We start from the raw sequence: 59242 nt of genomic DNA, 5'->3' as shown, positions 1-59242 counted from the left end.
ATCCGGATACAGAGATCTCATTTTAATACCAGGTGTGAATGAGGCCTGAGTGGTTTGTGTGCAGCAGTAACTTTGTGAGACCTGAACCTGTGGTTTGTCAGTGGAACAACTATTACTTTCTCTTCATGTTCATTTTGGTCTTGTTGCTTAATCTCTACGTTTTTGTTTTTGTACCCGTTAGTTATGCAAGTTTGTACAAACCGTTTCTATTTATATACTGCCGTGAGCATAATCTTCCTACCAATGATACAGAATGAATGGTATGTAAATAAAATGAGCTATGTAAAATTATAGAATTAAAAAAAATAAAAGTATAGAATTCCAAACTTTTTGCTTAAGTCTTGCGTTTGTCTACCATTCCAGCTATGTCACCTTTTATACAACATGGTAAACGCTTTAGTTGGCTCAAAATGCTTTTCTTGGGGTTCAGTATGGTTCCTGTATGTTTAGAGACATAAACGGATGCAGGACGTTCTCATTCATGAGCACAGAGCAACACGTGGTGTCTTGTACAAAATGGTGGCCGACCCAAATAATCTGCTTACTGCCTCCTTTGTGAAGGCAGAGATGGGTGCTCCCTGCTGGGACGCTGTTAGACACGGAGCTGTCCATCCGATTGTAAGCTGCTCTGAGGAAGGATGCCAGTTCAGTGCCTAAAAGGTAATTAAAAAACAATGAAAATGAGAAATACTTAAGCTACTTGTATTACTGCATTATGCATCTGCCAGCAAGCGTTTGCCCTCATTTCTTGATAACATTGACTTCACTGAACCTTTTTTTCTTAATGTGCAGCCTCACCTTACACAACACCTGTGCATGAGTTTGAATAAAGCCCTCTGAAGTGTGAATTTTGTAGGGTCAGTTTGGCCCAAAGATCAACATTACCCTTTTTATTTTTTCCTTTTTTTTTTGTTGTAAAAACTAGAAAGAAAATGTACACTGATGGCACTAAAAGCAGGATCATTTAAGGTTTTAATGTCCAGACCATTAAATTTTACAACTTTTCTACAGCATTCAACAATATGCTGTAGAAAAGGACATCTGTGGAAATAAGGATGTTTTTCTCCAGGGACCCATCTCACCCTGCTCTGCTCTATCCAGGAGGACACCTGACTGAGGCCGAGAAGTTTGAGTCAAACCTTCGTTGTTTTTTTTTGTTTTATTCACCGTAAAGTAAATGTACTTAGTTACTTTCCATCGCTGCATATGTTGCGGTAATTATGGAAAAACATTTTTGGGGAGGCCTGTTTAATCACTGGCAGTGTACTAAATACCACCGGGTGGCATAAGAGACACACACCACTGTCTATAACACAAAAACACAAAGATGCATGTAAATATCACACTTATACTGTATAGGTATTCATGGTCTAACAGTATCAAACACTTGAAGAGAAAAAAAATGAAGTTTAAAGCCATAAACATCTTTGAAACGTGACATTAACTTCCCAGATAGCTTAAAGTCTGAACTGTCAGCACTGTGTGGACATTGCATTTAATTAAAATCTAATAGACAGGCATAATAAGTGAAGTAAGTAAAAGTAAGTACGGTCTCCTTTCTTTTTTTCTACTACAAAATTGGCTCATTTGCTTGAAGCTTAGTGGTTTTGGGACCATAAGGTGAAACTGTGTGTGAGGTAGGGGGGTTATGTGTGTGTTCCTGTTTTCTAGCTTTGGGAGAGAGTTATTTGTGCTCAAAAAATATTGGCAAAGCTGTCACGGACAATAGAACGAACATACATTTTTAAAGTGCCACTGTCTAACACAGAAGTCCCGGTTTTCTCCATTCCAGCTTGGTACATGCATTTCTCTTGTCTCATCACACATAAAGTAATATGACAGTGTTGTCTGGATCAGATGCATTAACCTTTAATCATTCATGCATATTTCATGGCGATCATGCATGAAATATTGATTCAGAAACAGTTTAGAAACATGTCGTGTGACGAAGGTGTTTAGAAATGGGTATGAGGACGCAAGATATGTTCAGATTTGAAGGGAAATACAGCCTGAAAGAGAACAAGGGCATCCGGCCTAAGTTCAAACCAAGTCTCCAGGTGTTCAATGGGAAAAGACGTGCAGGGAATATAACAAATCAGAACCACAAACGTCATCAGGAGCGACTGTTTTTTGTGTTTTTCAAAGGTCACATGTAATGCCTCGCTTAAATTTCATTTGCACAATCCAGTTAGGCCCACAGGGGCTACATTATCCACTTTGTTCACTCTCTGCTGGCCTCACACTTACTGCCCTGTTATGGCTTTTTAGGGCAGAACTGTTAAAGTAGCATTTAATTAATAACCTGATGTCTTAATGGACTCTCTATCCACCATTTATGTAAGCTCAAAAACAGCCAGTTCCAGCTCTTCCACTTTGGGTCCTAGTTTGACTAATTTGAATAAAATCTAATATTATAATGCAATGTAAAAACATGAATGCCATAAAATGAAGTGAATGTTGTGCGTAATGCTCCATGTAAAACGCTGTCTGAATCCAAAACATTGTCGCAAAAGCCATTATTGCTGATGCATGGCAGATAATTTGTTTGTGTCTCTCCAGGTAAGCATGACAACAACAAATGTGTCACCTCCGCCAGAGTCGTGCCAGCAGAAGTCTGAAGGGAGCAGATGACTGTGTAATGCTGAAAAACGAGCTCCTCTCTATTATTTAATATGACTCTGGCCCGCTCACCTCTTCACCTTCCTCTGCAAAGTGTCTAGCAGTGACACGGGAAACTGTTTCGCTCTTTGCATCTGGTAACGGCTGTGTTGTATTCACACCGAGGGCTTCAAAATATCGCACCAGTGCCATCTGTATTGTGCATTAGTTGTTGGCCTAATGGGTCTCGCACAAAGAAACCTAAACCATCATTAAATCTTCAGGGCGTCCCGTCTTGTGCTGTGTGTGGCTGTGGTTTCCAATAACCAGACCAGTGAGAGTGTCTCTGACTGTTTAATTGACACAATCTTTCGGCTGTATGGACAAAAAAAAAAAAAAAAAACAAGCAAAAAATTCCAGCTGAGCACTCCCATATTGTAAAGCGATTGTCTTCTGGTCATTTCTATAGATTTGTTTGTCCATAATGCCAGATTTTCTTTGAACCGCATCTGCAAATTGGGAGCTCGATGCACTTTATCTAAAACTGACACTTGCGTGCCGGCTTGATTAGAGGGATATTATCTGTTCCACTATTGAAGGGGATTACAATAATCCCCTTTATTCTTCACTTTATAACCTCTTGTTCTGTGACACCTCTGGGGAGCAGGTCACATCAAGTGGTCGTCATGGTGATGGAATCGTTAGATACCTGAGTTGGGTATTGGCTGCGAGCCGAGTGGACCTGAGCCAACCTGGGGAGGACTTGACTCGGGGTTTACCGACCACTGCAGTTGGACACAGCAAGGACAGCAGACACAGAGAAGAGGCTTTAAACTTTATTTTCCATCATGCCCCGAAAAAGTGACATGGCGAAAATGGAGGATGGTGAGTTCAACGGCACAGCTTCCAATTTATCATGATCCAAAATATCATTTGTTTCATCGTGCAAAAGAAAGATATTTTCACTGGACTTGTGATGTGTGAGGTTTGATATGCGATAGTAGAGAGTGGAGTTATAATTTGTGATTTTGAGACGCTTGGGAAGAGTTTATTGGCAGAAACAGATTGGTGATCACTCCCGGGAAAAAGGGAACAGACTGTTCTGTGTCATGCTTCACAGAACACACTGACTCAAAAATCCTAAATTCTTCTGCAACTGTCGCCTATACATTAATCTAATTGTATGATTTTCTTACTATTAGCTGAAAAAACATGGTTTATAGAAATGAATAAAGCTGTAGCTGCATGTTTTGGTAAACAAACTCTTCATGTGTTCATGTCTGTTGGCCTGGTTTGGCGTTTGATAAGTGTGATGCCTTGTTTTTGTGCTTTTCCTCAGTTGGGATAGAGATAGACGGGGACGTAAGTGACAGTGATGGTAAGTGAATATTCACACAGTCAGTCAAAAACAGCTTTTGATTTTGATTTTTGTTTATTTGTACGTTTAACCCAGTGGGTCTACTTACCCTCATTGCTCAGTGATACACTCCTTTTACAGCGTTTTTCCGGATGCCTTTTCTACATTATTGTGTTTGCCCATAGACATAAAGTATGTGCACCTTGAGTACTTACCCTATATTCTTGTTCATTCATCAAGTATTTAAGGCTGATCAATGTACGCAAACACTCCTGTTGCCCTGATGAGGACCCACGGACTGAAAGTGGCAGGTTTTTTTTTTTTATATTGGTTGTTTTTAATTTGTTAGGAGAGAGGGGGAATGCATAATGAATCATTCTTGCATCGTGGCTACGAGTGTGCAACTGCCTTCCTTCACACTTGGATTTCCTGCCAAATTAAAAACAACCACTATCAAATAAAACCAGCCAGTTAATTTGTTTATATATTATGTGAAATAAATGATTTTCACCCAAACCACATCCTGTCGCAAGAGTGCCTGGAGTTCTGTCTAGATTTGCATGAAGTGTTTGATGTGATTTCAATTTCATGTATTTTAACTAGCTCTAATGGATGGTGTCCATTTTAACTTTCAAAGAATCAAATGTGGGGTGTGTATTTAGTTATATGCATGAAAGAACATGTGTGTGTGTGTGTTTGTGTGTGCGTTTGCTCTGCATATAGATGGTGCCGCTAAGAAGAAAAAGAAACAGGCAGCTGGTAAAGGAGGTGCAAAGGGCCGAGGTAAAGGCAAAAAAGCAGCCAGCGATGAGGAGGAGGAGGAGGAAGATGAAGACGAAGATGAGGCCCCCAGGCCACGCAGGGGAGGAAACAGAAGGAGGCGGGCCAAGGCACGTAATGGCGATGAGGACGAGGATAGTGAAAACGATTCTCCGAAGAGGAAGCGGGGAGCAGCCGCGAGGAAGAAAGGAGGCAAGGATCAGGACAGCGGGGATGAGAAAGGAGGCAAGGGAAAGAAGCGTGGAGGGAAAGACGAGGAAGACAGCAAGGGCAAGAAAGGAGATGCCAAGGGGAAGGACGCTGGGAAGGACAAGGGGAAGGACAGTGACAAGAAGAAGAAGAAGGGTGGCAGGTATGCCAGACAAGGTTAAATCACCTGAAAAAAACTGATTGTGTGTCTGAATTTCTGGAGTTTATAATTACCTACTCCCCCAACTCATCCTTGATAACAATACTTTCAAATCAGAATTAAAATGAATTAATTTAGTGGGAAAATAGTGTTTTGGCCTTAAAGGAATACTCCAACATTTTGGGCAAAACACGATTTTTCCGTCTCACCCAGACTGAGACAAGACATTGGATACCATTTTCATCTCTGTGCATCCAGTGGTTTGTTTGTCCCTTTGTCTCAGTGAATCAATCAAAGGGTGTTATGCCCAAAACGTTGGAGCATTCCTTTAAGTAGAGGAAAGGTCATGAGGTTAACAAGTGGACAGGATTCACTCACTGAGGAGCAGGAACGTGCTCAACAAATGTCACAGCAATCCACCCAATACATTTTGCAATGTGTTGCCGTGGAATAAAGCTTTGAAAGCTTTGCAGGGTATCACTGACGACTTTCAAATGAACACTGTGCATACATACCTTACTGATACACATAACACTGAAGGACAATATGGACTTTGAATGCCATGCAAAGAGACAATGCATTCAGCGCAGATGTAGCTGTGTATCAAAGTGTAATGAGCGACCAGAAGCAAGTCAGTCCACTTCATCGTGAGAAGTTTGTAGCGCATCAAATGAAAAGGCTGAAATACTTCTGCTTACTTCAACAATTTCCGCTATTTCATCTTTTCCACCCTCTTTTTCCCCCTTCACCTCTGCTCTCGTCCTTTTCTCTCCAGTTCGTCTGACTCCGGCTCCAACGCCGAGGAAGAAGAGTCCATGTCAGAGGGAGAGATGGCCGCGCTGATGGAGGAGGTGGAGGAGAAGAAGAAACTGATTGCCAACATGAGGAACAAGCCATGGAGGATGAGACGGAAGCTCACACACCTGAAGTAATCTTTCACCCGTCCCATTTTCTGGCTTAGGACAAACAATGTTAGCCTTAGTCCAGGTCTTCATTTGAAGCCTTTAGATGAACCAAATATACATGACTGTAAAAGTCCAGACAAATCACTTGGAGAATGTATTTTCCACACTAAAAAAAATACAAATCTCCCTAAACTTTGTCATCTGAACACTTAGATTGGATTTCATTTGGTTCTTTATCAAAGGGTTTCATTGTCAACAGTTGGTGTTGACAGGATCCCTCAAATCTGCAAAGTAACAATCCCGTTCATTTTGACCTAAGAAGCACACATGATCTAAGATATAGTTTTGAGACCTATCATGATATACATATGGGTGTAGAATAAATCCATTGTCTCACTTGTTACCATCATCTCTTTTCAGGGAGGCTCAACAATTTGTGGATAAGTTTGAAGGAGCTTTGGGCAAAGGAAAAGGCAGGAAGTGGTACGCCTACAAAGTGATGATGACCAAGGTTCGAATCTAAGGACACAGAGTACCTTTCTCTGCTTTGTGCTTGCATTTGTGTTTGTGTGTGTGTGTGTGTGGTTGAGGTTGTTTTTTATTTTTTTTGGGAACTTCAATTTTGGACCTCTTTTTAATCTCAGAAATGGATCAAGTTCCAAAGGGATTTTGAGAATTTCAGAACGGCTTGCATCCCCTGGGAGCGGAAGATAAAAGAGGTGGAAAGTAAGTCGTGTTTACAAACAGCCCGGTTTGCATGCGTCTGAACAGCACCACCTAGTGGACACATGCTGTACCTGAAATCTTATTGAACATCCCCCAGGTCACTTCGGTTCATCTGTGGCATCTTACTTTATCTTTCTGCGCTGGATGTACGGCATGAACCTCGTCCTGTTTGGTTTCACCTTCGGCCTTGTGGTCATCCCAGAGGTGAAAATCACTCTTTTGACTTAAAAAGATATTCCTGTCAAACAGCGACACAACATGATGACATTATGATTCCCCTGAACTGAGAATTGAACTGAATTGATTTTCTTCAGGTTCTTATGGGCCTTCCTTACGGGTCCATTCCGAGAAAGACTGTTCCCAGAGATGAGCAGGACACCGCTCAGGACTACTCTGTCCTCATGGACTTCAACGTGAGTCAAATATGAATGGCATGCAGTTACTTGGCTGAATTATATATTATTTTAAAAATGTGTCATAAGCCTGACTGTCTCTGTCACCCAGTACCAGACATCAGGGAAACTGCCACATGGGAATTATATTACACATTATACATTATGATTAGACATCTATTGTACATACACTTCTATTTTATGAATATTTTGCAGATATATTTAGTCTATGCAAAGATTTATAGCTATTCTATAGATATATTTTAATGTTTTTGATTACCCTTATAGGGTATGCAAAGGTTATTTATCTATCTAGATGAAATAGCATTGAATTTATTTATTTATTTATTTTTGTACTTTTCTTCTGTTTCCCTGTTGTTGCATTGTCTGTTGTCCTTTATACAACATGTTCAAAATAAATAAATAAATAATAAATTAAAAAATAATAATAAAATAATCTATCAATTCCTATTCAGATATACCAGATTTACATAACAATGACTATTTTTATTTCAGGGATACTGCAAATATTCGGTCCTTTTCTATGGATATTACAACGACGAGAGGACTATTGGCTTGCTGAAGTTCAGGCTGCCCTTGTCTTACCTCATGGTGGGGATCGGCACCTTCGGCTACAGCCTGATGGTTGTGATCCGCACGTGAGTCTGCAGCAACATCACGCTGCCCTTAGACCACTCAGGGATCGAGCTTTGTAACGGTGCCTTTCATGGATATTAACCGTCACACAAGTTCAAGAGCAAAACTAATCACCCAAGGAACGTCTGCCCTAAGGACGCTGATATGACAAGTTGTTTTATTAAATGTTTTAGGTCAGTTAGGTTTTTGTATTGTAACAACTTCTAGTGTGAAGTAAATTACAGTGAAATTAAATTATTCCTCATTTTGCTGAGGATGTCCTGGTCCTCAAACCCCACTTCAACAAGCACTGGTACAGATATCAAGACTTGGTTTCTGTGTCTGGCGTTCTGTATGTGTTCATTTAATCTGCTTTGGTGGTTAGAATGGCTAAGAACGCAGATGTTGGCGGTGGCGACGGAGAGGACGGGGAGTTCACCTTTTCCTGGAAAATGTTCACGAGCTGGGATTACCTCATCGGCAACGCAGAGACCGCCGATAACAAGTACGCCTCCATCACCACCAGCTTCAAGGTAACCATGGAAATGATAAGTTAATTCTCTTCTCAGAAAAAAAATGGGTGTAAGCCGGTCACTATGTTTCTCATTTTCATTTCATTCATTTTCATTGATTTTGCACATTTCAGAGCAAGTTTACAAAGTGGCCTTCACAATAAAAAAGAGATAATAATGCCAATAGCAAAACCAATATAATAAAATAAACAAATAAAAGAGAACAGTATCACTAGTGACCACAAAAACTTTCAATTTATTAACCCTCTTGGTACTTTCTACCCTTGGGGTCAGTTTGACATCAGCAATTTAAATCTCCAGAAAAAGATTACAATAATAATTTATGTGTCATGTACTTTATGTTTCTTGTTAACCACCTAAATAGCTCTTTAAATAAAACATAATTTCAGGTGTACCCAGAAAAAAAATCATTAAATATGAAGCAAAAAATGATGTTAATGATGTATTTAGAGACACTGAACGGGGTCAAACTGACCACCAAGGTAATAGGACGGTTAATTCTGTAACTTTTTTTTTGTCAAGAACAGGAGTCCATCGTGGATGAGCAGGAGAACCAGAAGGATGAGAACATCCACCTGAGGAGGTTTCTGAGGGTCCTGGCCAACGTCATGATCACCTGCAGCCTGGGTGGGAGCGGCTACCTCATCTACTTTGTGGTGAAGAGGTCGCAGGAGTTCGCCACCAGGGACGACCTCAGCTGGTACGAGAAGAACGAGGTAACAGTCCACTCAGAGAACGGAAGCTGTTAACACCGCCTCTGACTACTATTAGTATTTCTAACACTCATTCTAATGCTGCTACTACAAATACTATTGAATCACTGCTACTAATCGACTTTTTCTGCTCTCCTGCCAAGAAAAAAAACCCCAAAACAACCTCTAATCATCTTATCATCAGTGACTCTCAACTTTTTTCAACAATGTACCCTTTTGAAATATATTTTCAGCCAAATACCGCCTGACCACTGCCAAAAAAAAAAAAAAAAAAAAAAAAGTCTACTAAGAAGTCCAATCCAGCTCCATCAGTGTTTGAAATAACAACCTAATACTGAAGAGATTTTGTTGGCTCTGTTTTTGCTTCTTTTTGGCTTTTTTCTCCTTGCTTTCAGCTGTATTGGTGTTAGGTTTTAATCACAAGCCCATTGTTTGGATTTTTGTCTTGGCTTAATGAACAAACATCCTCGCTCGACAACCACGAGAGCAGATTCAAACCACAAACACACACATTTGAAACGTAAAGGAAACCCGGAACGACTGAATATCAAATGTGTTTCATCAAATTTACATTTACTTTTTAAAAAAAATTGAACTTATTATTGCATCACCTGATTGTTTTAGGAATTGCGCATGACTGTTATTTTTAAATCAACATTTGAAAAAAAACTCATATACTCCCTTGCAGTACTACCACGTTCCCCTTCTGAGAATTGAAATCTTCTAAAAAATATTGTTCTTCTTAAAGGCAGTCAACTGAACGACTACTTTTTCTAAAACCCTATTTTAACTTTATTGTTTCACCCACCACTTTGTGAAACCTGAAAGCTAAAAGCAGGAGTAGTGAAAATGGCCTGAAGTTATTATGAGCCAACGGGTTCCAAATTAGGCCTCTGGAGGAAAAGGCTGACTTGTTGCAGGATTATTAAAATAACAGCCTGAAGTGAAGCTGCCAACAGAGATTAGAGACCTTTAAAAATGCAATCTTATGGACTACTGCTGCTCCACTTCCTCTGGCTTCATGAAAATGTGTGAAACTGTCTGAGATGATTTCAGTTACATGGGAAACATCATCCTTGCCATTATTCTATCATCATAAATTATCATAAATAATTTTGAAGTATTAGAATTGTTTAAAATTAAGTTAGTTAGAGACAGATCTAGCAGTTAAAGGGCTCTCTTTAACTTTAAATCAAGTGGATTGAGGACATAATTATTAAGTTGCTGGAACTGGCAGTGACCTAGATGAGTGTAACCCAGATTTAGTGTCACGGTTGGTTATTATTTATTCAAACAAAAGGCCAGTGGAGGGAGCTAGAGGGCCACAGCGTATGGTTAGTGCATTTGTTACAGTTTTTTCTGAATGTTTAAACACTAAAAGTGATTCTTGAAGGACAGTTTCTGAAAGTATGAACACTTGCATTTGTAATTTTATAACACACACACTGTAAACACAACTCACTGCTTTACACCCAGTTTGCAAATTAATAACCCCCCCTTTGGCAAATCTGCAATCACTGGTATCTAAATCGCCACACTACTTTGCCAGCTGCCTTTCCACATTTACACATGTGAAAACACTTTTACATAAATAATACGTTTGCTTGAAAAAAGGGCCTGAGTCTCAGGTAAACATCTGGTTTGGACAACAATGGAGGCCAGTGTTGGACAGAGAGGAGGAGGGGTGAAGATGAGGAGGAGGAAGCGGAGGATGAGCAGGTGAAGAAGTAAAAAAAGTAAAGAAGCAAAAAAGAAAAAAGGTTGTTTTTCATTTCTACTATCAGTGCGTAGTTTGTGCAGTTTTTAAAAGAGTTTGAAGAGTTTTGCAAGACGTGTTCGCTTTTGCAAGAGATGTATAATGTTTTATAGGTTGGCTGTGAGGTTTTGTGGTGGATGTGCAGAGTATTGCAAAAATAGCCGATAGTTTCAAAGATAGTGCCTAAGCAATCAGAAAAAACTGTAAAACAGAAGGTGAGGGGTGGAGGTAGAGTTGGGGACAGTTACTGAGCTGGAAACTGCGTCTTGCGGTGGCAGAGAAGAAGAAAAGTTGGTGACCGGTGTAGTGGAGTGTGCAAATAGTCATGCACATGGGCTAAACAGAGCAAGCAAAGCCTCCTGAAGCTATTCCATTGCTGTAAGGCCATCAATAAGACAATATTTCCATTCCATCTATGACTTGCTCTCATGGCTCCATTAACAGACCTATCACAAGCCTATATAAGTGTAAAAACATCATAACAAGGTTTTATTTGTTGTAATGTGAAGATGTTATTTGTCATTTTCGCCCAGCTGGAGATCATTATGTCCCTCCTGGGCCTGGTGTGTCCTCCTCTGTTTGAGACCATCGCGGAGCTGGAGGACTACCATCCTCGAATCGCCCTGAAGTGGCAGCTGGGACGCATCTTCGCCCTCTTCCTGGGAAACCTCTACACTTTTCTCTTTGCCCTGTTCGATGAGGTCAACAGCAAGGTATGTAGTAAGAAGTGTGTATGTCCCATCTGCAGGACAGTTACTTGATAGTTTTAACACTTGCCACAGGTGATGGTGGCTTTGCTAAAACCTGTCAGGCAGTTGTGGCAGTAACAGGTTCTCCATGACTTTTTCAAATAAAAGACACTCCGCCTATTTTCCCAGTGGGATCATGTTTTTGTGTGTCATTTTAATCAGAATCAGAATCAGAGATGCTTTATTGATCTATGAGGGGAAACTGGGTCAGTTGCAGTTGCACAATTCTCAGAAGAGAAGAATTAAATTACAAGAAACTGAAAGAAATAAGGAATATGAAAATATGTGCCTTACAATTAAAAAAACGTATGTGCATTAGACGCATTAAGTCTCAAAGCTAATGAAGATCATACAGTGAAGATTCACTCTCTGCCACCCTCTCTCAGCCGAAGCATTTACTATGTTTCATAAAATGTTGAATAATAAGTTAAAGCAAAGTTCAGGTCCACCAAGCTCTGAGTTTTGTGTTTGTTTCTGTCTCTGGTATTTACAAAAAGCCGATTTGGGTGGCGTGTTGTTTTGGTACATGTTAAACAGCAGTCTTAGTAAAAACGATGATCACTGATAACACGACATCGCCGTGTGTCTTTTAGTTGGAAGAAGAGGAGTCCATTAAAAATGCCTCGTACGCCGCTGCGTTGCAGTATGCTTATAACTTCTCACTCACCACCAACGACTCCAGTGCCACGCCACCACCCATGGACCCCCGAGATGTCATCAGGGGACCCTGCTGGGAGACCGCTGTCGGCATCGTAATGAACAAAAAAATTAATTTACACTCCTACATCTTGACTATCTATCTATCTATCTATTTATCTATCTAACTATCTAGTCTGCCAGCCTGTGTTGCCTCCATTCATTTTGGATTGGTGCAGTCTAAATTTTGGAGTTTATATAATAGATAGATAGATAGATAGATTCCCAGTTTGGGATAAATAAAGTAAATCTATCTATCATATAACATTTTGATATGTGTAAAGCTAGAACTAAAAAGCTAAGCCATGCATTCTAGTTTACTGTCATTCTTATATTACCTCCACCAACACAGAGCAATTGTCCAATTTACTGTTACACCAAATTGCATCATTACCATCAGTTGAATTAATTTCTTGAAAATGTACCCCAAAGATTCAGAATGACATCTCCTTTAGTTGCACAGTTATAGCTAAAACCAACGAGTGTCGAATGGCAGATCAAATCGCAGCCCTAAAATGTAATTGGTTTCTTGGCCCGAAGCCTAGCTCTGCACTTCATGGTGGTACTTACCCATCTTATTGCTGTTCATGTTTCAGGAGTTTGTGAAGCTGACAGTGTCAGACATCCAAGTCACGTACCTGACCATCCTAATCGGTGACTTTGCCAGGGCTCTCATTGTTCGCTTCCTTAACTACTGCTGGTGCTGGGACCTGGAGGCCGGATTTGTAAGCCACTCGCTGTCATTAACATCATTTTTGGTTCCCAGCTGAATTAAACAGGATCTTTACTGTTTGCTAGGGCTACACTTCACTTCTAGCGCTTCTAGGTATGTTGTTGTCACCTAACTGAATATGAAACCGTCTTTACAGCCATCATATGCAGAGTTTGATATCAGCGGCAATGTCCTTGGCTTGGTCTTCAATCAAGGAATGATCTGGTAGGAACTTTTCTTTATGTGCAGTAAGTACACCTTGACTTGGCTGAGACAAGATGCTTGATACCATTTTCACCTCTGTACGTCCAGCAGTTCAGTTCCTATGGGTAGCTTTTTATGTTAGCTTAGCATAAAGACTTGAAGTCTATGGGAGTCATTAGCCTAGCTCCGTCAAAGTGACAAAATAAACCTTACAGCCACTCTGAAGCTGTCTTATTTAGACAGTGTATCATGTGGATTTGAAATATTAAAGGCATGTGATTTGATTTTTTTTATTTTTTATACTATGTTATGTCACATTTTGTCATGGCAATCTGGCCAAACACCAAACTGAGAAATGTCATAGTTCACGCAGGAGCCCCTGACGTGTCACTGACATGTCACTGTGTTTCAGGATGGGGGCATTCTACGCCCCTGGGCTGGTGGGCATAAACGTGCTTCGCCTCCTCACCTCCATGTACTACCAGTGCTGGGCGGTGATGTCCACCAACGTCCCCCATGAAAGAGTCTTCAAGGCCTCCAAGTCCAACAACTTCTACATGGGTCTGCTCCTGCTCATCCTCTTCCTCAGTCTCTTACCTGTAGTCTACACCATCATGACTCTGCCCCCTTCCTTTGACTGTGGACCCTTCAGGTAATAATAATAGTAATAATAATAACAGCAACAACAACTACAACAATAATAATGATAACAATGATCATCATACTAATAATCTAAATGTTAACAATAATGATAATAGAATAATAATTAATAAAAGATACTAATCCAAAAATTTTAAAAGATTTAAGAAAGCATGTTTCAAACACAGTCGTATCCGCTATAAAATCCAAAAATACGATGCATACAAATAACAGACAGGAATTGAAAGTAGGATTTAAGATGAAACAGTGTGTTATGGGTAAAACCAAATTATATAAAGATCACTGCATAAAAAAATTTACTTTAAGATGTGGTTTAAAAAGTTACACTGATTAGGAAGCATGACCATACTTAGAAATCAGCATCAGACCGCTCAATATCATCCACACGCAATCATGACACACACACACACACACACACACACACACACTCTCTCATTGGATTGTATTTGATGTCTGCAGTGGGAAGCAAAAGATGTTTGATGTGATCATTGAAACTATTGATCTGGACCTGCCGGCCTTCATGGGAACACTCTTCAGCTATGCAGCCAACCCCGGCCTCATCATACCCGCTGTGCTACTCATGGTGTGAGTATAGATGTGGCACGCTGGCTCACATGCACATGTGTGCACGTGCGTGAGCCCACATGCATGCAGCCGTGAGCCTTTGAACCTGAGATGAACCTTCTAATTTAAATACATTGTTTTAGTCTCTCTTGCCCACTTATGAATTAATTTTACTGAATTTTCCTTATTTGTACTACTGTTAGGCCAATGAGACACAGTGCAACTTACATGCAATTTGTTGCATGTTGTAGTTAATTTTTTAATGTTGCTATGGTGCCAAAATCACGTGGAACATTCCACTTGATGATGCAAACCCAGGCCTTGATTTTCATTGGATTGAACTCCAAAACATCTCAGTTGCATGCAACCAAATTGCATAATAAAGTTTCACACGTAACATCGGCCTTAGACCTATTTTTAGCACCTTTGCTATTTATTGATATTGATTATTGATTGCATTTGCACATGCATGTACACACACAAATGCATGATCACACACACACACACTCATGTTTTAACCAAATATTATTAAATATTCTTAAATATTCTCCACATCTCATGAGTTACTGCCTACAGAGAGTTTTATTTTGTCTCTTTGCACTACATGACACGTTCTGTTCTCTCCTGTGTTGCATCATGTGTGTCAGTGCAAGCAGCAAAACCTGAAACTGTAGATCCTGTGTGTCTCTACACCAACAAAACCAAGTCCATTCTGACGTCTTTCCTCACAGGCTGGCCATCTATTATCTGAAATCGACATCTGAGGCCTACAGTAACGCCAACTTGGAGCTGAAGAAGAAGATGCAGATGGTGAGTACAGAGAGCAGGAAAAAGTCTCTTCAGAAACTTCCATAATATTCATTCTACAGTACGCCAAAGCAACCACATAATTATATTCCACATAATAATTCAGCCAGATACTCGCTAAAAGCAAAACTTTAGTTCCACAGGTTGCATAGAACCTGAATTTGAGAACAGGGAGAGATGTGGGACCAAAAAAACAACAACAAAGACACAAAAAACAAAAGAGTCTTCTAAATCACTGTTTATACATAAGATTACACATAAAAATGGATAGAAACACACCTTCCTTTTCTCCCTAACTCTGTGGTGATTCTTTTCTTTATGTCTGTTTCTTTTTTTAATTTCTCTCGATCTTTCCCTCTCCCTGTTGCGGAGATGATAGGTTTGTCTCTGTGCTTTATTGTTTCCGTTCACCTGCCCAGGGACTACAGATGGAAATTAACTAGTAGCTAAATCTGGCACAAAGCATCCTTTGTCTTCATTTGAGATGAATAATTTTCTTTTACATGGTCCCTGATATAAATAAATGTATACTCTGCCCAGGCTCGAGATGAGGAGAAGAACCGGAGGAACAACACAGACAGCACCAATCAGGTCATGAAGGATCTGGAGGACCTGCTTCCCAACCGTTCCCTCATTCCTCCTGCCCCACCGGAGCCGGGTCAGTAACAAACTCCTGTGGAGCAGATTGTCCCCTGAAGCTCAACGAGGAGAACACAGCTCAACATTTGCGTGATTAGCAGTTTGAATCTTACTTGAGCTTAATGATAAATGTGTGTCAAGTGTTAAAAGTAAAGTTGAAGTCACATAGAGAAGTATTCTCTAATCTCAAGATGCTGCTGCTCTGCCATGGCCTTATTCCTTGGTACTCCTTCTGTATGTATTGAGTTTATGTTATGTAACAGTAGAATTTGCCTTATGTCAATACAGATTTTGAATTTAAAACTAAAGTGAGCATGGAGCCTCACCAGGATGTGAGCCTGTTTGCTGTTGGGTTGAGCTCATTCATTATGTTCTTTCCCTAAACAGAAAACAAACCAGAGCCGGATGCAAAGCCAGCAAAGTCAAAGGGTGGAAAAGGTGTTAACCTGCAGAAAGATGTATCTCTGGCATCGGCCAATCCCAACGCAGGAGGACCGGTGAACCGGCCCCCAGGCCCGAGGGGACCTGGTGGTCCGGGTGCAGGACCGGGGCGAGGCCGCGAGAGGGGAGGGCCGCCTCCGAGATAATGGAGTGAGAATGTGACAGAACAACCCTGCTGGCTGTGTTAATCCCTGAGAAAACACCTTACTATTTTACGACTGATATATTAATATATATTAACAGGCACATAAAGAAACAAACAGTGTAAAAATGTTCTTTTTGGTGAGGTGTTACAAATGTGGCGTTTCAGTCACAGGGGCGTTCATCAGTCCTGATGTCTCACCGGACATGAAATGATATCCTCCTTTACATCAACAACAGCATGAATTTCACCGAGAGATCATTTTTGAATAGATAAGCCCATAAGCAATGGTCCACAACAGTTTGTTGTAACAACGTGTGACAAAAAACTTAAAACTCCACAGAGAGATGATTTTTATTTAAGAGGAATTACTGTCATGTTTGTTCAGTGTTACAACAGGCAAGATAAATGGATGAGTGCCCGTTAGATATTAATCATTTAAGTTGGGTTGTAATATAACTTATGATATATATGACAAAGTAAACATTTTCATGTTGTTGCTGGTTTTGTAGATATTGGCCCCATTATCACATTCAAAAAGACCTGACTATCACTGAGTTAAATCATGTGTTTTGGATATGCGTGATCTCTGGTAATATCTGATGTCTGTTTTATCGACTGTCACACATCTGTAACTCAAGGCCTTCATTTTCCCTAATGTCAAAATTGACATTGTCTGTGATGGTATGACTGTGACTCTGAATAAAGTTTTAAATATTTTAATAACATCCTTGGTGGTGCTAATGCACAGACGCTCTGTCTAAGTTCATTTTGCTGCAGTCTCTTCCAAACTTATGTTTCCGAATTTGAAAAGAGAACAGAACTTCCCGTGCACAGTCAATATTTGCAGTCAGGTGCTGGCCATCTAGTTTAATTTAATTTAGTTATTTGCAGATTTGCACAAATGATGAAACTCAAAAGTAACTCTTCTCGAAGGAAAGAAAGAAACACATCAAGAACACAGTGACACTTCTGCCCTTTCCTGCATTTCTTGTACATAAGTGTGTTTGTCTGCTGTTTGCATAACAGAGAAAAATGTAGATTGTCAGGTTCGCCAGTGCACTTATTCAAGAGCGGCAGTGTGATGGTCATGTCATGATAGTCTTTAAGACTGAAACAGCTATAATTAGATGAATAAAGCTGGTGCTATGTGAGCGGTGGAGCTGCAAAAAAAGAAGACTCTGGCTTCTTTGTAAAGTGAACTGCAATAGCTGTTCTGGTTCCCTGTAATTGGAACAAAGGTATGCACACATTTTAAAAAAAACAAAGCAAAATTGAGTGTGAAACAAGTAATTTGCAACAAGTCTCAACTTACAGTTGTGACATAACCAGCCTAAGATACGATACAATCTCTGGTTGTCACCTTGCAGGAATGTCTACTTTGAGACTAGGGGCGAGAATTGGCCAGCTCCCTGCATGACACCATAATCTGAGAAACAACGCGAACAATGTGAAACTAAACCGTCCTGAAAATCATCTGAGCAGGGAATGGGTGGAGCCATTTCAAGGTGTGTTAAAAGTCCCGAAACCAGAATTTTACACACTGTGGTTGAAGGCTCTCTCTGGCAAAGCAGGTGAGATTTTCTGGTCCTTGGATATGAGGGAATTTAATTACATAATTTCAAAGTCTTTAGAGAAGTTGCACCAGGTATGATGCTGTTACCACAGTCTCTGATGACAGATGATAATCTCTTTAATCCGCAGCTTGTGTCGTCCTTCAGTTGTGCATTTTGCATCTGAAACAAAGCAGACATGACACTGTTCAGGAAATTCCTCGACAATGTTGTACATGACAGGCACCCCGACGAGGGCACCATCATAGTGAGTATTACTTCACCTGCAGGAAGAGGAATCACAGCTCTGTTTTTGATTTCTCTCATTTTGTACCTAGGATTGAAGTTTTATAACTGCTTTTTAATGTTGCACTGCAAAAACGCAAAATCTTACCAAGATTATTTGTCTTATTTCAAGTCAAAAATGTCTTATTTCTAGTCAAAATATCTCATTACACTTAAAATAAGACATGATCACCTCAGAAGTAAATTGTTTTTAGACAATTTTCACTTGTTTCAAGTGAAAATTCACTTGAAACAAGTGAAAATTTGCTTGTTTCATTGGTAAAATTTGCCAGTGGAAAAAAAGAAAATTCACTTGAAATAAGTGAAAATAAATGAATTTTGCCAATGAAACAAGCAAATTTTCACTTGTTTCAAGCAAATTTTCACTTGAAACAAGAGACAATTGTCTAAAAACAAGTTACTTCTGAGGTGATCATGTCTTATTTTAAGTGTAATGAGATATTTTGACTAGGAATAAGACATTTTTGACTTGAAATAAGACAAATAATCTTGGTAAGATTTTGCGTTTTTGCAGTGTGTTTAAATTCTGTGGACTCAGAACCTTATTTACCTGGCAAACACAGTATTTGGAGCACTTTGTAGAGCAGTGAGATTCACTGATAGATCACCTTGCAGCTCATATTGCTGCGTTGTGGGCTTGAATCTCACTCGTGCTGTTTTGCCACATAATCCTCATCTGTCCTGTCAGTCTGCATCGTGGCCCACACTCACACTCCTTGATGACACACAGCAACGCCTTAAAAACACTCTTTCAAACTGAAAACCACCTGTGGCGCTGGAGTCCTATGGATTTACAAAAAAACAAAACAAAACAAAAAAAAAAACACTGTGTTTTGTGCTGCTGTCTTGTAGGTGGTCGGCAAACCAAAGTCTAAGTATTATGGAACCGTCACTCCCTATCCAAACTTCTGTGCCAGGAGTGATGCTGCGGCTCTTGAGAAAGCCATTGAAACCAAAGGTATGATTAAGTTTGGTCATTAACTTTGGTAAACAGGCATCACACTGAGGTTTTTGGCATTAAATTCATAAAATCGAACCATGTGTAATGCGATAATGTCCAATATATTTCTCCCTCACAGGGGTAGACGAGGATGTGATCATCTCTATTCTGGTGGACAGGAGCAATGAGCAGAGGCAGAAGATCAAAGCAGCTTATGAAGAGTCCACTGGGAAGGTAAATTACTATTTATGAAAGGTTGCTCCCAGGGATTGCAAAAGTGGGGATTTTTTTTTTTTTTTGTCTTGTCTTGTTTTGTTTTTCATAAATTTCAGGTGGTGAAAGATGTTATGATACACATTTTACGTACTTGTACACCCAACATTGTGTTTCATATATTATGATATGCATCATATTGAAGATATTCAGTTGAGAAAAAAGTACGATACATGTAATGTTGTTGTCTCTCTGACATCGCTACTTTAATTGCTTTTGGCATTCACGTATTTGCAACACCAAGAGGCCAAATATTATATTTTTTTCCTGATTGCGTAAGCACTATCTTTGAAACTAGAGGCTGTATTTGCAAAACTCTACACACCAGCAAAACATTACAGGGCCTACATCTCTTGCAAAAGCAAACAGTTCTTACGAAACTCTTCAAACTCATTTGCATTAATACAGAACACATAAAAAAAAAAATCATTTAAATAACACAATAGCACACAATAGCACAAACAACACACAAAGCACCAATTACGCACTGACGGCGTAAATGAAAAACACTTGTGGCTTTTGCTTTTTCTGTCTGCAGGAGATAGCAGTTTGCACAGTTTTGTAGTAGTTTTGTGGTTTTGTAGTACAAGTTCTCATGTTTTGCACTTCATTTCAAGGTCAAGCTTATTTTAAAGTTGCAATCTGTATTTTCTATTTTTTTTTTTTTTATTATTTCCTTGCTGTATCCCATTGCAACCCTGTTTTCTGCAAAACACATAGTACCTCATTTTTGAAATAAAACCCATCATGATTACTACATACTGAACATAGTGGCTCCTCACTGTTTGCTGTCTTTGTGCTGCAGCCGCTGGCCGACGCCCTGAAGTCGGCGCTGAGGTCTCACCTGGAGGACGTCGCTCTGGCTCTGCTCATGACTCCTGCTCAGTTTGACGCCCACGAGCTCAGGAAAGCCACAAAGGTAGACAGCAGTGACCTATTTCTAAACTTAGAACTACTTCTAAGTGAACAAAAGGCTTTTAAATTGAGTGGCAGAAGGTCAGAAAAACCAACTCTAAAATTGGCATCCACCAGAAGAGGCAGAGAGACCAATTTGTTTATCTAAAGTGACCTCAGTCGCCTATAAAAACCTCAGTCACCTATAAAAACCTCAATAGCCTATGACACCTTTCTATTGTTCTCATTCTTGAGGAGGTTAGGCTTTTAACATTAGCATCATCCTTTAATTTTCTTATTAAAAGACACTTTTTATGATATATAATTTTTTCAAACCTGTTGTGTTCTGTTGTGTATTTCTACAACCCCTTTTTTATTTCATGGCTGGCACTGTCCCAGATGGTTTTGATTCACAAAATACTACATGTCCCTATAGAAGAGTGCTTCTTGCATTATTATAATTTTAGATTCGTTTACTACTATCTATCCATGTTTTGGTCAGCAGGGCTTTGGCACAAAGGAGGCTGTCCTGGTGGAGATTCTTGCTTCAAGGTCAAACCAAGAGATCCGTGACATCAAACGGGTTTTTAAAGAAGGTAAAAACCCATCGTCTCTGTATTTCCCTCTCAAAAGTGTTTTCACATTTTACTTTATATTTAGCTGACAGTCCTGAATACATTTCAATTAACCAGTAGTGCAAGAGTGAAAGCTGGAGCACCTAAACAATTGGTATACTGTTTTAAATATAATCTTTTATGCAGTATCTTATACAGCAAAGTAAATTATCTCTGTGCTTGGATTTTTTTTCCTCAGAGTACGAGGAGGAGTTGGAGGATGTTATCAAGTCTGACACCAGCGGCGACTTCACTTCGGCCCTCCTGGCCATGTTGAAGGCTGACAAAGACGAGGACAATACAATCGACCTGGAACGGGCCAAAAAGGATGCAGTTGTAATGCATTTTTCTCCTTATTATTACCATAATTCAGCTTTTTATAATTATTATTGTTGTCATTTTACATATTTCTGAACAGTAGATTAATTAAGAAGTTCACTTTAAGAGAAAGCAGTGACAGGGTATAATATTGATTTGTTATGGTGTGTTTTTGCACGATTCTGCAGGCTCTGTTTGAGGCAGGCGAGAACTCCAAAGGCACCGATGTCTCCACCTTCATCAACATCCTCACGTCCCGGAGCGGCCCGCAGCTCACTAAAAGTGAGGTTATATTTGTTTAGACAGAAAAGTATCAGCTGAGCCGTCTGGGACGCTATATTACCAGGGGTTTAAACACACCAAACACACATTTGCAGAGAAAACACGCCCAGACAAACCAAACAGGTGTAACCACACACTCAGGACAGGTAACAGGCAGGAACACACCCAGCGGTGAACTGACATGTGACACTGCAGAGATAAAATCGGCCTTATTTTTAAATAGTGTTCACACTGGGCTCTGTCTGCATCATGAATCCATTACCTTCATCATTTCAAAATAATATGATCAAATATATAGCCTTTGTGCACTCAGTGAGGTAATAAGTTTATTTTGGCCTTAGATTCCCCTTAGCTTTCCCTGAGTTTCTTTTTCTTTTCTTCGTTTCTTCCTGTAGACTTCCTCAATAACATTTAAATTAACGTGAAATGTTTTTTTCCTATAATTTTCATTTTTTTGTTGTTGTACATGAGCTAAGACTATTTCACAAGACTTACTGATTTATTTTATTTTATTTTATTTTATTTTATTTTTAAATTAAATAGACCTCAATGATCTTTTACTTCACTTCTGTGTCTGTTCAGGCTTTTTTTTTTTTCAAATTGGCATGCATTTCTTTTCTTTTCTTTCTTTCTTTCAGCTACCTTGATAATTATGTAAAATGGCACATGAAATCATTTTTTCATAAATCACAGTCTGGTTTTGGTTTAGTCACACATACAAAATATGCATGTAAGAAACTTTCATAAACGATTCCCCGTGTCTGTTTCATGGCTTTTCTCTCTTTCCTCTGTCGTCTGTGCAGCACTGCTGTTACGTAAAAAATGCTACCAATGCAAATTTGGTATCTGTCTTTTGCTTAGTTAAACTGATTGTTTGCACATTCGTGTGTGCATGATGCAAGTCTCATGACGCAGCCTTCGAGCAGTGTGTCAGTGAGAAAATATTTACTTGTAGGTGAATATGTAAATCCCTAAGAAAAAAAAAACACTTTTGAGATGCACAGTTTCTGTCTGACAGCATCTGCCCTAAATTCCTGCTGTGTGTGTGTGTGTGTGTGTGTGTGTGTGTGTGTGTGTGTGTGTTTGTCTTCTAGCATTCCAGACATACAACAGAGTCGGTGATGTCAGCCTACCTAAAGCCCTGGATGCCGAGCTGAAGGGAGACATTGAAGACTGCCTCATTGACATTGGTGAGGAGGAAATCATCACTAGTGTATTGATATTAGCAGATTGAGTATCTATTTAATCACAATAAACAGTAAACATACAGGAACTAACACTGGAGCAGAGATGTGACTTTTACAGTACATACCCTTTCCTACCCTACCTTATACCTTATCAGCTGGGTCTAAATGGTCCTCACTTCAGCCGACCCGCAGTTTTGCACAGTGCCCCTTTAATATGCCCAGGGTTCAATTAAAACTGGAATCTGGGTCTTTTTTCTCTAGTAATAAACAGTATATTGTATTTGTCTGTAAAACATCACATGGCAGTATTAAGATGGAGAGTGTCTCTAGAGACAGCGTCTGAAATTGTACAGTGTACACTCAGTGGCCACTTTATTAGGTTTACCTGCACAATCAGACACTGACTATACGCTATAATGCTCAGGTTTTCTTTTTGTCACAGTAATAGAGGTGTTCATTCACTTCTATGTTTGGCATTGAGCTCATAGTTAGTGCTTCTGTTGTACTGGACTGCATTTTATTGAGAGGTGTTTCTACTATTCCGTCCCTTCATATATATAATAAATAGGGAGGACAAAAAATCAGAAACACCTCTCAATATAATGTAGTCCAGTACAAGACCTCTGCAAACTACAACCTCAGTAATAAACATAGAATTAACTTTACACATTCTACACAATATCAACAAAAAAAATTAACATTATAAACTTTCTTAAAAGGTGGAAGTTATGGTAGGGGCTGTTGCATTGAACTGCATTAGACCGTACAGGTGGACCTGATGAAGTGACACTGCAGCGTGTGGTACAAGGGTAACAGGACCTTGCACACTGTCAAAGAAATAGTACAGAAGACACCAGACTGTATCAGTCTGTAAATTTGCCATGCAATGTATTACTGAAATGTAAAGATTAAAAAAACTGAGCACCAACTAACTGTGGCAGTGGTGACAAGTACATACTTCATGATATATTCAGTTTTTGTGATTTTGGTTGCCTGTCTCTTTGACGTGCAGTAAAATGCGCCTGGAGCAAGCCTGCTTTCTTTGCTGAGAAGCTCCATCTGGCTATGAAGGTAAAATCCTCCTCTCCTGCACATGTCACTGTGTGTGTGTGTGTGTGTGTGTGTGTGTGTGTGTGTGTACACTGCCTTAACCACTTTGTTTTATTTGCCTAAACATCACTGCAGTGATAGTTTATATGGTTGGCCCATACAAATTGAATGGAATCCATTCACTTCCTATGGGTTTGCCATATGTAAGTAATGCTGAATCATTGGTGCATAATTTTCTTCTACGATGTCACATCTTGTATAACACATTGATTTAACACAGATTATTAGGGATGGACAAACTAGTCAGGACTATTTCACTAGGCTTACTGTTTTTTTTTTTTTTTTTTAGCTAATTAAATAGAACGCAATGATCTTTTACCTCACTTAACTTTTCTTAAATTGAAGTTAAATTGATAAAAACATTTATTATTAAGATAGCCAAGTGCATTTTAAATACAAGCCTTCCTTAACACTGACTAATTGACTGATTGGCACTCAACTCAATGACGAGCCTTACTTATAACACATGTAGAGTTTTGAGTTTTTCATGTATTCATGCTCGCTGTTTGTTTAGGTTTTTATTTCGGGTGTTGTTCCCTCTCACAGGGCCGTGGTACGTGTGAGGACACCCTGACCAGGGTGCTGGTCAGCCGCTCTGAGGTCGACTTGAAGAAGGTCATGGACGAGTTCAAGGCCATGTATGGAAAAACCCTGCAGGAGGTCATATCGGTAAATCTACATCACTTTGATAAAAATTTAATGTTGAGTCAGTTCTAATTTTCCATGATGGCTGCATCACGTGTCTGCTGGCAGCTGCAGACTGGTTTTGCAATGCAAGGCGATGCTGTTTTGTTCTGTTGCACTGAAATGAATAAATAGTGTTTCATCTGTCTGCCTGTTTGTCTGTCTGTCTGTTTCACAGGACGACGTCAAGGGGCATTTTGAGAAGATCCTGCTCGCACTGTGTGGACCCCACTGAGGGCCGGAGTAATCACTTCACAGCAGAAATCAACTTATTTCAAAAGATAGATTTTTGCTTTCCTCTCAGGAGCAGCCAATATGAGATCCTGCTGAAATGTTTTTTTTTTGTTTGTTTGTTTGTTTTTTTCCTGAAGGGTTTACAGACATACTACCTGTGTTTTACTGAAGTGATGTTTCAATAAAACTGATGGCCATAACATAACATTCCTAACTGTAATAAGAAATATTTTCCTCTTTTAATACAATATGCATGCCAGCAATTTGTTATATAATTTAACATGACATATTGAGCCTAAGCCATTTATCATTTCTTTCATCACATTTTTGTAAATTTTGTTGTTGAAATAGAAAGTAAGCGCGAGTAAGTTTAAGAGGAAGAAGAATTCAATTTAGTTTGTCAACTCAGTTTTATTTGTGTGGCATCAAATCATAACAGAGGTTATCACAGGAAGAGAGAAAATGACTACAGCTCAGGCATGCAGGTTTTCAGTCCACATTACACACTCAGTGCCACTTTATCAGCTTCATCTGTACAGTCTAATGCAGTTCATTGCAACAGCTCTGCCATAAATTCTACCTTTTAACAAAGTTTATAATGTTCATTTTTTTTGTCAACATTGTGGAGAATGTGTAAATTTACCTATGTGTTTATTACTGAGATTGTAGTTTGCCGAGGTCTTGCACAGGACGACATTATACTGAAAGGTGTTTCTAATTTTTTGTCCTCCCTATTCAAAGACATCTGGAGGGACAGAATAGTGGAAACACCTCTCAGTAAAATGCAGTCCAGTACAACAGCAGCACTAACTATGAGCTCAATGCCAAACATAGAACGGAATGAACACCTCTGTTACTGTGACAAAAAGAAAACCTGTGCATTATAGAGTATACTTAGTGCCTGAGTATTAGATTGTGCAGGTGAACCTAATAAAGTGGCCACTGGGTGTATATATAATGTGGAAAAGAAAAACATATTATCATGCGTTCTTATAAATATAACTCAGGGAGGGAGACATCAAGAAATATCTTACATATAAAGTTTTTTAATCAGTAGTGAGCACAGGAGTGGTCTCGGGGGTCTCTGCGTTTTTCAGGATGATGAAATTGAATAATGAATATAAAATTCCGTTTATGAACTTCCATTTACATTTTAATGAATATTTATTAGCCTAAATAATGATTTTTAAGGAACCTTGCATGGATGCTATTTTTTTTTTTTTTTTTTTTATATATATATATATTTTTTTTTTTAAATCTCTCGTACCCCCAGGGGTACGCGTACCCCCATTTGAGAAACGGTGGGTTACATAATACAGGTAAGCTTAGGGAATGATATGTATAATTTTCTTTTTTTTCTAAATAGATAAATTAATGTGTGTGTGTATATAAATAAAAACACTGGACATGATGATGATGATGATGATGATGATGATGACGATGCGCAGGTCGAAAGCAGCGGCGCGCATCAGGAAGGCTCGTGAATACACGCTCATGACGTGGGTAACCTTTCCGGAAGTGTGGCCTGGCCAGCTGGGATGTCTGTTTTTTTTTTTTTTCTTCTCTCCTTCCAGAGACTTACTGCTTCTTCTTTCATTTCGAGACCACAAAAAACTGTTTACCTCCCAGCTTGAACAGACAGGACAAAACTCAACATGTAGCTAAATTTTCTCGGTTTATCTGAGCGAGCACGTAAAGTGAGCATGAACTGCACGTACGCACGCACGCAGAGCTCTGCCGGCTCTAAAAACCATCCGTTAGCATGCTAGCTAACGAGCTAACTTTTACAGCTTCGGTTGTTTTTCCAGAGGATAATTCACACGGTTATAGATTGAATTAAAGTCTTTTTGTTGATGGTAATGTGAACCAAGGTGAAATGGAGCCATTCCAGCCTCGGTAATCTAATTTCTCCAGACATGTTGAGGTTACTCGGGATTAAATTTGCCATTTACTGCGGTTGGACTTAAACTCGTCAAGTTTCCGGAGCCTCCAGTCCTTAAACTCCTGTGGCGATGGATGAGAAATACAGCAGCAACGTGCTCTCCAGTGGGAAACTGGGCATGGTCGAGGTGCCTAACGCCAGGTGAGTCTGTCATCTCATCCCGTCAGTGTCTATAGGACACGTCACTGCAAAGAAACCCACAGAAACAAGCCATTTTTTATCCGCTGTCAGGCTTAACATCCTGTCAAGTGGCAAAAACTGGCAGTGAAATGAGGTAATCCTGCTTGTTTGCAACGCGAGTCGACTTTATTCAAGAAGTGTGTATCAGTCGAGTCATTTTCTGTATACTATAGTGTATTGATCTTCCTGAATCTTATGTGTTACTACTTTATTGCCAAATGAATCAATAAGATGAATTATGGGATTATCTCATCTCACGAGTCGCTTTTTTTTTTTTTTTTTTTTTTTTTTTTTTAGTTTTTTTTTTTCCAGCCAAATCAGGTCAGATTAAATTTAGTCCAGCTCATGGGAGTCTGGAAAATGTGCTTTTTTTTTTTTTTGGTGACCACTTTGCAAAAAAGTCAAAATCAAAGTCTTCAGCCACCATGTGAGCTGTATTGTTCTAACCCTGTTTTCTTGATGCATTCACAAGTTATTTACACAAGAGATTTTTGATGAACAGTCAATGTAGATATGATGACAACAGAACAGCTATGATAGTCACATAAGTTGAGAAAGTTGTGTCATTTTGCTGTAATGCAGCCTTTAAAACCAGGAAAAGACAACACTTCATGATAGCCATATCCCAAATCCCAGATGATACGTTTTTCACAAAATCAACATTTAGGCTACCCAGTTTCCCCTCAGGGATCAATAAAGTATTTCTGATTTTGATTCTGATTCTGATATCAACGTATTGTTCAGCCCCAATAACTTACATCCTTTTTTTTTTTTTAAAAACTTAAGTAATATTTAACTAATTCTCTTTATCAAGACCTTGATTTACTGCAACATGTTTTTATTCCACACAATATGGTGCTAAGGTAACTAAAAAAAATCAATTCAGTCTAGTAAATTCAACTAAACATGGTAAGTGGGTGAAATCATTTTGAAGCTTTCAGAATTTAAGCTAAAAACCTAATAAAAGGCATGTACATTTTTCTAATAACTGAGTGTAAAGTTACACATGAGCAAGATTTATACTGGTGAGCAGCACATCCTCACCATAATCCTTTTTGAGTTTGGGCTCGAGAGTTTGTTCAGTCAACAATTACTCTTCCAGGCGCTGAGATTGCTGGCTTTCCAAACTCGCTTCCTGGCCTGTACTCCGTTTTGGAAAAACCCAAAAATGTTGGCGCTCAGTGCAACAAATGAGCAACTGGCGTTACAGCACATTTTACTGCAGTGGAAAAGGAAATCACAAAGGAGTAATATTTTTCAAAGTGATATATATGTTCTCTAATTCTCTAATTAAGGTCACCGTCACATTATAGACTCCTCCGTACCTACTTATAATTAGTTCACTGCATTTATACTCTCAACTAGAGTCATGCTGCTGAATGAGCTAATTAAGGAGCACAGTTTTGACATGACTTGGTCTGTGTGAAGCCTCATAAAAGCCAAACATTTTTCTACATCTGAGCAAATGCAAAATGTCATTAATCACAAACTGATTGGAGGAGTAAAACAGACGTGGACTGTAGTAAATGGGTCATAACCGGGTTGTAAATTCATTCATTTGGGATGCCGGGCATCTTCATTTCCCTCTGTGTTTGTTGTCTTTACATTAAGAAGACTCTAGGCTTCATTTGGGAATACTTAGTGTGCTGGGCAAGGCCACAGTGGCTATACAAAAAAACAAACAAACAAACAAACAAAAAAATACTTGCACACAGAACATGTGAGGTTGTCCAACAGTTCCTTTATTCGACAGCCCACAGCATACCAAGTCAAAGCCAAGCTCTCCGTTTTTACTGCGGCCTCCTTCCCAGCAGAAACATCAGAAGGACTCAACTGATCAAGATGTATTTATTGATTTTCTCCTCTGGCTTCATCGGCACCAACAAAGTGCAACAAAGTGAAGTTGCATTATGGGCGACTTCTGGTGTGAAAACAGCAACAACTCAGACTTTTGGAGGAGAGAATTTGTCGCTGGCAGAAATGGTTTCCTCATAAGAGTTTATGAGCATGGCTGCACATCCACTTTGGCGTGTTTTCATGTGGCCTGCCGACATGCAGCGAGACACAATCCACTTCAATCAGCTGTCACTTGGCGTTGATGTTGGGTCCTTTAAGGCCAAGGGAGAAACGAGGATATCAGGAATATCTTTCATGACATTATCTACAATGAAAGTGCTTGTTTTTTCAGATAATGCCACTATTTGTAATTATTAGTACAATAAGTAGTTCTGCAGTGCAAAAGTACTACCTAAATAAATGTCCACAGGTAATCAAAAAGCTAAACTAAAAATAAAAAAACAAAACTAAAACTTTACAAGATATTGGCCGAGCCTGATTATCTCAAAGTGCCAGATTTCATTCCGAATTACCCGACCTAATCATGTGATCTTTTTTTTTTTTTTTTGGGTCAGAACATAATATCATATACATGTGAGTGGGTTAATCCTTCATTACCATGACATTGTAAAAAGTATTTAGGATACATTATCCCTCCAGCTAGAAAATGCCTTTCTTATTTAAGGTCCTACCAAAACGTCTCAGTAGGATTTTTGGGAACAGGATGGGAATTGGAGTCGAGGTCTTGATATTTTCATGGAAAAATAACTGGGAACATCTGGGTGCCGGAGGAAAAGGTCACATCATGTCGAAGTTAGTTTGATGAACTGTTACTGACACAACACCAGCATTTAATGTAGGCTACACGGTGTCAAATTCAGGGGGGCTGCTCTCTTTTAAAATGTTTATCATTAGATGATATATGAGTGTGCTGTATTGCATGGATTTATGGCAAGGTGCACATTTTTGTCTCATATTCTCTCCAACCCTAATTTTTTTTTTTTTTTGTCTTTCTTTTTTTCAGGTTAACCAGGTACTTAGTTTTACTGCTCATCTCCAAGGTCCTCAAGGCGCTTGGGATCTTTGAATCATACGATATTCTCAAAGTTGTCCACATTGTCCAGTTTATCTTCATACTAAAATTAGGGTAAGTATATATTAGCTTATTTATTGATTTCTATTTCATTCCTTTTATCTTACAGAACTTTGTAATTAAAGCAAAAGTGCATTACTTTTGTTGTTATTATAACCTTGTTTTTGTTTTCTTGTTATTTAAAAAAATGGATAATTTCAGCACCATCGTCAAAGATTTTTAACCCAAATATAAAATATCAATTTGTAAAAGGTGACAACAATGCTGACAGTGATCACTTTCTTTTTCCAGGAGTGCTGTTATTTTGCTTTTCTTCCAAAAGCCTTTCTCTTCTGGCAAAGTCATCTCAAAAAGACAGGTTTGTCATATTTCTTCCTGCTCCACTTGCGCCTGATCCAGTTTTTCTCTCATCTGAGAAAATTAATCTTTCCCATGATCTTTTCCCCTTGGCTCTTGTTTCTTTATCAAGCACTTTTCTGTCATTGCTCATCAATTGAGGGACACATGAATATTTATTAAATCCATTAGTGCAGTGACCTTTGCATATCTTACTGTTGTCTACATGTTTATCTGAATGTTTCCAGTTGCTTCCATCAGAAGTTGCTGTTGATAAATGTTTTGAATGAAAGCATTACAAGTAGCTGTTGAAATGTTTTCATAACTTGCACTGTATTCTTCATAACTTGCACTGTATTAAGTCATTGTGACAATCTGCTGTATTATTAATATAATTTTTTTCTCTGTGTCCTGTTTTTTTTTTTTTTTTTTTTTTTTTTTTTTTTTTTCAGTGGATAAAGTTACTAAAACACGCTGTTATCAGCTGCATCATTTCCCTCTTGGGTTTCTTCGGTCTCACTCTCTGTGGACCTTTGAGGTAAAATGTCTCCATATCACCATGACTGTGTTTATTCACATAGCAATTAAAAAACACCACATTAGTTAAGTGTGCATATTTTCACATTTTTAGCTGTGTGCACATACATCAGTTTAGGGTTGGGAAATATATTTATATATCGATTTTGCAACATGAGACTAGATATCATCTTGGATTTTGGATATTGTAATATTGTGATACTGCATAAATGATGTCTTTTCCTGGTTTTAAAGTCTGCAATACAGTAAGGGGATGAACTGTTTATCAAAAATATTGTGTGTAGATATTTTATGAAAGTGCCAGTAGTCATCCCTTTAGTACTGTCACAATATAGGAAAAAAATCAATAAAAACTTAAAAAAGAAAAACAATAAAAACAAAAAAGAAAAAATATTGTCACAGTAATCGATGCTGTTGTCTGATGATCCAATTGACGATTTGATTGACCTGATTAAAGCCTCGCTCATGTCTTTCATAGGACCTTGTTGCTTTTTGAGCACAGCGATGTGGTCGTCATCGCTCTCCTCAGCGTGCTGTTCACAAACTCAGGAGGGGGGCCGTCGAAGGTATGAGGCCACACAAACACACACCGTCGAAGCCCATGACTCTTCTCTCACCTGCCAGGGGCTGTTAAACAAAAACAAAATTAGCTGCCATTAACATTATTCAAAGAAATATGTCACACTGCCCAGTTCAATTACTATTTAATGCCCTTCAGCTACTTAAACTTGCAATAATCAGATTATTGCAGAAACAATATTGTTACCTCTTTAGACTGCAGAAAAAAACCTACAAAGACACACACATGTGTATATACACTCATATTCACTGATGAAATATGCACTACATGCTATTACAACAGACAAGATACCACTGAATAATTTTCAAAATATATTTACAAACACACAACACAAACTATACAATTTGCATAAAAATAGACAAGACACCTTGGTTAATTTCATGCATATAATGAGGTACGGTGTGCCGGTTTAAAACTTGCACTCTTTTTTTTTTTTAAATTCATCATGAGTTTCAGTGTAAGTGAAATTAATGCATTTTGAAGCGATTTGATTGGCCCAGAGGAGTGTATGGTGGTCAGAAGGGACAGTGACTGAGAATGGGCCTAGAGGCAATACTATATTTAACCGAGGCATTCAAATATTATTGTCTCAGAAAGTAAAAATATTTATCTTGTAAAATAATTGTTTTCTGCTGGAGACAAATTGTAGCATCATGTACCAGCATGTGTGCCTCGGGATCACGCTGCTTCAGTTTGAGTAAATGTAAAATAGATATTTGACACCGTGGTTGAAATTACCAAGATGATTATGATGATATGTTTTATTGCTGCCATGTCAAGTGAAATGTCTGCGTGCTTGAATCCTGCAGACCAGAGGAGCTGCCTTCTTCATCATCGCTGTGATCTGCCTTCTCCTCTTCGACAACGATGATCTCATGGCAAAGATGGCCGAGCACCGTATCCTTTGCTTCCTTTTATTTAGGGGCAGCAGTTTGAGTTACTGTTCATTGTTTATGTGGAGCAGAGGTTTTCAAAGTGGGGTACGGGGACCCCCAGGAGTCCTTGAGGGCCCTCCACAGGGTCCTCAGCAAACAGGAATTAGTTAAAATCACTGTATTTTAAACACAATAAAGCCAATAAAATTGTATTTTTTATTCTAATTTTCAGGTAATTTATTTATTTATTTATTATTATTATTATTATTTATTTTATTTTATTATTATTATTATTATTTTGCTAATTATCTGGTATTTATTGTGCTGATTTGTGGGTAATTTTCTTGAATTTTCCCCCCTAATATTTTACTGCTGTTTCAGTAGTTTTACGGTAGTTTGCTAATCACCCTTTCCCTGCATCTTTTTGAAAGAAATCCAGTGAATTTGCTCTGGTTTCAAAGGGTTAATTAAGACATTGCTATGACATAAAAATATGTATGTTCTATAAAGTTTTTATTAGACCACTTTGAATGTATTTGACAAGTTTGAGGGTCCCGAGGGAAAAATAACTTCCAAGTGAGAGTCAACTTGAGGGTTTACAGGATGATTAAGTTTGAAAACCCTTCATCTAGAGTCGTTGTTGTTTATTATCAAAATCTTTTTCTGCGCAGTGTTTGCCTTGACTTTATTTAACTAGCTGAGGGACATCATGACAGCGCCCTCACTCATTTCCTTTACACAGCCATTGCATTTTTAGGGGTTGCAGATCACAAGGTAAACAAAAGCACATCTGACATGTTTAAGAAACTATTTAGTCCATTCTTTATACAAAATGAAGTATTTAGCTGAGTTGTTATAGTCTTTTATGTTTCCCTCTTCCTTTGCTTTTATTTATTACTATTTCCACTGTCTTATTTTCCTCTGTTTGCCCTTTAGGGTGGAGTTGTGTTGCTGGTGGTGTCTCTGTGCCTGAAGGTCGGCTTCCACACCGCCTCTAGGAAATTATCAGTGGAAATCGGAGGAGCCAAACGCCTGTACGCCCTCGACAACCTGGTTTCTGCCATGGTCCTGCTGCCCTGGGTCATGGTGCTGTCAGCTACTACAGAAGTAAGCAGACAGAGCACATGGCAAAGAGAAAAATGTACTGTATGTGCACTAAACTGGCACTGTTTATGTTTGCAGTGAGCTAATTTGGGTACCTGTGGGGTACAGCTAATTTCTCATGATTGTTAACCTCATACCTCTTAGCATTTCACATGATCAGTTCAGTTTATCAGTCGTTTGACAGTGAAGACGTGTCTTAAATGTGTCTTAAATTATTGTGAAGATGGGTTTGGGTGGGAGTTTTTGACTTGGCAGAATGCACCACAACACATCCCAATAAATAAGTTACTGATGTTTTGGTTGTGCAGACCTTCCTCAAAATGATCTCATGTGAGGTCTGCTTGACTTTACTGTCAATATATGAGAGTGAATTCCCTCTGATTGAATTCCAGGTGTGCAGACTCACATTGTGCAGAATCAATCATTTTTAAGACTAAAAAAAATTGCGTTATGCTTGGTCCTTCAGATAATTTAACCTCTTTACTGACTGGGTTTCCACTGTCCCTCTCACCCCAGAGCAAGGTGGAGTCGTGGTCGTCCCTCATCCTGCCTTTCGGGATGATTGTCTTCTCAGTGATGATCCTGGAGTTTTACGTGGAGTCCATCTGCAGTGCAAAGATGGAGACACCGAGGTGCGCCCGCTACGGCACCATCTCTCTCTTCCTCAGTGCCCTGCTGCTGGCCAACTTCTGGACCCACCCGCTGACCGACCAGCTGCGCTCCATGAGCAAACCCCCGCAGCAGGACAGCACAGAGCACGTGCTCTCTGGAGGAGTGCTCGTCAGCGCCATCTTCTTCATCATGTGTAAGTAACAGCGGTTCAATGGCACGACGGTACTGGGTGAAGATTATAATTATCACCTAATCTGCATCATCTGTGATACTCTTACACTTTACTATTATCATCAATCAGTGATGCTCATTGAGTTAGAGATTTTTCTCGCTGGTGTACTTACTTCACAGCTGGATTTTACATGTTGACAGAGTAATAATTTTCTTTCACATATATTTTTTTTGTCCAAACTCTCTCTCTCTGTCATGGTGCAGCCTCCAGTATTCTCTCCTCTCCATCAAAGAAAGGACAGAAGGGCACCTTGGTCGGCTACTCGCCTGAAGGGACGCCGCTGTACAACTTCATGGGCGACGCCCTGCAGCACACATCCCAGTCCCTTCCACGTTTCATCAAAGATTCGCTCAAACAGATCCTGGAGGAGTACGACTCCAGGCAGATCTTCTACTTCCTCTGCCTGAACCTGGTATGAACAACCTCAGACAGGAAACATAAGACACATAGCTGAGTGTCATGTGGAAGGTTGAAGATTTTATCAGCATGATTTTTATCCACCAAAATTTTATGAAGGCATCTCTGGTGTTGGTGTGGAAATTGTGGAAAAAATGAAATGAGCCCTGTGGATGTCATGAGAACAAAAATGACAGATTATAGAAGTATAAAGTTTTAAAACAGTTGCATTTGAATTAAATTGAATTGAACAGAATTCAATTTAATTAAAAAAATATTTTGCTGCACACCAATAAGGTTTGACACCCACTTGGTAAATAAACTGTTTATTTAAACATAATTTGCAAGTAAAAGACAACATGACAGTCAGCATGTTTCCTTGTATTGCTTCATGATCAATACGCAAACCATGTCGCTTGCCATATCTCCCTTTAACTTGCATAATAAAATACTTACCTGCATTAGTATTATTATTACTATTGTAATAAAAACATCTCTAGAGGGACAACTGTGTCCCATCTGATGCAAGTCTGTGTGGCCCAAGGTTAACTCCAGGGCGTTGACATTGATGATGATACCACTGTGTAGCTGCAGTGTGCACACTATCTGTCCACCTCTGCTCAATATATTGACTTTTGAGTGAACTCTGTTCTGTGAGCTTAGTCGCCCAAACCAGAAACTATCTTTGCAACGCCAGTGACACACGTGTTTGCATCCTGTTTATTGCTTTCCATAGGATAGTAGAGAATAATAAACAAAACACAGTGACTGCAAACTCTTGACACAAACATTATGCACATTAAGCCATGTACAGTTATGATTTTGTACAGTGTGTTAGTGCACTAAACTGTTCAATGGGGGTTCACACTCCTGATAACCGCTGTTTATTAGCTGTTGCTGGAATTTGAAAAATAGCTTTCTGCACCCAGTTCTTTCAAATTCTCATGTCTTTGATTAAGAAGAACACAAAATCACTTCACACCCAACGTATCCATAGACCAGCTTTTTTGCGATGGAGAAATGGGTAGATAGATAGATAGATAGATAGATAGATAGATAGATAGATAGATAGATAGATAGATAGATAGACTTTATTGATCCCAACCAGGGAAATTCTGGTGTTCCAGCAGCAACAGTAGAAAATGGGAAAAACAGTAGAAAAACAGTAGAAAATGGGTTTTCAGTGTGTAAACTGAAGCTAACCTTTGCCTTAAACCAAGATTTGATTTCAGACCTTTTGAACATTTTGATCTATAGAGCTGCATATTGATGATTTTAGTCTGGATCTCAACTTGTGATTGTCTTAATCTCTGTCTTTCCTCTCTAGACTGTAAAATACTGGAAATGTGATCAATGACATCTGTTGATCTCTGTGTTTTTTAGGCTTTTACATTCGTGGAGCTCTTCTACGGCGTGTGGACCAACAGCCTGGGTCTGATATCCGATGGCTTTCACATGCTGTTCGACTGCTCCGCTTTGGTCCTGGGCCTTTTCGCTGCCCTCATGACTCGCTGGAAAGCCACCAGGATCTTCTCCTATGGGTGAGCCTACTCGAGAAGATGGAGACACTGGAATAATTTAGGGGCAAGACATTCAGAAGTCAGCTGGATGTTGATAATGTCCTCACTCATGGCCCTTTTGTTTATTATTTTCCAGGTATGGTCGTGTTGAGATTCTCTCTGGGTTCATCAACGGCCTGTTCCTGATGGTCATAGCTTTCTTTGTCTTCGTTGAGTCCATCACACGACTGGTGGATCCTCCTAATATCAACACAGACATGCTGACTGTAAGTGAACTTAAAGCCTTGTCAACACATGATAGATACAACATTTGCTCCATGTTGTGGTTTCTGTATTTCCCTTTGCAGCTGAATGTTTTTTTTTCATGTTATCTCACCATACGTCAAACATCTAAACCCGCTGTCCTTTTTGTTGTGTCTCCTGCAGCCGGTGTCGGTCGGAGGCTTGCTGGTCAACTTGGTGGGTATCTGCGCTTTCAGCCACGCCCACTCCCATGGCGGCAAAAGCTGTTCGTCGCACGACCACGGCCACTCGCACCACGGGCACAGCCACAGCGAGCACAGCCACGGAGGACACGGACATTCACATGGAGGCCACGGGCACGGCGGGCACGGCGGACACGGCGGACACGGCGGACACGGGCACTCTCACGGCTCGGGGGGTGGAGGCATGAACGCCAACATGAGAGGTGAGTAGTAAAGCGCTTTGAGTGGTCGTAGATGAGAAAAGCGCTGTAGAAATGCAGTCCATAGGTTTCTCCTTCAGGTTTACTTTTGCTGCTGCTTTAGTGCCTCCTCTCCCCTTCCATTTTACACTTTATGCCTTAGCTTTGGTATTTTTTACTGTATTTTGTAATGCAAATATGTATGCCCCATTGAACATATTGAATCAGTGCTCATTTTGGTAGTATCAAATTAGGAGATAAGCACATTGCCCCAGCTCTATTCTCTACGGTCGTGAAAGTCCTGGAAAAGTCATGGAATTTGGAAAATTTGAAAATTGAAAATATATTTTCCAGGCCTGTAAATGATTCATATCCCTTAGGTTTTTGGAAAAATCATGTTTTTTTTTTTCTATTAATGACCTTAATCTTGACAACTCAAGCTAGAACCTTCAGTTAAGATATTTTTTTTTAATTTCCTTAATGCCAGCATTCGTATCATTCCAGGAAACCAGCCAGTGTGAGTCAAGAGACGAGGCGGTTGCTATGAGATGTATTTTATTTGTTGTGCAGTTCCTCCCCCCTAACTGTAAAGTTGTTTTCCTCATTACACCACAAAGTCCAGTCTCGGAAGTTTGGAATGAATTTAGGGAAAAGTCATGGAAAGGTTTTGGAATTTGTTTGGCAAATAAAATTGAATAGTTTTGTCCCTGTTTGGACTTTTAAAACAGGACTCTCAGCAGTCAGCAGGAACTGTCAGCTGAATAAAATGCCCGTGTTTGGTTTCTGTCTTTCATAATTCCAGGAGTTTTCCTCCACGTTCTGGCGGACACTTTGGGCAGCGTCGGTGTGATCATCTCCACCATCCTCATCCGCCAGTTCGGCTGGTTGATTGCGGACCCGATTTGCTCGCTCTTCATCGCCACCCTCATTTTTCTCAGCGTCATCCCGCTGCTGAAGGACGCGTGTGAGGTTCTGCTTTTACGAACTCCTCCAGAACATGAGAAGGACCTGAACAGCGCTCTGGAAAAGGTGAGACGAAACATATTCACTGATTTTTTTTGTTTTTGTTTTTGTTTGTTTGTTTACTGGGCAGTGCTTTTATTGCACATCACATGTATTTGCATTGAAGGATTGCGCTGACGATTTGGTAAATCTCTCTAATTCAGTTTTTCTTTTTTTCTTATGTTTGCAGTTTCACCTGTGTTCATTATTTGTTTAATTATTTCTCTGCAAAATTCTCCATCATAACAAATGACTTATTATTTCAAAATCTTACTAAACAACTAAAATCAATGGCATGAAATGATTTTTGTGGTAGATTTTTTTTTCATCTAAAATAAATTTTGCAAAGAATTTCATTGGGGAAAAAAAAAAACAGCAATAGCTTGAAATAACGTACATCACTCCGCAAAGTTGAAATTATGCCAACCTGACTGGCACATTGTCCTTCTTGTTTGAAGAAAAATAAGATTATAAGGACCCCCTTGCAGAGTCCGCAGGCACTTTGGATTGTTTACACTTCATCCTGTGTAATATGAATCTGTAAGACTCAATACTCCAGTAAACGACTTCTTAAGCTGTCTGTTGTTTTGCATCATACTGACACTGTTCATTTTCACATTCGTTCAGATTGAAAAGATCGAAGGAGTGCTGTCGTACCGAGACCCGCATTTCTGGAGGCATTCAGCCAGCGTCATCGCCGGGACGATTCACCTGCAGATTATGTCGGATGTCGTGGAGCAGAGGATCATACAACAGGTGGGTAGAAACTGAGTCAACTAAAAATTCATCACCACATATGATTTTAAATGTCATCTTAATTGGTTGTACTATTATAAATGGTTCAATATTTACTTCAGGTGTGTGCACAAAGTCAGAATTTTGGTTTTAGTGATTAATATTTAATCTGTTCTAAAGGTGTTGAATATGTTGGATGTTTTTTGAGCTAACACACATAAAAGCAGAAACAATATCACATGTACAGGCACACACTCGAGCTGGTAAACCTTCTGTGAGGCTGGCCAGGCTTCACAATAAAATGGAATGAATACACAAATAAATTAGATTATTTGTTGTTTGTAGGTGACTGCCATTTTGAAAGACGCCGGGGTGAATAATCTCTCTGTCCAAGTGGAGAAGGAGGCCTACTTCCAGCACATGTCTGGACTCAGCACAGGATTTCAAGAAGTGCTGGCCATGACGCAGCAAATGGAGTCCATGAAATACCTAAAGGATGGGACGTGTATTATGTAACCTCCATCTGTGGGACCAAACAAAACTTTACCGCTTCTCTCTCTCTCTCTCTGTCCATTTTTCAATGAAATGTATATGTGTGTGGTTCATGTAAAATAAATCTGAATATATTGATTTTACCTTTTTGTTTGAGCTGCATTTGTTTTCTCGTGTGGTGTAAATAGGAAAATCCATTTTTAATTTTTGTTGTTTAAAAAGTTTGGCTTTTATTTAAGAGCATTGAGAAGATCGCTCACTCAGTGTGATTGAGACTGGCTTAATTTTTATGTATTTATTTATTGATTGATTGATTTTCAGTCTTTTTTTTGGACACGAGAGCATACTGTCTGGAGATATTTTGATATAAAGTTACTCTCAGCTCTCAGGACACACCACTGAAACGATGCAGCTGAAATACATCTAGAATATCCACACATCAGCAATAACATGACTGAACACCATGCTGTTGCCCATGTGAATAAATACTGTTAAAGCTACTACCACAACATATCACAGTGTGTGGTGTTTTCCTCATTTGACAAAAAATATTCCTAGTTCCTTAATTTGTTAGGATATATAATAACGCAATCTCCTTTTTCTTTTTCTCTTCAGTTGGGAGTAAAACAGTGGAGCTGTTTGTACAACTAATAAAACTAATTATAACTAGAGAGAGTGAGATATTTCCTGGCACAGGGGAGCAGTGTGTAGGTGTGTAACTCGACTCACTGATGGGAACATTTTCTTGCGAACATTACTGTGCATTCATGCTGCACAAGGGATTGACCGATACTGATTCTTCCAATACCGATACTGATTATTAGAAATCCAGGATACAATATCTGATACTCATTTGTGGTAAATTTGACAGTTGATTTTTTTTTTTTTCAAAATGTACAGTAATGCCAACACAAATCTCACTTTGAAATAAGTTTTAATTAACATTAGTAAAAAAAATATGAGGATGAGGGTGAGTGTGAGTCTGATCTAAGATCCTATGAAGTAGAGGAATACTGTTACTGGTAGGAATTGTATTGTGTTCTGAGTACAAATGTATATAGTATGCTGGTAATTGTATTATCTCTCGATGAAAGCAATAAAAATAATTATAAAAAAAAAAAAAAAAAACATTAGTAAAAAAAAAAAAAAAAAAAATGCAAGATTACCAGAAAATAAGGCAAACAAGCAAATAGAAAATTAGCTGAAAAAAAATACAAAAAACATATTTATAATGATTAAAATGACATATTTAAAGGCCAGATCAGAGATGCTAGAGTGTTAGGGTTAGGGTTAGTTAAACTGGCAATAACAGTAATAATGATTGAAAATTTCTGAATATTGGCCCAGTAATTGGCCAGGACAGGTTGATCCCTATGCTTTTACACAACAGTAAAGAGAGTGGTGTGTGAGGAGGCAGGTGTGTGAGTGTTGCCAGTTTGGCAGGTGGACACGCTGATTTCTTCAAACATTTTTCTCTCTTCTCCATCTGCTTTCCCAGCATGCTTGGCAAAGCTTTAAAAAACGCAAACTGTGGCAGTGCCATTGATCAGCTTTAGCAGGAATATCATTATTTCCCACCTGGCTTCATCTAGAATAATCTTGATTATTATTATTTTTTTTAATTGAAGTTGGTAGATGTGGTAATCTTCATGCCCACTAGGTGTCAGTGATGTCAAATAATGTCTGCATCTGATTTCAGGGGTTTGTATAAAGAAAGAAAAACAAAATCAAAATCAAGTTGAATAACCATCTCCCTTTATTTGAGCAATGAGCATTAATCTAATGCATATAAATGTGGGGAAAAAAACACAGTTTGACACACCCTGTATCGGTACAATGCAGAGGGAAACGCCGACTATGACTACAACTACAACAGCGACATCCGACCCAATGATATGTGCGTTGCTCCATGAAACAGGACTAAAAGGGCTTACAGGAATGGTTTTGATATGCTCCACTTGATACGCAGAGAGCTACACCGTACAGTCTCAATCAAGAACACCGAAATGTCCAAAAATGTGCAAAAAAAAAACTGTATTTGCTTCATGCATCCTACACAGCTTTCCCCTCCGTCCCTCCTACTCGATCTCGTTTGAGGTTCCCAAGGTGGCCCTGACCTCAGCTTCTGTAGAGGAGGAATAAATGAATAAATAAATCAGGAAACAAACACACAGAGAAAACACACATTTTTTTTTTTTTTTTTTTTTTTTGAGGGTTAATTCTTTAGAAATAACATCCACTGGTTTACCTGGGCAAGGTCCACTCTCAAACACAATGTCGTCAATGGCTATGTCGCTCCGTACTGATGAACCTCTGGTGGCTTCAAACACAACCTGGGAGGTAGAAAAGAGAAAAAAATCTCGTAACAACACTGTAAGGGTCAGTACACGTCAAAACAATGGTGCTCAACCTGCAGGTCGGGACCCTCGGGGGAATTATGAGATTGTTTTACATGGTCATGTTATGATTTCTGGGATAGGAGAGAAAGACATCACTACTATAAATATTTTTTATCATCTTGCCTTTTCTTGTTAAGTGCTGAGTTGTTTTCCGTCTCTAGGCCTCTGTTGATAATCAAATTAAACAATGTAAAAAAGGGAAATTTATTCTTTGGTTGAAATGGTTCCCTTTCTGAGTTGGTAGGCTGAGACAGAGCCTCACTTAAGTGTCACTTTTTCAACCTTTTTAGGCAGACTGAGACAAGATATTTGATACCATTTTCACCTCTGTATGTCCAGTGGTTCTGTTCCTATGGGTAGCATTTCGTGTTAGCTTAGCATAAACACTTGAAGCCTATGGGAGTCGTTAGCCTGGCTCCGTCAAAGTGAAAAAATAAACCTTACAGCAACTCCAAAGCTGTCTTATTTGCACAGTGTAAATGTGAGTACAGTGAAAATGGTATCAAACATCTTGTCTCAGTCTGAGTAAGTTGGATATTTCGGTATTTTGCCCAAAATGTTGGAGTATTCCTTTAATTTCTAGAGGTCAAAAGTCAAAAGGGTAAAGAATCACGACACTAAAACTTATTTTTTGAAATAGTACATTTCGTACACCAGTATAAGTTGGCTACTACCCTTGTTGAGCCTACAGACTCCATCAGCAGAGGCTCAAATAAACAACCTTAAGTCTCTATTTATTTTATTTTGTGTTATCTTGGCAGCTCCCAGCCTTCACTCTGCTCTTGCCTTGTGCTGGAGCTCACACTGGTACTCCACGGCGGCCCTCAGCCAGGCGACGCTCTGCTCCCCGCTCCGTTGCCATAGCAACACATCCTGGCCATCCTTGTCCAGGTGAACGCTGAGCTGGCCCGTGCCCGAGCCGTACATGTGGTAGAAGAAGCGCAGACACTGGGGGCCCCTGGACCCCCTGAGCGTGCGGGACAGCAGGCGGGCGTTCTGGCCGGGCAGCATGGGCGACGCCTCGATGTGCATGTAGTAACCTGCCGGGCGGAGGGGGGAGGTGGGGGGCAGAAGGTGTTAGGGCTCTGAGAGTTTAATGAGAAATGGCCATGTTGTCCGAGCACCCAGGGGTGGTTGTCTATTTTTGTGCTTGTTTAATTAAGGGGTTATATCCCTGATGATGGCACGTGCCCAAACAAACTGGTTTTAATTAACAAACACATCTTTCTATGCCCAACCTCACCATGCAAGAGGTTTCCCACATCTTTTCTCTATTTTCTTTTTAAATGAACATTGGAATTTACAGCAGAAAGAAAGAAAGAAAGAAAGAAGTACATTTACTCCAGTACTCAGTTTAAGAACAGTTTTAGCCACTGGCGCTTTATTTATCTATTTTATATTTTTATTTTATAACTTTATGCTTTTACGGAATCGCATCTCAGAGAGACATTTCTTGCATTTTTCCTCCCCTACATGAACATCTTTGCAGAATAAGGTTTTATCTGCAAAACACGAGATAAGCACATAAAATGTGAACTCATCAGATGTTTACGAAAAGCTAATTTCATGGCTTCTTATACATTTATGACTATCATATGGGCATGATAACTTCATCATGACAGAATCTAAACTCAATTACAGTATGAGGTATTTTATAATATTTATAACTGTAATATTACAAGCTCATGCATTCCTAACATTATAACCTGGAATGGACCGTTCTCCAGGGTACTTTTATTTTGACACTTGACACTTGACAGATTTTACTGCTAATTCTTTGAGATGAAGTGAAGGACTTTTATTTCACTTTTTTTTTTTATTACATTATGTTTATTCTATTATGTTCCATTTACTTAAGTAAAGGGTTTAAGCTCTTTCTCCAACACGGCTGACAGGCTATGTTTTGGTGCCACAGGTACATTTAAAACACACTTGGCCTCACCCAGCCCTGTGGTGTGATCCCCTCTTGGCCCAGTGTACGAGGTCGGGGTGGGTCCTCTCCTCCACACCCAGTCCCCCGCGTCGCCCTGCTTGTCCTGAGTGTAGCCGCAGTGTCCCGCCTCAAAGTCACAGTGCCCTGGGACCGACAGCTGCAGCCCTGCTGGAGGAAAACGACAATAATCATACATTGTGTACTTTATTTGAATAGCACAGAGATGATACTGAAATGTCAGAAGACATGAAGATGTTCAACAATTTAAAGTTTGCTTTGTAATCCAAACCCTGAGGCCATTTTTTAACCTAGACTTTGGATTTAAGTAGCCCTCACACTATTTCCCACTATGTGATTGCCTGGTTTTATCATGCACGATTTGCACTTGTTTTAAATTGTCTGTTTTTATTTTATTCTCTTGTTTTTATCACTTTATTGGAAAATTGAGTTACACCCCCTGTATGAAAGATGCTATATAAATGAAGTATTATTATTATTATAAAGTATTATTATTGTGAGAATCACCTGAAACTGAGGAGAATTTTTAGTGGCGTATTATCATCACCAATCATAGAAACAGCACTATCCTTTATTTAAATAAATAGAAGCAATGGGAAAAAAACACTCCAGTAAATCAAAATCTGACGTTTGTAAAACTAGAATTAGCAGTAAAATATATTGAAGTATCAAATGTAAATATTGTCATTTTGAGGTACTTGTTTCTTTTAGTGTTTAATTATTGTTGTATTAACCTGTGACAAGTATCTTCATGATGTAGCTCTAATTATTCCATTTCCTGTTGGCTAATTGCAGCTCTAACATCAAACATCAAAGTTGATGTTTTGCATATGAAAATATAAAACCTCATTCTGTCAGATGAATGAAGTCAATGAAAAATACAATACTGCCCTCAGAAAACAGTGTAAAGTAAAAGCATAAAGTCTCACAAACCGTAGATCCTCTAGTAAACTGCCAGTATCTCAGATTATGAGCGCAGTAATTGAGTAAATGTCCTCAGCTTCTACCTCAGATAGTCACTTGATGGTAATCTCAGTATCAAGACTGGATTATCAAAATAAAGCGGAACACATCCGTAACTTCTGGTTTTAGTAACAAACACAAGAAACCAGACAATGAGCAGATGGCGGTGCAGCAGCAGTTGCCAGGACATGGCTAAAAAAAGACCATCTGGATTAAAAAAAAAAAAAAAAGGAAAAAGCAATAAATAGACAGAGGGAGTTTTTTGGGGTTTTTTTTTTTTTTACCTGCTGCTAGCTCACAGTCTCCCAGAGTCACTCTGATGTCGTCCAGAGCCACAGACCCGCAGTCCCAAAAGCTCCTGCAGGTACTGACAAACATGATCTGGAATGCAAAAAGCAGCAGAGATGGCATCCTGAAACCCTACGTGAGGATTGTAGATCACTTTTTAAACACTGGGAGTTTGCTTTTAATCATTGGCAGACAGCTCAAACGTTCATTTTACTGCCAAACAGTCCATCAGACAGCACCCGCACTGCACTGTGCTGCAGTCGTGTGCTTGTTTGTTGTGCTCTACACTTTCTTTGAACTTTCTGGCTAAGTGAGGCCGGCGTGATGCATTTCTTGGACCTTTCGATCACCAGTCAAACGCTGTATTACGCAGCACAATAATGCAAAAAGCAATGCCTGTGATGTTACCTAAAGCAACAAAGGGCCAGTTGTTGGAAAAGACTTGAAGCACTTTGGCGTCCGGATGAGCTCATTTTCTGTTAACCACGTCAACTCTTGTCGTCTAACAGCTGCTATTTTAATAAGGCAGAGCCAACCAACAGGGTGCCATCAGGATGAGGAGAGGAGAGGATGTGGCCCGATAGAAATCAGCGTCCACACACAGCTTTAGTGCCACAAACACTGGAACAGATGCAGAGGAAACAGTGAAGGACACTACACTTAGTAGTTTTTGCTGTATTCCAGTTATTTCTGTATGTAAATCCTCTTTCCATTGCTTCTTTCTTCCCTCTCTTCTATGCCTGTCTATCTATCTCTCTATCTATCCACTTGTTTGTCCGCCCTGTCTTCCTGTCAGAGGCGATATGTAATGTCCAAAATTTCACCTTGGAGGGCTGTGATGTGTGGAAAGTGACGTCTGTTGCGATCCAGATGCCTCGGGACTTTTCCCCCTGAGTCCAGATCTTCTCCTGGGTCTTGTTGTGATGCTGCAGATAGACGGCGAGGGCCTGATCTGTCTGGTTGAAACCTGCAGGTGGTTATAACAAAAATACAAATTACTATTATCATGATTTGTCAGTCAGTTGATCAGTCAGTAAACTGAGTTTCAGCATGCGCCACAAAAAAAAAAATAAATAAAAAAATAAAAATATCCAAGCTATTTAGTGTCATGCTCCGAGTTAAAATCTTGTTTTTGTAGAACAAGTGAGAGAAATCTGCCAGTGGGATTAGACAACTCCACTAGTTTTCAGTATGGTATCACTTATTTTTGGATTTTTTTTTTCCTAGGAAGAGGCATAAATATGTCAAAGCGAGGCAGAATAAGGCAGATGAGAACTATTAGTATCACGGAAATGACACTTGATCCAAGAAACTTCTGGTAACAAGACAATTAGAACTGGAAACAAGAGGGATTATGTAATCCAAGTGGCAAAGTTTTTCACTTGGTTCAAGAGAAACAAGATTTTAATGCTGAGTGAATCTATCTTTCTATATATGTATGTATGTATTTATCTATCTCTGTGTGTTTTGCATGGTTTTGGGTGCCACTCACCCCTCAGTGAGAAGTAAAACCTCAGACAGAACTTCATGTTGCCAGGCAGCGTTGGCCCGATCAAGCGGCTAACGTAGCCAGAGCGGGGATTCAGCCGCGAGTGGGCCAAGAGGAAAGATCCTGCAGGGAGAAGATAGCGGCCTCATTATCTTGCAAAACTCCCACTTCCTCTGAATCCGCTCTGTCCCACCGCACCTGGTACTGATCTTGATTTCATCTGCAAAGCTCCTCTTGGTTCATCCTGTCTGCAAGGCACTTTTTTCTTTTCTTTTTTTGTGTCAGAATTTACAAAAAGATATAAAAATCCGTATCTGTTGCTTTATTCCCCACCTGCCCCGGTGGTGTGGTCTCCGTTCCTGAATATGTTGGGCTTGACGGACACTCTCTTCCATGGCGACACCAGCACGTTGTCCTGCGTGTAGTGGCACAAACCTGACTCGAAATCGCAGCTGGCGATGGAGGGGTCAAAGGTCGGCTCTGTGGAACAAAGTGCAAAATCAGGCCGCTGCAGTGTGTAATCTGAAGGAATACAATACGCCGCTCACTCTGTGCTTCCCTCAGTTCGACCTCCAGATAAGGCAGAGCAGCTTTGGTCCATTGGGTTTCAGTGTGTTGCGCAATAGGGCTTCACATTCTGCATGTATTTATGCATGGCACTGTAAGGGTCATGTTACGCTGATATGTTGTGCTTGTGAGATTATCAGGATTGTGCAACAAGGGTTAGATTCTGTGCATTAATTTATCACACTTGAATAAACTTTGGCTACTATACCTTTTTAAAAAACAACAACAACTTGGTAACACTTTACAATAAGAGTATAACAATTAACGTTGCCATAATAAACATTAAGTAACAGGTAATAAACATTAAGTAACAGTTAACTAACCGTTAACTAATGTGTCTAAGAATCATGTACTAATGCTGTTCATGCTAAGGTATTAATTTATATGTTATTTAAGGGTTATTGTAGATATTATTAACATTAGTAAATGCCATAATAATCATTAATTAACAGTTAATTAACCATTCCTGCATTAACTAATGTTAATTGTTGTACTGTTATTGTAAAGTGTTACCAAAAACTTTATATAAGTATTTTTTGGATTACTTTAGCAAATCTTGTATGTATGTGGGTACATATGGGGTTTTGTGTGTTTATATGTGTCCAAACCGAATTTCCCTCTAGAGACAAAAAAAAAAAAACACTCTTCTCTTCTCTTCTATTCTGTTGAGTTCAGCTGAGTTTGTTGTGAAGTGTCGTCAGGTGTAAACTTCGTCACTCCGTTGTTTTAATTTAAAGGTGCACAGTGCAAAATTGAGCACTGGTTAAAGCAATGACCATTTAGACTCAGCTAACAAAAAAAAAAAAAAAAAAAAAAAAAATGGGATAAGTCCATAACTGATCAGTGAATCAAGCCAATGATGAATCATGTAAACTCAATCTTAAAAATGTCATCCTTATGCCAAGCTTGTTTTTTTTTTTGTTTTTTTTTGGGGTCATTTAAGTCTAAGGTGTTATCACTTTAGTGCAGTTTTGCATCAATCATGTAAAGGATTGCATGTTCCTCTTTCTTTTACCATCCTTTATGAATATTTTCATAAGCTGAACGCAAATGAAAAATGCACGGCCATCGAGGTAAACACAAGCAAGTTTTTCCTCAGTTGTGGAAAAGCTCACATTTTGGAGCTGCATGGTTCGTGTTATAAGTAATACTGTTTTAACAGTGTCATAAAAAAGCAGGTTAAGCCTATTATAATCCACTGAGAACAGAAAGTGAGTGATAACGAGTGCGGCCCACCTGTGTCTGCACTGCAAAACTCCGGGGAAAAGGAGATGTCATCGATTGCAATACGGCCGCCTCTCGGGCTGTTAAACGCCACTTCAAAGACCACCTGGGGGGATGTGAGGCAGGTGAGTAAACTTTATGTGCACAACAGCGCCTTTCAGGACATTTCAGAGTGGTTCACATTAAGAAACCAAAGTGGAAACACAGCAGGATTTTTTTTTTTTTTTAAATGTAGACAGCACACAGTGGCAACCAAGAAATGAAATAAACAAATACACACAACTAAATCAAACATCCCTTTTTCCCTCCTTGTGGCTTCACCTCCCTCCAAATGGGATTCAAAGTGGACTCCACATCAAACCCAGCCACACATTCCTCAGTTCCTTGGTTTTCCCCTCTCACCTGCAGGGAGTAGGGAGCCTTCAGGTCCACCTGCACAGGGATCCACTCTCCGGGTGTCGCCGCCCACTCGCTCTGCCTCTCCGGCTCGGCTCTCCACAGCTCCTGGTACTGGCCCACTTGGTCCCGGGTGTAAACAGAGAACAGGTGGCCTTGCTCCTCGCCGTGCTGGTACTGAAAAGTCAGACAGCCCGACATGGGCACCGTGGTCATGGGAGACACCAGCTTGGCGACCTCTTTGAACGTCTTGGCGTAGATGGAGTCCACGTACATGAAGTGGCCTGAAGGGAAGGGAGTAAAAACACAAATTTGCGATATACACTGCAAAAACTCAAAATCTTACCAAGAATATTTGTCTTATGTCAAGTCAAAATATCTCATTACACATAAGACATGATCACCTAAGAAATAACTTGTTTTTAGACAATTTTCACTTGTTTCAAGTGAATTTTCACTTTTTCCAGTCAAATTTTGCCAATGAAACAAGCAAATTTTCACTTGTTTCAACTGAATGTTCACTTGAAACAAGTGAAAATTGTCTAAAAACAAGTTACTTCTGAGGTGATCATGTCTTATTTTAAGTTTAATGAGATATTTTGACTAGAAATAAGACATTTTGACTTGAAATAAGACAAATATTCTTGTTAAGATTTTGAGTTTTTGCAGTGTATACATTATATGATAAAGAAAATACAGAAAACTGACAATATACAAAAAGAGAAATGTCATTTATGTAAGTCTAGCAATGATGATGATGATGATGATAGCCGAATAATAACAATAATGATAACTATGATTGTAACCTGGCTTTCATTAAGATTATAACTTTAATTTCACAACACAATAACTTACTTTGTGTGGCCCTGAACCTCTTCTGTAAGTTATTAAGTATCAAACCCAAAAAAACACTGAATAATAATAGATGAAAGGGGCGTGTCCAGTGACGACAACATTGCCAACAGGAGGCGGGGCTTAGCACAAACATGGCTGCAAATTCCAGCTGTGGGCTTAGTGGAAATCTGTCTTCTTGTTGGTGAGAGTTGCTGTTTTTTTTTTTGTTTGTTTTTTTTTTTTTTTTTATCTCAGAAAGTTATTGTGTTTGGCTATGCCTTCTGAACTTACTGGTCTGCAGAAACAGCTCAAAATACCTTCAAACACAGAAAAGATGAGGTCATCTCACTCACCTGTCCTGTTGTTGTAGGTGTGGTCGTTGGACAAGCTGCCCCGGGCCGACTGAGCCAAACCTCCTCCCACGTACCAGTTCACATTGGTGTTCCACTGGTTACTGTATCCACACAGGTGAGTCCCCTCGAAATCACAGTCTGGATGCAGAAACGTAACATTATAGTGCATCATTATAGTTTTGTGCGTGCAAATAGGTTTGCAAGTTAAAGGAATAGTCCAACGTTTTACCTGAAATGCCCTTATCCTGACTTACCCAGACTGAGACAAGATGTTCGATTTTCACCTCTGTATGTCGTGGTTCAGTTCCTATGGGTAGCGTTTCACGTTAGCTTAGCATAAAGACTTGAAGTCAATGGGAGACGTTAGCCTGGCTCCATGAAAGTGAAAAAATAAACCTCATCGAACATCTTGTCTCAGTCTGGGTTAGTTGGAAAAGGGCATTGTCCGTGACATTGGAGTATTCCTTTCATAATGCATGTGCTCAAGTGTGTGTGTGTTTTTATTGTTTATTAAAAACCTCCCCAGTAGCTGATGCCATGGCACCACTATCTTCCTGGGGTCCACAATTCATCCATAGCATTACATTAAAAATCTCATTAAAACATCTGAAACCTCATTCCATATGTTTGAGCGAGAGAGGATCAGAGCCCAGGTGGTGTGTGCACCCAGACACGCGAGTGTGTATGAGGCTTTATCTTTTAAATGGAGATGTGTGCACGAGCGAAGTCACCGACCGAAGCAGTATCCCGGGCTGATGTGTAGCTCAAAGACGGCCACGCTGCTCCCAGCGGCCTCTGCGGGTCGACCTTCAATCACCACCTAATGAACAACACATGCTCAGCAACATCCTGAAATCAGTAATACGGGATAACCAGGGAATAACATTATGCACGGTGATCTGACGTATGGAGGGTCAGAGCGAGTGCACGCACGCAACTCTGCAGGGGTTTTCTCCTTTTTTTACTCATCGAGCCAAGTCTCATTTGCTCTCAACACACTTGTGACCAGCAGGTTTGCCATTCGCAGAGCAGAGCGAATGATTTTATGTATGGAAAAAAACGAGAGCAAACACATTACAATGTTTAAAGCATGAGGTCAGGGCTTGGACACATGTGTGCACCAGGGCAGTTTGCAGGATGAGAAAGTGAATGGCAGCCTGTTTTAGCCGCCCGTTTGTGGTTAAAAGGGTACAGTCAGTGACATATTGGCTGGTTTATGCTTACACTGCGAGGGGCCTGCACACGGCACAGCCACAGCTTACCGTCATGCAGGTCGTGACCTTGTCAGTGCCGGGACTGCCTCCACACGGCACTATAAACAAGAGCTGTATGGTTCCCATGCAGTGTTTAGATAAAGAGTGTGTCTGCTCCTCCACCCACTTCATATTTGACCTAATTTCGGATTGTATGTGCAATATTGACCCATATCTGTCTTCCTTTCAAACCCAGCGGGATGATATGTTGTTCTTCTTGTACATCTGTTGTGTTTTCATTGCGGCAGAAATGGAGAAATAATGTAAAAAAAATGTAACTTCAGCGACCTGCGAGATAATTTAGGGTGGGATGTTCAGCCAAGATCTCTTCAAGCTTAAAACCAGGATCCTGCAAAGCTCACTGTTGTCTTTGGCCCGCTCATGAGATAAATATTGTTTTATTGTTTTTGCTGATCAAAATCAAATGTATGTCTGCAACTTGTATGCTCTATGCCATGCTGACCTCTTGGCTTGGCCTCCAAAAAAAAAAAAAAAAAAAAAAAAAAAATTATGCTCTACCTGGTCTCTTTTTTCAAGTTCAAGTTCAAATTCAAGTTCAAGCTCAAGTTCACGTTTAAGTTAAATCAGAGCCCTTGATCATAGTTACAGTCTCAAAGGGATTTAAATGCACATGGTTTATAGAAAACTCCCTCTGACCTGAAATCTCATGCCGAGCAAGAAAAAAAAACAAAAGAGGAGAGGAAATCTTGGAAAGGATCACAGAGAGAGGAAAGCCAGGAGCGCAGTGGGTGCCGAGGAGGCGATAGATTTTAATTGTTACACCGAGATTCAACAAAAGCAGCGATGAACTTCTTTACATTCTCCTTTGTCTTTTCTGTTTCCCCACCGACCTTTTACTTTAGTTAACTGAGGGTTTGTAACCTCATTCTGCAAAAGCTCTCCATCTTAACATTTAATTTAATTCATTTAATCTCATATTCAATGTTAAAGTCTTGTTTTGGTGAAAACAAATGAAAACAATGTGCCAGTGGGATCACATAATCCCACTGTTTCCAGGGCAGTTTCACTTATTTCAGGAATTTCTCTGGGAACAATCCAGAATAAGACAGATCAACCCACTAGTATCAACAAATAATACTTGATTCAAGAAAATTCAAGATAATAAACTTTTTTGGGGGGTGGGGGGGGGCACGCATGACTTTTGGCATGTAAAGCACTTTGTAAATGTGGTATTTAGACAGGAGCTGTGCAAGTGAAGTTACTGTTGTTGTTAAGATGTTAAAAAGGTTTTGTTTACCCTGTAGGGCTCGGTGGTGTTCTGCAGGTCCATGCTGGCGATGATCCAGCTGTCTGAGGGGCTCTGGCTGCTCCACAGCGGCCTGTCAAAGCTCTTGCCCTCCCTGCGCTGACGGACCTCCAGGCTCCCTGACCCGGTGATCTGGTAGACAAGCCTCAGGCAGCTCCATTCCTCCTGGTCCAGAACTGGACTCAGCAGGATCCCCCTGTTTTCCCTCTGCGGTCTGGCATCTGGCCTTGTTTCACCCTCCTCGTAATCGTCCAGGACTGCATCCACTATGACAAAACGGCCTGAGAGGAGACAAAAAGGGTGTGGGGCGGGTTGAGGAAAGATCCGTTTTTCAAAATTGCCACTGTCAAGTTTAAACCACAGTTTGATGGACTGTGTCTGTCCTCTGTGGGCTGTGAAGACTGGGACCAGTTGGGGCTTGTTAGGCCCACTTTTCAAAAAACATAACATAATTTCAAAAAAGCAGGATCTTCTCTTTAAATCTGTAATTTGTGAGAAGATGGCAAAGTTCTCAGTACTGTTACTTACTAATATTTTACTTAAGTAAATAAGTACTGAAGTAAAAGTTAAAACATAGTTCATTTAAAATGTACTCAGAGTAAAAGTGGCTGAGTACAAGGTTCAAATTAGATTCTTTTAAAGGCGCATTGCACAAAATTGCACAATGCACCATCGTCAGGCCAACTCACTGATGTTTTCCTCCTTTTTTCCACACTTATTCCACATTTGTTCACCAGTTGAGTCTAAATGGTTCCCCACCTCCATTGACAGTCTGCAGCTTTTCACCGTGCAGCTTTTATTTTGAAATTTGGAAATGACAAAAAGTAGAACCAGCAAAGTAGAAGCAGGTTCCTCATCTCATCTCTGCTGACTGAGAGTTCATTGTAAAAGGTGCAGCAATCTGCCACTGATCATGCCTTCCCTGTAGTGGATGTGATTTAAAATGTAGTCACGAAGTACAATACTCAAGCAAGAATGTGCTTAAGTAAAAGTAAAATTACTGACTTTGAAAAAAATATTCTAAAAAGTACAAGTGCGACAAAAGGCGGCTCATTTACAGCAACATGAGTAAATGTAGTGAGTTACTTCCACACTTCACGTGGTGTTGCCATTTGTGCAGTGCCGTCCAAAATCTGCCATGTGTTACCGTTTTCCTCAAACATTTAGCATCAGCACACCGAACATGAACAAATTTCGAAGTTTTTTTTTTTTAAGCAAGCTGCCCAAATGAGAGAATCAGACACGACAGTTGACATCGTAACAGCCGTTCCTTCCTCTTACTCTCCTTTCCTGCCTAAGGGGCATTTGAGCCCCCCTCGCTAGTCTGCCATTTATTATTATTGTCCCGTTGGAATGCCCTGGTGCCCTGGAGCTGTTATATCCTGTGTGTGTGTGTGTGTGTGTGTGTGTGTGTGTGTGTACACGTGCACACACACACACACACACACACTCACACACACACATTCTGATCTCTTCAATTTTGAGTTGCTCTCAGTTTGTCTACTTTTTATGTCGTCTTATGTTCCATAAACCATTCTGTGATGAATTTACTTTAAAAAAAATATATGCATGTGAATCTTTATAGATACATTTGACATGACCTCACTTTTTTTTTTTTTTTTTTTTTTACCTCTTCACAAGTTTTGCATACCGTGCAGCAAAAAGGGGGGGAGAGTGAGAGAGCAAGAGAAGCACAATTAACCTACAAGCGACGCTGACCTTTTTAACAAGCCTGTGGCAAAGCAATAAGGATGGAAACAGGAAAAGAGAAAGTGGCTGACGTCTTCCAGAGGAGGAGAGCAGGACAGCAGGACCGACTGCAACAACAGAGCAATTTTCAGACAAGTAGGAACAAGGACCGTGATGGAAAAACAGTCTGAGCAAGAACTTTTTAGTGCTTTCCTAGACATTTTCTTTTTTTCTTTTTTTTCTGCACACAGAAGCATGTGTGTTTTGAAGTCGCCAAATAAACTGAAGTAAAGAGTGCAGGCATGGCAACAGGGACTGTCTGAGAAGTTGACATCAGTTTGTTTGTTTGATTGTTGCTACTCCGGGCCAAACACATCAATTATAGTAGTGATCATTTAATCCGGATTCATCTGTTGGCTTTGATCACCTTACATAAGTAGTGACTGACTTGACTCAGAGATGGGCGTGTACATCCCGCATCAGTATCAACCCCCAGTACCAGCCCAGAGAGGCGGCAAGCGAATGCCTAAATGTGTTATTTCACCGTCTCCAGATGTTCTTGGATGCTGCGAGCAATGCAGTCCAGATGGAGTTTTCTTTCTTTCTTTCTTTCTTTCTTTCTTTTTTTTGCCTCTCCACCAGCCGATTTCAGCGGTGGAGACAACATCAGCTAACACAACGAGCACACAGGTAAACCTGTCACTGTGATAAAGAGCCACAATGCCGTCTAGGTCTGTTTCTCGCTATTAGTTGCTTGTCAAAACAGAGAGAGAGAGTGAGAGAGAGAGACAGAGAGAGAGAGAGGGAGGGAGAGAGAGGGGAAGGGGCTGGCATCTTCAAAGTCTCCTAGTACCGTCTTTGTTAAGGGTCCAACTCATAAAATCAGCGTCTGACGTGTATCCGCAGGTGTCCGACTCAAAGTTGCAGGAGCCTGGTAAAAGCTGGCTGTGGGCTTGGACGGCGGCTTTGAGCACAGAGACAGAGAGAGAGAGAGAGACAGAGTGAGAGAGAGGGAGAGAGAGAGGATGGTAAATATGAATCACACCAAGTGGCATATAAACATGCCCTCATGCAAAACCCCTGGCAAAACCTGTAGAGTGTACTCACCAGCAAAAGTCAAAAGGTAGAATGGAAGCATTGCAGCTGTTGAGTAGAAAATGACTTGACAGGCAGAATAATGCAAACACAGGAGTGTGTGTCTCCGTTCGCAGCCAAATGAAATAAAACTTTAAAAGCTGCAGAAGATTCAGAAGTTTGCCTGCAAAGTTGGTTCCAGTTAAAGTCCTTGTGAGTCGGCGTCTCTGAGTGTCTCTCCAGCTTGGAGACTGGCAGCACACTGCAGAGCAAACTCTGTCTGGCCAAGAGAGCAGGGAGGAGGAGAGAGAGCGAGGAGAGGGAGGAAAGGGAGGAGGAGGAGGAGGAGGAGGAGAGGTGGAGGAGAAAGAGTCAGGAAACGGGGAGAGGCTGAAGGTGAAGGAGGGAAGGACAAAAAGAGGGAATGATAGAGTGGCCATTTTAGGAAAGATTGAGGAGAGAAGGGAGGGCAAGAGGAAGAAGGGAGGATACGGAAGGCATGAGAGAGAGAGAGTGATGGCAGTGAGGGAGAGGAGTAATGAAAGGGGAGCAAAGTAAGGAAAAGAGGAAGCAAAGGGAGGGCAGGTGAGGAAGGAAAGAGGGATGATGAGAGGAGAAGGTGGGAGCAGTGAGAAAGGAAGAGAAGGAAAGGGAAAGAGTAAGGAGAGAGGAGGGGAAGAGGGGACGGAGAGAAGGTGGTAAATGAGCTGAGGAAAAGGATAGAAGGAGAAAAGGATGGAAGATAGAGAGGAAAGGAGGAGATATATCTGAAATATGTGCCAGATTTATTCTAGGAGAAGCACGCCAACATCAGTATCTGTGAAACACATAAATGTGCTGAGCTTACTTTTGTTATTGCTGCAGAAAGTTGTCGCTTTTATGTGACTTGATATAGTTGAGGAATCGAAAAGTGGAATGTATTTTTTCAGTCTTCTGTAACGTTTGACCCCGGCTCTAACCTTGCACAGCTTGCGGACATATTTCTGAACACCAAAATGAATATTAAACACTCGTGCCGAAATCCTTCATGTGCACTAAACAATTGCATCAAGGCCAAGCTTTCCGAAACCAAACAAGTGCAGAGACACTCAGACGAAGAACCAGACTCTGTGGATGGAAATTTTATGGAAATTTGGAAAGAGCGAAGAAGAAGAGACTCAGAAAGGGCACAATCTTTGCATGACGTAAGAACCCAGGAATTTGATTTTGTTAGGTGGATGAAACAGCTTATTCACTGCAGGGAAACACCATCATAGATGCTTCATGATGAGCATGCATGTGTTTATGCATGAGTGTGTGTAGCATATGTGAATGCTGATATATGTGCACATGCCAATCTGTGTGTGCACATGAACATATGGCAGCACAAGTGCACACCTGTCTTACACTTTGAATGCAGTTTTTCTTTCTCTTTTCTTTGAATTGATATATATTAATGACTGACAGGTGGCTTTTTTTTTTTTTTTTTAAATCGTGGACACTTCAGTGCAGAAGTGAGTCAACATTAGAGGTGAATGATGATGCATTCAAGACCTTAAAGCTTAAGACTAACATGTTTTATAAGGAACTACCTCATCCACATTTGTCATCCATCTGCAAAACCTGCATGTTCTTTCTCTCTTTTTTCTTCTTTCACCGGCAGTCTCGCTCATTTCGGCCCATCGTTCTTCGTCTCAACTTTCCCTTCCAGCGTTTTCACAAGGTGCAGTGAACATTTTCACAGGGACGAGCAGATGGGGCGGCGACTTCTCCCTTGATTATGTCCAGAAGGCCCGACCGCAGCAACTGAGGTGCGACTGTGAGGAAACACTAAGGAACGGGGTCATTTCCCGTACAAAACTATGACATATGATTGTTGGAAGAAAATGACTCGCCACATAATCATTTTCAAATGTTCACAGTTTGATTACAATAGAACCGCAAAAACAAACAAATGCAAACTGCTCATTCAAGTTCAATGAACCAAGAACAGCTTGAAGATTTTCTCCAGTATTAGCAGGAGGGGCTTATGTTTAAGGAGTCAGTGTTTTTATTTAGTTTTAAAGACTGAGAATAAACTTTTTTTTTTTTTTTTTTTTTTTACTTTTCAATCATTTGTTATGGAAAAAACTCATGCACAATTAACATAATGTGATGCTTGATCCATTAACATGAATCAGATAACAAAAGGGCTATCACAGACCAAAAAAAAAAAAAAAAAATCCTTCATATGTGAGCTGTAAAAAAATCAGAATCAGAATCAGAATCAGAATACTTTATTGATCCCCAGGGGGAAATTACTTTTTGTTACAATAACAACTCCCATTCAAAGTGTAAACTAAAAAGAGCAAATAGTCAAGAAAAATAAAGAAAGGAATATAAATATAATTATAAATATATAGAGAATAAAAAGAAAGAAAAAAATATATGTACAAGTGCAAACATGGACAGGAGTTATTGCACTATAGGTTATTGCACATAAGTATGGTATTGAATATGGATTATTGCACAGAGGGAATTTGCACAAGAGTTAGTTTATGGGGCCAGCCCACTGACTCAGAGTGTCTGACACTCAGAGTGAGGAGTTGTACAGTTTGATGGCCACAGGCAGGAATGATTTCCTGTGTTGCTCTGTGGTGCATCGTGGTGCAATCAGTCTGGTGCTGAAAGAACTCCTGTGTCTGACCAACACGTCATGTAGCGGGTTGGACACATTGTCCAAAAAAAAAAAAAAAAAAAAAAAAAAAAAAAAAAGCTGCAAAAAATAATACAACAAGCATTTCTCAGTGTTTCGTGTGCTGAAAATGTCCACCCCAGAGCTTCTGAGTCTAAATTCCCTCGTGAATTGTCCCGCCAACACACCCAGAAACGACTTGCTGGCCTCTGCCCATGCAAATAACATTACAACTTGTATAAATAACAAAAGGGTGACAGAACATGACATATGTAGCCGACTCAAAGTGATTGTTTGTAAGGCGCCGGCATGACGTGCTCTCTGCAGAACGTGATGTGCTGCCAGATGGCCTCATGGGTCACGTTCCTCTCGCTCTCCACCCTTATCGTCTGCCGGGCCACCCAAGACCGAGAGCACCCAAAGATCCAAGGGGGAAAAGGTTAATTGCTTGTACTCACATTACCCTGAGTAACTTTTTGGGGTTACTTGCTCTTGAGTGTTTTTATTCATAGTTATTGAGTATGGTTTCATTGAAGTATTAGGCTTTAAATCACACCCATGACACAATGCAAATTTTTAGACTGTCATAAGCAGCATAAACTAGACAGCCGAGTAAACTGAGTAGTTGTAGTGAATCATAAATCACGATCACATGAGTCAGTCAGCAAAGAGAAGAGTAATCAGGCGTTTTTTTTTAGCACTTTATTTTGTAACATCCAAATTTTCCAGCTAAAAAAATGTAGTTTGACCCCCGCCCCCTTGCTTACAACAGTAACTTTTACTAAGTGTAAAAAAAGCTGCTTTTCCCTTTTACTTATATAACTTTTTATGCTGATACTGCTCTGTTTGGGTAAAATGTCAGTGCCTAAAGTAATAATGCCTCTACTTGAGTAGGAGATTCAACTCTTTCCACTGCTGCAGCTGCATAAAAACAGGCTCTATCTTTACATGAAGTTGTGATTTTGATTATTAAATACTGGAGCTGAATGACCTTCATAAGCAAGTTAAGCTATGCAACTGATCCTTGTTGTATGGCTGAGGATATCTAAAGGGGAATATAGATAGAAAGATAGAAATTGCTAGTGAGTGTCTTTTTGGTCCCTTGTGTTTGTGTTTTTTCAGTCTTCATTATGAATAACTCCTGATTAGTTTGATGGATGTAGGCTAATTATCTGTAAAGCCCTTTGAGACAAGCTTGTGATGAACATTTGTCTATTTTCTGCAGAACAAACTTGCAACAGACACTGCGCTTTTACACAATCTGCTTGGATACCTGAAAGGAAAACTCAGATTGTATGGCAGGTGCAGGTTTACAGCTGTTACACAGCGCCACCTGCAGAACAGATGGCACAGTTACTGGATCAGGGGAACAGGGAAAGTAAATAACTACATTTACTCAAGTCCTGTCCTTAACCCTATAAAGCCTGAACTATGAAAGAATTGGCAGAAAATTCCAATTTTTTGAAATTGAACCCTTTATTTAGTCCTATAACAAAATATATACATATAAAAAAAAATCAAAAAATATGTTATTACATGACCTTTCTGGTGTATGATATATGATATGTACTTGAAGTGCCAATGGTATGGTCCAGGGTGAACAGGGGAAGTGTTCAAAGGTATACAACAGTATTTTGGTCAAGTATTGATTAAACTGAAAACGAAAAACGGAATTGAAAATGTGTATCATATATGATACAAATGGCTTTATAGGGTTAAGTACAGTTTTGAGATGATGGCAACAGAGTTTGGGGTATTCTCTACTATTTTTCAGAGGGAAATGTAGTTTTTACTGCACTACATTTATCTGGCAGCTCTAGTTACTTTGAAGCAGGAGGTTTTCCATACAAAAAATATAAGATATGATGCATTATTCGAGTTGAAACAAGCCAATAGTACATGGAATAGTTATATAAAGCTTTATTTTATTTCATTTTATTTTTAATTTATCC

At 39.7% G+C, this 59242-nt stretch overlaps 4 protein-coding genes across 6 annotated transcripts; 3 read left to right on the top strand and 1 right to left on the bottom strand.

Moving 5' to 3' along the window:
- Positions 1-3408: 3408 nt before the first annotated feature.
- tmc2a (transmembrane channel-like 2a) lies at positions 3409-16602 on the top strand. Its single transcript, XM_030065500.1, has 20 exons — positions 3409-3483; positions 3938-3976; positions 4679-5087; positions 5860-6012; positions 6410-6500; positions 6634-6715; positions 6813-6919; positions 7030-7128; positions 7624-7766; positions 8129-8276; positions 8804-8992; positions 11279-11458; positions 12088-12246; positions 12787-12915; positions 13060-13127; positions 13519-13758; positions 14226-14351; positions 15062-15140; positions 15678-15795; positions 16164-16602. The coding sequence occupies exons 1-20, from the start codon at positions 3447-3449 to the stop codon at positions 16361-16363; spliced, it is 2796 nt and encodes a 931-aa protein (XP_029921360.1). The 5' UTR covers positions 3409-3446; the 3' UTR covers positions 16364-16602.
- A 1286-nt stretch (positions 16603-17888) lies between these two features.
- On the top strand, positions 17889-24945 carry LOC115368930 (annexin A1-like). 2 transcript variants are annotated; one of them, XM_030065376.1, is made up of 12 exons: positions 17889-17933; positions 18064-18180; positions 19071-19176; positions 19298-19392; positions 20237-20350; positions 20831-20921; positions 21139-21275; positions 21446-21539; positions 22634-22729; positions 23739-23797; positions 24383-24505; positions 24699-24945. In XM_030065376.1, exons 2-12 carry the CDS (start codon positions 18112-18114, stop codon positions 24753-24755), a joined length of 1041 nt encoding a protein of 346 aa, XP_029921236.1. In that variant the 5' UTR covers positions 17889-17933; positions 18064-18111; the 3' UTR covers positions 24756-24945. The 2 variants fall into 2 exon arrangements, with proteins under 2 accessions (XP_029921236.1, XP_029921235.1); XM_030065375.1 differs by having other exon boundaries at positions 20828-20921.
- Positions 24946-26272: 1327 nt separating this feature from the next.
- Positions 26273-39403, top strand: slc30a5 (solute carrier family 30 member 5). Its single transcript, XM_030065861.1, has 16 exons — positions 26273-26837; positions 29737-29859; positions 30097-30163; positions 30594-30679; positions 31157-31244; positions 32068-32155; positions 32831-32907; positions 33070-33240; positions 33754-34042; positions 34285-34493; positions 35861-36018; positions 36134-36263; positions 36424-36685; positions 37464-37690; positions 38291-38419; positions 38744-39403. Exons 1-16 carry the CDS (start codon positions 26767-26769, stop codon positions 38912-38914), a joined length of 2346 nt encoding a protein of 781 aa, XP_029921721.1. The 5' UTR covers positions 26273-26766; the 3' UTR covers positions 38915-39403.
- A 1225-nt stretch (positions 39404-40628) lies between these two features.
- On the bottom strand, positions 40629-54879 carry LOC115368945 (MAM domain-containing protein 2-like). Of its 2 annotated transcripts, none has more exons than XM_030065399.1 (15): positions 54671-54879; positions 54417-54527; positions 51866-52155; positions 50090-50174; positions 49355-49492; positions 48174-48451; positions 47784-47877; positions 46314-46460; positions 45984-46103; positions 45316-45458; positions 44488-44584; positions 43232-43390; positions 42076-42329; positions 41139-41223; positions 40629-41015 (listed from the first exon to the last, which is right to left on the bottom strand). In XM_030065399.1, the coding sequence occupies exons 1-15, from the start codon at positions 54699-54701 to the stop codon at positions 40969-40971; spliced, it is 2079 nt and encodes a 692-aa protein (XP_029921259.1). In that variant the 5' UTR covers positions 54702-54879; the 3' UTR covers positions 40629-40968. The 2 variants fall into 2 exon arrangements, with proteins under 2 accessions (XP_029921259.1, XP_029921260.1); XM_030065400.1 differs by having other exon boundaries at positions 43232-43387.
- Positions 54880-59242: the final 4363 nt, after the last annotated feature.

The sequence above is a fragment of the Myripristis murdjan genome, chromosome 12, assembly GCF_902150065.1.
Source record: "Myripristis murdjan chromosome 12, fMyrMur1.1, whole genome shotgun sequence".
Lineage (NCBI taxonomy): Eukaryota > Metazoa > Chordata > Actinopteri > Holocentriformes > Holocentridae > Myripristis > Myripristis murdjan.
The sequence above is the reverse complement of the archived record's forward strand: the minus strand, read 5'-3'. Positions and strand labels throughout refer to the sequence as shown.

Bases quoted from the DNA above. Each gene is read 5' to 3' on its own strand.
- tmc2a (XM_030065500.1), top strand. From the start codon at position 3,447: ATGCCCCGAAAAAGTGACATGGCGAAAATGGAGGATG. The intron at 11,459-12,087 runs GTATGTAGTAAG...TGTGTCTTTTAG, and splicing joins TCGATGAGGTCAACAGCAAG to TTGGAAGAAGAGGAGTCCAT. The intron at 14,352-15,061 runs GTGAGTATAGAT...CTTTCCTCACAG, and splicing joins CCCGCTGTGCTACTCATGGT to GCTGGCCATCTATTATCTGA.
- slc30a5 (XM_030065861.1), top strand. From the start codon at position 26,767: ATGGATGAGAAATACAGCAGCAACGTGCTCTCCAGTGGGAAACTGGGC. The intron at 26,838-29,736 runs GTGAGTCTGTCA...TCTTTTTTTCAG, and splicing joins GTCGAGGTGCCTAACGCCAG to GTTAACCAGGTACTTAGTTT. The intron at 29,860-30,096 runs GTAAGTATATAT...TTCTTTTTCCAG, and splicing joins ATCTTCATACTAAAATTAGG to GAGTGCTGTTATTTTGCTTT.
- LOC115368945 (XM_030065399.1), bottom strand. From the start codon at position 54,701: ATGCTTCCATTCTACCTTTTGACTTTTGCTG. The intron at 47,878-48,173 runs GTGAGAGGGGAA...ACATCCCCCCAG, and splicing joins AGGCTCCCTACTCCCTGCAG to GTGGTCTTTGAAGTGGCGTT. The intron at 44,585-45,315 runs GTGAAATTTTGG...TTTGCATTCCAG, and splicing joins ACACATCACAGCCCTCCAAG to ATCATGTTTGTCAGTACCTG.
- LOC115368930 (XM_030065375.1), top strand. From the start codon at position 18,112: ATGACACTGTTCAGGAAATTCCTCGACAATGTTGTACATGACAGGCAC. The intron at 19,393-20,236 runs GTAAATTACTAT...TTTGTGCTGCAG, and splicing joins ATGAAGAGTCCACTGGGAAG to CCGCTGGCCGACGCCCTGAA. The intron at 21,276-21,445 runs GTAATGCATTTT...ACGATTCTGCAG, and splicing joins GGGCCAAAAAGGATGCAGTT to GCTCTGTTTGAGGCAGGCGA.